At 41.3% G+C, this 68,091-nt stretch overlaps 5 protein-coding genes across 7 annotated transcripts; 4 read left to right on the plus strand and 1 right to left on the minus strand.

Annotated features, from left to right (window-relative positions):
- The first annotated feature begins 6,829 nt into the window (after window positions 1-6,829).
- On the plus strand, window positions 6,830-9,044 carry LOC110629218 (cytochrome P450 81Q32). Its single transcript, XM_021776132.2, has 2 exons — window positions 6,830-7,761; window positions 8,284-9,044. Exons 1-2 carry the CDS (start codon window positions 6,871-6,873, stop codon window positions 8,899-8,901), a joined length of 1,509 nt encoding a protein of 502 aa, XP_021631824.1. The 5' UTR covers window positions 6,830-6,870; the 3' UTR covers window positions 8,902-9,044.
- A 2,552-nt stretch (window positions 9,045-11,596) lies between these two features.
- Window positions 11,597-13,914, plus strand: LOC110629531 (cytochrome P450 81Q32). 3 transcript variants are annotated; one of them, XM_021776550.2, is made up of 4 exons: window positions 11,597-11,777; window positions 11,909-11,923; window positions 12,039-12,962; window positions 13,203-13,914. In XM_021776550.2, the coding sequence occupies exons 3-4, from the start codon at window positions 12,060-12,062 to the stop codon at window positions 13,812-13,814; spliced, it is 1,515 nt and encodes a 504-aa protein (XP_021632242.1). In that variant the 5' UTR covers window positions 11,597-11,777; window positions 11,909-11,923; window positions 12,039-12,059; the 3' UTR covers window positions 13,815-13,914. The 3 variants fall into 3 exon arrangements, with proteins under 3 accessions (XP_021632242.1, XP_021632244.1, XP_043805202.1); XM_021776552.2 differs by having other exon boundaries at window positions 12,048-12,962; XM_043949267.1 differs by having other exon boundaries at window positions 11,597-11,923; window positions 12,048-12,962.
- Window positions 13,915-24,237: 10,323 nt separating this feature from the next.
- On the plus strand, window positions 24,238-26,029 carry LOC110629283 (cytochrome P450 81E8). The gene is made up of 2 exons (XM_021776191.2): window positions 24,238-25,131; window positions 25,233-26,029. The coding sequence occupies exons 1-2, from the start codon at window positions 24,238-24,240 to the stop codon at window positions 25,848-25,850; spliced, it is 1,512 nt and encodes a 503-aa protein (XP_021631883.1). The 3' UTR covers window positions 25,851-26,029.
- On the minus strand, window positions 26,024-26,860 carry LOC110629016. Its single transcript, XM_021775852.2, has one exon. It carries the CDS (start codon window positions 26,815-26,817, stop codon window positions 26,077-26,079), a length of 741 nt encoding a protein of 246 aa, XP_021631544.1. The 5' UTR covers window positions 26,818-26,860; the 3' UTR covers window positions 26,024-26,076.
- Window positions 26,861-30,558: 3,698 nt separating this feature from the next.
- Window positions 30,559-49,506, plus strand: LOC122721520 (flocculation protein FLO11-like). The gene is made up of 8 exons (XM_043949375.1): window positions 30,559-30,785; window positions 33,454-33,844; window positions 33,916-34,236; window positions 47,450-47,685; window positions 47,797-48,187; window positions 48,259-48,514; window positions 48,608-48,783; window positions 49,165-49,506. The coding sequence occupies exons 1-8, from the start codon at window positions 30,559-30,561 to the stop codon at window positions 49,504-49,506; spliced, it is 2,340 nt and encodes a 779-aa protein (XP_043805310.1).
- Window positions 49,507-68,091: the final 18,585 nt, after the last annotated feature.

Genomic DNA, 68,091 nt, shown 5'->3' on the forward strand with positions numbered 1-68,091 from the left:
ATAGCCCTCTACATGGTCCAACTGTGCCAGAACGTAGAATGGGTCATGGTCTTTCCCTTACATATCATAACATAACAGTGTCCAACTGTGCCAGAACGTAGAATGGGTCCTGGTCTTTCCCTTACATAGTGCCAGCGAACATAGAATGGGTCCCACTAGTCTTACATTCCATACCGTACATATCACATCGTCATATCATAGATCGAGGGCTATGGATCATCCAACATTCATCCACATCAACAATAAAATGTGCAATGCAACATATTCGTGAATTCTAATGCAAGCAACCTAATTCATCACATGGCATTCATGATGCATGAAGCATGCTAAAAAGTACATTATTTGCTTTAAAACATAATAGGTTATTCCACTCACCTCTGGATAGCTCTGACCAGACACTAGGGCAACAGACTCACTGCTGGGGTCCTCGGTTCCTCGGGTTCGAACCTACACAGGTGGACTCAAATGAGGGACCAAACATACATGAACATAACTCTAAACTATTCCCCAAAAACCCCCTAAAACATCATGGAATAATCATAGAAAAACATGCAAGAAAGGGCTGGACAGGGCACTTTCGGCGGCAAGCTCGGCGGCCGAAAGTCCTTCCAGAGCCGAAAGTCAGGCAGGTTCGGCGGCACCTTCGGCGGCCGAAACTCCCAGACAGAGGCGAAACTCATGCATGTTCGGCGGCACTTTCGGCGGCCGAAAGTCCCAGATAGAGACGAAAGTCTCCTTTCGGGGGCAAGCTTCGGCAGCCGAAGGCTGCCTCCACAAGCACGTTCGGCGGCCGAAAGTTTCCTTCGGCTGCCGAACCTGGTTTCTCCCAGAATGGCAGAAACTCAGCTCCCCTATGCATTTATGCCTCCAATCTCATCCAAACATGCATAAACCTATTCTACAACATTCCCAAATCATACACAAGCAAATATACAAGTTCCTAGGGGCATCAAACCATCAAAAAAACCCCAACTACAACACACAAGCACTTACATTGCTCAAAATCACATCAAAAACCCATAAGCTCAACATAAGCTACACATGCATTTTCTACCCCATGAACTTGCATAAAACTTGCTTAAAACATAAAGTAAGCTAGAGATCGACTCTTACCTCTTGAAGATCGAGGGTGGAGGCGATCTAACTTGGAGTTGGAAGAGATTTGAGTTCTTGAACCTCAAAGCTCCAAAACTTGCTCAAAACTCGGAAATCTTCAAAACAAGATGAAAATTAGTGAAAAACTCGAAAGATCTGAAGGAAAAGACTCAAGATCGGTGAGGGGTGGCGGAGAACTCACCTTGGCCGGAAATGGGGAAAAAGCTCGCCCGTTTTCGGCTAAGGGACCCTTTTATAGTGGCTGGCCAAGCCACGTTCGGGGGCCGAACGTGCCTCCGCATGCATGCCATGTTCGGCGGCCGAACTTGAGGTTCGGCAGCCGAACCTGGACTTTCCTCACTTATGCTTTCGGGGGCCTAAAGGCGCTCCCGAAGGCATGCATGTTCGGCGGCCGAACTTGAGGTTCGGCGGCCGAACCTGAGTTTTCCTTCAAGGTTGTTTTTATGTAAAAACTCATTTCCATTTTACTTAAAAACCATGAAATACCTTAAAACATTTTATAAAAACATGATTCTACCCTACTAGAGGCCTCCAACATCCGAGATTCCACCGGACGGTAGGAATTCCGATACCGGAGTCTAGCCGGGTATTACAATTTGGGCCAGTTCGGGTCCGGCTATTTCAATTGGTATCAAAGCCACCCTAGGTTAGAAAAATTGTGCAGAGCTAGTGGGCCTGCGAGGAAAGGGCTACCCGTGAGAGACGAGGTGGAGCCGCCCGAGGTACTAGCGAACCACAATACCTAAGGGTTCGGTCCTGGTTAGCAATTGTAATGGATTCAGTTGCGACGAGGACGTCGCAAAATTTAGCGGGACCGAATGTAACGGTCAGCTGCCTGCTTGGCGGAATTGCGGCGCTGACTGTCCCACATCAGAAGAGTTGAAGAAAATAGATTTGTATATAAAATAGCGAGCACAGAACGATATAATAGCGAGCACAGAACGACTAAATAATTTGGGTTAACCATTTTGGGCCAAGTGAAAAGTGGTTCAAAAGTTATTTGGGCTAGTTCGGGTCCGGCTGTTTCATATGAGGCAAGAGTTCAGGGTACAGCAGACGGAAAAAAGTCTCCAACAAGAGGAGTGCTCAAGGTTGAAGGATCGGATTGGCGAAATGGAGGGTATAATGAAAGAGACGCTGGAGTCTGTAGACAAGCTCCAGGTGGACTTAGATAAGGCTAACAATGCAAAGTTTGCCCTCAAGAATCTGTAAAAAACAACCGAGGATCGAGTGACCATGCTTCAGTGCCAAGTCCAGGAGCTACAGTCTCAAGCTAGGGAGGCTCGAGCCGTCACGTCTAGAGTGGCTTAATTGGAAGCTGAGCATGAGAAAACGTTTGCTCGAGACAGAGCGATGTTCGCACTAGGGCAAGACTCTGTCAAGAAAGAACCCGTCAAGCGTTTTCCTGTAGAGGACTTATCCTGAATTGACGATATCTTTCCGAATGAGGAAAGATAAGCAAGATGAAGAGAGATCAATCGAAAACAATCCCCTAACTCGGCTTCTTCAGTACTAGTAATAGATGAACATGTAATAGAAGTTTGGGAGGAGAGAACTGATAAACATCCTCCTGCCTTGTAATCTATTTTTAATGAGAAAAAAATTTTCTTTTATACTTTTATTTTTATTTTTGTTAAATGTTTATATAATCGGTACTCGACTATAACCCTCATCCAACCATTACCAAATAAGATGTAAAAAATATCTAAAAAGTTATTAAGTGGAGTTAATATCCAATCAAAATATATGACAGTCTTTACCTTTTACTATAAAATAATTTAAATAGACTAATTAACGGAATTTAACACTTGATCATCAGACTAACAGATATTCGCTTCGTGACAATAAAATAAATAATTTGAAAAAATAATCAACCGAACTGGATAGAATATCTGGTGATGACAATGATTAAATTTTTGTTAATTTACCATGCTGCAGCTGAGGTTTTTGTTTAGTATTTTGAGATCCTTTTGGAGTTCCATGCATGCAGTTGATGGACCATCTAGAAGGTAGATATGAAGCTTTATAAGTTGTGGCTAGCAGTGGAACTGAGGAAGGGGATGCGAGTTGATCTCTCTCTTAATTTTAATTCCGTTAAAATTATAATCTTTCCGTTTATCTTACTATTAAAAATATTTAAAAAATTAAAATATTCTTTGTCTTTTACCTATTTTTATACTTTGATTATTTCTTATGAATTGAGCTATCTAACATACTGATTGTGACCTTTCGAATTGATGACTAACCATAAAAGTCATCTCTCAAATTAATGATTTTTCTTTTTCTGAAACTAAGCGCATAAGAAGACACACAATACCAAGAAAATTCTTCAAGACGGACGCCTTCCAATTGCAAGTTCTTGCTGTTGCCACGCTTCAAAACATCGAAGAGTCTATTTTCGACGGTGGCGAAATCAGTAGCTTTTTTTTGGTAGAGCACCGGCTGCGCTACTGCGACATTACTGGCTGTGCTGTTGCGGTACCTTCATCCCCTTCAAAGTATTTTTCGATCGCCGGTACGGCACGTACCCCTTGCCGTACCTTCCCTCCGCCCCTGATTATCGACTCCACGGCAGTAGAAATGTGAAATCTTCCATTTGAGCTTCTCGAATTAGTTGATTGTTTTCTGGAATTAGACGATTGATTTCCACTGTTCTCCCCAACTTCAAAGTTAGATCCATCACTGTTAAATTTAGACAATTAATTTGCAGAACTTGCAATAAACTCAAGCTAATCTTCTCTGTGTTGAGCTGTTGAGAAAGGGAGAGAGAGGCAGAGGCAGAGAGGGTAATTTAGCATTTATTTCTCTATTTTCAATCATATTTAAAAATTTATGTAATAATAAAATTCTTCATAATTATAATTTTATTATATGCACTAATTTAAAAATTTTAATAATTATTATTATATTTCTATAATTTATAAGATATAGAAAAATATTTTATTAAATTTTAAATTTTAGATAAATTGATTAATAAAATATTTTATATTTTTAAAATTAGTTGGTATATTACCAGTAAAAGAAGAAATAAAATAGAAAAATGCTTAAGTAATTTTTAAAATATCATTATTAAATTTTAAAATATTTTTAAAAATGAAAGTTTAATTGTTATAAATAAGTTTCTCAATAATTGATAAAAAAAAATTAAAAAATTTCATTTAATTTTAAATTTTGAATAAATTGTTTGACAATTATGTTATATTATTTTTTTTAAGGTTTATTGGAAAAAAATTCAAATGTTTATTATCTTACACATTTATATTTTAATTTTAAAATTTTAAAAAATAAAACTAATCTTTTCAATTTTAACTATTTATCTTACTCAATTTTGTCAAAAAAAAATTTTAATCCACACTTTATGCCTTGTATAATTATTTTTTAAATGATTTATGGATAAAAAATTAAAATATTTATCATAATTCATATTTATATTTAAAATTTAAAATTTTAATAATAAAATTATTTTTTTATTTATCTCAATTATAAGCTAAAATACTAAATTAAATTTAAAAAGTTTTAAAAAAAATAATATAACCCTAAAATTTTATTTGACTAATAAAATAATTCTTAAAATACATATTTTTATTTCAATAATATTTTTTTAATCTTATTATTTATTTCACATTCTTATTTTATACACATGTATTTTAATAAAAACTAAAAATATAAAAAATTATAATATAAAATATATAATATTTTATTTCATTTAATATTATTGATATGAAATATAATTTTTTTTCGAACTAGCAAATAAATTAATATACAGCACAAATTTACTTATCTATAAACGAACAAAATAAAAATATTGAATATTTTAAATAACAAGAAATATGCATGATTAACATATTTAATTTTTTATAAAAATTATAAAAGATGACTTTTACATACTAAAATATATAATATTTTATTTTATTTTATTTTATTAATATAAAATATAAGTTCTATACATAATAATTTTTAATATTAGACATAAATTTTTAATGAAATATTTTAATATATAATATTTATATGTAATATAATAAATAAATTTATTCGTAATAAAATTTTATTTAATATTATCTATGATAAATATAAAATAAATATATTATTAATATAAAATTTAAATGAAAAAATTATATGTTTATTAATATAAAATTTTAAAAGTTATATTATAATTTGCCATTAACTTTTTAAATTCAATTTAATTCTTTTAATTATAATAGTAACAAATTAAAAAATATTTAATTTTATTATTTAAAATTTAAAATTTTAAATATAAATATAAATTAATCTAAATATTTAGATTTTTTCATTAGCCTATTGAAAAAAAAATCTAAAAAACCACTTTTTATATTTATATTTAATTCTAAAATTTTGAATATTAAAATTAACCCTTTCACAATTGATTCAATTTTAAGCCATCTGTCTTTGACAAAAAACAAATTATAGTCCATATGTAATGACGTGTAAAATTATTCCTCAAACCCTTATTAAATAAAAATAAAAAATAAATATATACAATTAATTCATATTTATATCCAAAACTTTAAATTTATATTCAAAATTTTAAATTTCACATAATAAAATTAAATTTTTTTAATTTATTATAATTATAACTAAAGTATTAAAATAAATATAAATTTTTTTTTTCATTAAATGTTTATTTTGCTCACCTATATAAAAAATAAACTTATGATATATTAATGCTCATCTGATAAAACAATTGTATTTGATGTTAATACTATTAAATTAAATAAAATATTATATATTTTATATCATAATTTTTTATATTTTAAATTTTTATTAAACTATAATTTGTATATAAAAATGAAAAGAAAAAGCAAATAATGTGATTAATAAAAATACATTGTTAAAATAAAAATATATTTTATTAATCAAATAAAACTTTAAAAATTATATTGTGAATTTTTAATAACTTTTAAATTTAATTTAATATTTTTTGTTATAACTATAATAAATTGAAAATTTTTATTTTATTATTTAAAATTTAAAGTTTTGGATATAAATATGAATTAAAGTAGATGCTTGAATTTTTTATCCAATAAATTTTTTCAAAAATAATCCCATAAGCCTATAAAATAGAACTTTTAATGAAATTCTTTAATATATAACATTTATATTTAATATAATGAAAAAATTATTTATTCTAAATATTTATTTAATACTACAATACGATAAATATAAAATAATTATATTTTTAATATAAATTTAAATTAAAAAATTATATATTTATTAGTATAAAATTTTAAGAATTATATTATAATTTTTCATTAATTTTTCAGATTTAAATGAGTTTTTCTAGCGTAACAAATTAAAAAATGATTAATTTTATTATTTAAAATTTAAATTTTTAAATATAAATATAAATTAATGTAAATATTTCAATTTTTTTATCCAATAATTTTTTAGCAATAATTCTAACACTATAATTATAAATTTTTTTATTAAAATTAATTATATTAAATGATTAAAATTGAGATAAATATAAAATAATTAATTTTATTATTTAAAATTTTAAAATTAAAATATAAATATAAAAAGGTGTAAATGTTGATTTTTTTTGAATCGAATTAAGAAATTAAATAGAAGACTTCGTCTGCGTTAATTTCTAAAATATTATCATTTAAATTGTTATATATTCAAATATAACAAATGTTTTTAAAAATATTTAAATATTATTTTCTCATGTCTGACCAGTTTTAAATACGCTCGCAACTTTCAATCAACCAGAGCAGGAAGAAAGCAATCTTGGAGATGGAAGACTCAGTCTCTTTCTTCTTCCTTTCCCTTCTCTTTCTCTTTGTTGTTTTCAAGATTTTCCGATCAAGGATATCTTACAGAAGCCTCCCTCCAAATCCACCTGCACTCCCAGTTATCGGCCATCTCCATCTTCTAAAACCACTCATGTATCGCACTCTCCAAAGTCTCTCTCAAAAATACGGCCCCATATTCTCTCTACGCTTCGGATGCCGCCTTGTTATTGTAGTCTCATCAGCATCCGCTGTCGAAGAATGCTTCACTAAGAACGACGTCATCTTAGCGAATCGTCCAAAATTTCTAGCAGGCAAGCACATAGCTTATAACAACACCACCATTCCTCAATCCTCCTACGGCGACCACTGGCGCAACCTTCGCCGTATTGTGGCTATTGAGATCTTCTCCAACGCTCGCCTCAATAAGTTTTTGAGTATTCGAAAAGAAGAAATCAAGCGATTAATCATAAAATTATCACATGGATCGCTTCAAGATTTTACCAAGGTAGAGTTGAAATCGTTATTTAAAGAGCTAACATTTAATATGACAGTGAGAATGATCGCAGGAAAGAGGTATTATGGAGATGATGTGAGTGACGAGGAAGAGGCGAGACAATTCAAGGAGTTAATGGTTGAAGTAGCTTCTTACGTAGGGGCATCAAATCCAGGGGATTTCTTGCCAATTTTGAATTGGATTGATGGTTGTAGATTTGAGAAGAAATTGATAAGTTTGGGGAAAAGAACTGATGAATTTGTGCAACGGTTGGTTGATGAACACAGAAGTAAGAAGGATCATTTAGAGAGCAGGAATACCATGATTGATCATCTTCTTGCTTTGCAAGAAACAGAACCTGATCATCACACTGATGAGACAATCAAAGGGCTTGCATTGGTTAGTGCTCTGTCCTAATCCGTTTCTTCTTTGACAGTGAAATGAAGTTTATATTTTATTTTATTATTATTTATTTAGAAAAAAGGTTGACTAATCCTTTTTGAATAATCCTTTTTGAATTCATGTATTTTGGCACGTTTGAAAAACAAAATATCCTTAATGTAAGGTAGAAATTTAATGCTTAGTAATAAATTGACTTATAAGAAAGTGGGTGGGCCAAATTACTTAACGATAACTTTATCCACTATTTTTGCATTATTTTAATAATTACTTTATATTTTCTCATATAAAAAGATAAAATGAGAAACACATGTTTCTTCACCTTGTCCAGTGGTCTCAAGTCTCAAGTCTCAAATTTCGGCATTATTAAGAATAATTGAGGTTTAATATTTAAAGTTCTAATTTATAGGATCGATTATAAATTACAAACTTCAATTTTCTTATCTTTTACAATTGATGTTAACGTCATTAAACTTGTTTGTTGATTATTGTGGAAATATTTTATAATTGAGGCTTGCACAGAGCCTGATATTTGCAGGAACAGACACATCGGCGACGACATTGGAGTGGGCGATGTCAAATCTGCTCAACAACCCGCAAATATTAATGAAAGCCAGAGATGAAATAGACACTGAGGTTGGCTCAGAATGCTTACTAGACGAACCTCATCTCTCCAAACTACCATACCTTCAAAACATCTTCCATGAAACCCTTCGACTGTATCCAGCGACCCCACTTCTCGCTCCACACGAAGCATCTGATGATTGCATTATTGGAGGATATGATGTACCACGTGGTACAATCGTGTTGGTTAACGCATGGGCCATGCATAGAGATCCTACGCTTTGGGATGATCCATTGAGCTTTAAACCAGAGAGATTTGATAATGGAGGAGGGGAGGGCTTCAACAATTACAAGTTTACGCCATTTGGAATGGGGAGAAGGGCTTGTCCAGGGGCAGGCTTAGCCCAACGTGTTGTGTGTTTGGCTTTGGGGACGTTGATTCAATGCTTTGAATGGAAGAGAGCCACTGACGAAGAAATTGATATGACAGAAGGCAGAGGGATCACTATGCCTAAGCTTGAGCCCCTGGAGGCCATGTGCAAAGCTCGCCCAATAGTCAAGAAGATTGTCGCTTAGCTGGTCTAATGTTGCTTAAGATTTTCTTTTCTTAATCTGCAACAAATAAAGGTGTTTTGTAAAATATGAATGTTTTTATTATCTTTTTTAAGTATGTCAAGTGATTAATTAATTTGAATAATGAATATCTTTGTCGTGCAAAATACATTAGATAAAACTAATCATTCATTAAAATAGAAAGAAAGAGAAAAAATAATTATAATTTTTTAATTAGTTAAAAATAATATGAAAAATTATTTTTTAAAAAAAAATTAATTTGACTAGTTAATTAGATTAATCAAAAGCAAACTATATTATATTAAATATTATCTATATGTTTAATTGTTAAATTATTTAAAATTTAAAATTACTCTTTCAAAAAAACATTTAAGTCGTTTTTTATAAAGAAAATAAAAACGGTTCAGTGTTTTAAAAAACTTTTGAATTATTTATAAAAAAATCCAATGACCACTTCGATTGCTCCTCCCTCGTGAAGCCTATTCGTCAATGGATCATCCTTGAGTAAACCCTGTCCGATTTCTGTGGGTGCACTGCTTTCTAATTCCAGTGGGCCCCTGCTTTGTATTTTCTCACGTGCCAGAGGGTCTCTTGACTGAAATGTCACAAACTCCTTTCCCTCATCCGGAAGGCACTAGAGATCTCACCGACACCACATGTGCATCGCACGTTTTTTATATTTATGATTTAAATATTTTGAACGAGTCAATAAAAAAAAAAAATCCTACCTATCCACTTATCAATTTTTATTTACGTGTTCTCATTCAAATGGTGGATGATACAAATTCATCATGCCATGGTACTCCAGGTAATATTGTATGATTTTCCATGCTCATCCTACATTATAATTCCATTTTCTACCCTTTAAGCTCATACTACTATTAAAGAGTGCATGCTTGCATTAAAAATAAATCAAATTTATGCATTTCGTTTGTTTATTAGGAAATATTTTATATTGCTCGAGACACTTAGAATAATTAATTAATAAAAAAATATTTTTTTAATTAATATAATTAAAAAATAATATTATATTATGATTTGTTAAATTTATAAAGAAAAAAAATTATAAAGTGACGGGCACAGCAATCACTTCCAGGTGGATATAATAAAGTGTTTAAAATTTTAATATAAGAGAATAATGTACTTTTACTTCAATGTCAATCCCTTATAAGGGATAGTCAATTTTATACTGATTGCTTGATAAGAAATATTATAAATTAATAAATTAGTAATTTCGTAATTATAAGTATGATAGAAATATGTTTGACTGTGTCTAATAATGATAATTTTATATCGAGACTCGTCCTTTACAGTAGAACGAATTTAGATGACAAATCTGAATGTTAAGGTGTTCAAAACTTTTTTTCTACAAATAGAACTATATTTTTCATTTATTCTACCTTTACCATATAATTTTATATTATAATAACAATTCATATATTTTTTTTAAAAGAAATATTTATAGTTTTATTATTGCATTAAAGAAGTCACAATAAAAAGAGAAGTCACAATAAAAGGAGGTGGATTAACATACCAAACTCACAAGACTGACTCAAAATGGAGCACTCGTTGCTAACAAATGGACAACCACATTCGTAGATTTATAACTAAAATAATATTTAGCATCAACAATCTCATTTAAAAGAAATTTACAATCACTAACAATCAAATCAAAAGATGATATAACGGTAAAATCTAATGAATTAATTATTTTAACAACTGAAAGTGCATCCGATTCAATCAGAATTCGCTGTCAACTTTCACTCTTTAAATCTTGATAACGCCAGGCTTTAGCCGCCATAAACTCTCTATATAAATGATGTACAATAATACCTAAACCTACAAAATTTAGACTCAGGCCGATAGATATATCCACATTAACTTTCATCCATCCTTTAACTCATATTTTATTTTAAGTGATCCTTTAGCTCATATTTTATTTTGAGTGATTATATGTAATATCGTTTATTAAAGTAAAAATTAAATTATTTTTCAGAAAAAATGAGTTTCTGATTTAAAAAAAAAAGTTATTTTTTATTTTAAAATTTCATTTACATTACTGTCTATAAATTTATTAATATTTTTTTATTTTTTAAAATTATAATTAAAAATAAAAAATAAGTTATTTTTTTAAATATTTCTATTATTTTTTAAATATAAATTATTTTTATAAATAAATAAAGTTTAAAATTCTTAAATTTGAAAATCTTTTAATAAAATATTACTCCATCCGCTTTATAATTTTTTTTTATTTTTCTATTTTTAATAATTTTAAAATATTATCTATTTTTTTATTATAATTAATATATAAATCGATTATTATAATTTTAATTAATTTTATCTTATTTTCAATCTAATTCACCATTATTTCTTTTTTCAAATAAGAACCGAAGTAATTCCTTAGTATTTAAGTTAACTCATATATTGTTAATAATGATTTTATTATTTTAATAAAATTTAGTGTCCTAGATAGTAAATTAGAAAATTAATTATTATTATTTGTTAATTTATTTGAAAATGTCAAATGTATAAAAATTATATAACAGATAAAAATAAATTTTTTTTATATATACCCATCCAATAAAAATTTTCTCATTATTTAAAATTTAAAAAAAAATATTCAAAATATGATAGAACCACGTATTAATACCGATTACCTTTAAAAAATTTTCTGTAGAAAGTGGTACAACAGTAACATTCAATGATTTGCCCACTTTCGTACCTCAGTTTGCCAATCCATTTCCTTCCCATTTCAGCTTTCGTTTTTTCCTCTTTTGTTCTCTTACTCTCTATTCTTTTCTCTTTTTCCCCCTATCCCTACTCTCCGCCTGCCACAAGCAGCTATGAACACAGACTCTTCAAAGCTTTTGGAACTTGAGGTTAGTTTTCGTTTCTTTCATTCATTTCTATTTTTGCCGATTTCATCGTCATTTCGACTACTGTAGCTGATACTTTCATGGCTATTAATTTGGCTATTCAAATTTCTGAGAATTTGCTTTCAACTATGAAGATAATAGAACCAGAGGTAAAGCTTCGCTCTTCTCCATATTACAGTAATTTTTTTTTTAAAAAAATTCATTCCTATTGTTTATTTTTAAGTTAATTTGTTGTTACGTACATTGCTCTTGCTTCTGTTTTAGAATTTGCAGTAAATAATTATCATGGTGATCATGGAAGACTCGATCCTCTACTTACTCTTTTCCTTTCTCATCCTCTTCTTTGTTGTTAAAATTTTCCGATCAAGATTCTACCACAGAAACCTCCCTCCAAGCCCACCTGCACTTCCGGTTATTGGCCACCTCCATCTCGTAAAACCACCCATGCATCGCACTCTCCAAAGTCTGTCTCTAAAGTACGGCCCCATTTTCTCCCTCCGCTTTGGACGCCGCCTCATTGTTGTCATCTCATCATCATCTGCTGTTGAAGAATGCTTCACCAAGAACGACATCATTTTAGCCAACCGTCCACTATCTCTAGTGGGCAAGTACATATGTTATAACAACACTACCATTTCTCAGTCCTCCTACGGCGACCACTGGCGCAACCTCCGCCGTATTGCAGCAATTGAGATCTTCTCCACTCATCGACTAAACATGTTTCTGGGTATCCGAAAAGAAGAAATCAAGCGATTAATCACAAAGCTATCGGACGAGTCACTGCAAGATTTTACCAAGTTTGAGTTAAAATCAATGTTTAAAGAGCTAGCGTTTAACGTTATGGTAAGAATGATTGCAGGGAAGACGTATTATGGAGAAGATGTAAGTGATGACGAAGAGGCAAGACAATTCAGGGAGATAACAGGTGAGATAGTTTCTAATGCAGGAGCAGCAAATCGAGGGGATTACTTTCCAATCTTGAATTGGATTGATGGTGGTAGGTTTGAAAAGAAGTTAATGAGACTTGGGAAAAGGACTGATGAATTGTTGCAACGTTTGATTGATGAACATCGGCGCAAGAAGGAGGAGAATTCAGAGAGTATGAACACCATGATTGATCATCTTCTTTCTTTGCAAGAATCAGATCCTGACTATTACACGGATGAGATTATCAAAGGGCTCGTATTGGTAAGTCATCTTCTCTTTTTCTACTCACCAGACAGGATGAGTTTACTTGATTTGATCGTGCACCAACCTTATTTTTTGGATTAACATATAAGCCTAATACACAATTAAAAATAAAAAATAATTTTGTATTTTTTGAATCAATTTCTATATGCTTTTTGAAGCTACAAGCACTAAAATACTAATTTTAATTAATTTCTCATTTCAACTACAGTTATATAATATAATTTTTCTTTATCGTAGAACTTGCTATTTGCGGGATCGGACACATCAGCGGTGACATTAGAATGGGCAATGTCCAATCTACTCAACTATCCAGACACACTTAAGAAGGCTAGAGATGAAATAGACAATCAAGTGGGCCAAGAATGCTTACTAGATGAACTTCATCTTTCTTCATTACCATACCTTCAAAATATCATCTTCGAGACTCTAAGATTGTATCCAGCAGCCCCACTTCTCCTCCCTCACGTCTCATCTAATAATTGCAGTATTGGAGGATACGACTTGCCACGTGACGTAATGCTGCTGGTAAATGCATGGGCCATGCATAGAGATCCGTCGCTTTGGGATGATCCGTTGAGTTTTAAGCCTGAGAGGTTTGATGAAGAAGGTGACAGTAATGGCTTTAAGTTTATAGCATTTGGATTGGGAAGAAGGGCTTGTCCAGGTGCGGTTCTGGCTCATCGTCTGCTGGGTTCAACTTTGGGGACGTTGATTCAATGCTTTGAGTGGAAGAGGGTCGCTGATGAGGAGATTGATATGTTAGAAGGCAAAGGGCTTACCATGCCTAAGGTTGAGCCGCTTGAGGCTTTATGCAAAGCACGCCCGATCATGAACAAGAATCTCTCTTGATACTGTGTCATTACATTGTGATATATAAGTGAATTTTCTAAAAAATTTAGGAACTTAATAGTAATTCTTCTTGAAAATAATAAAACAATTATTTAAAGACTATATATTGATTTATATTAAAATACTAATTAAAAAATAAATGGAAGGACCTGTGTCACATAAAAAATAATTATCCACTCTACTATTATTAAAAATTATATTTATATAAATTTAAATTATTTCAATATTATTAAATTAGTGTAACACACACCTGGAATACCAAATAATTTTCTGTTGATAAATATCCTCAAATTATAAGAAGAGACATATAAATCGACCTCAAACTATTGATTGTAGATTTTAAGAGTAAAATACAAAATGTGATTTTCAAGGTTTTTAGAAAAATCACGTCACTGCAACGAGCGAGACTTGAATGTAAATGTGAAAAACAGAGAATTGGAAAGAAATGTAGTTGTATTTCTCAGCTGAATGAGTCTCAATCTTCATAGAAGGGACGGGTGGGTCTTGTACACCCGTTACACGTGCCATTCATGCAGCCAAAACGACAAGTCTAAGTACAATACACTAATACAGCTTAACAAATTAATACACAACAAATACAGATACAGCAGATCATTAACTATTCTCTACAGTAACCCATGTCTGATTATATTATGTCAATGTAAGTTTTGGGACATGAACGGCAGCAACGCAGATACTTCCTGTTAGGCGGTCTCTCCAACAGGGCCGACACTAATGATTATTAAATATTAAAAAAATATATTTTCAGCCACACATTAAATCATGGACGTGGCCTACTTTCAGCCACACATTAAATCCATGGACGTGGCCTACTTTCAGCCACGTCCATTACCGAATGAAGCAATTCATGAAAGATTTGTTAATTAATGTAAAGAGGCATGAATTTGTCTATAAATAAATAAATAAAAATTTGGAGAAAGAAAGCATGAGTTGAAGTAAATTTCTTTTGACTGATTCGAGTGTTTCAAATCTTCTAGTTCCGGGGTAAAAATATTGGAGACGGGAAAAGGATCGATAAAAATAGTAAAAAAGATATTTTAAATATTTTTAAAAATATTTGGAGTGTTATTAATTTTAAGTAAATCTCATTTATAATCCCTCTTTGTATTTATTATTTATAATGAAAGAATTATTAAAAATTCAGTCTGTAAACATAATTCAAACTTTAAGGGTGAATCACGATAAAATTATTATGTACCATTTATTTATTTTTTATAATATTTTATTTTTATTATTTTAAAAATAATATTTTCTCAACACGTTGTATTAGAACTAGGTTACAATCCGAAGTGCTGCAAAAATGAATACAATAACAAATAAGATTATTAGCTTAAATGACACGAACTATCACATATAGAAAAATAAGATGCATGATCTTCTATTTGTGATGAAAATGCATTTATTGGTATTTTTTACAATTAAATCGAAGTACAAAACAGACGAGGAATGAGAGTTTGAGCATAAGAAAGTGTGCGGTTTCATCCAAAAATTTATCGAAAATAATATGTTCAATCATGTCTGTAGTGAGACACATGTCTGATTGTTGTAGAAAAAACTCGAGGAGTTGTACACGTTAAAAACTGGTAATAATAAATTATTTTATTGGACTAAACTGATATACTTGAAATATCGGAAAGATACTTGATAGCAGTTGTCGAAATGGTAAAAAATAAACCTATTAATAATTAACAATTAAAAATTGCAGATAGTGATAATAGAGTCGAATTCACAAGAATTTGACACTAAAAACTTTCCTAACAATAACTTGGGCAAATCAACAATAAAAGTAAAATAAAAAGGGAGTGGGCTTTTATGTTGATAAATTTACGATTAAAGCTAAAACAGTAAAAGAAAGCAATGATTAAAGATGAGTAAAAATCAATAATAAAAAGACTCTAGTTGAAACTTAGGATCCGTTTTAGTTTGAAATTGATCATTGATACTTTATTTTTTCGATTAATAAATTAGTTTAGGTTGTGGGAGACGCTCCACACAACCAAATTCCTCATTAAGTTTAGTTTGATTAGAAAATATTTGCTAATCAAATACTAGTTAATAAGTTGCTAAGGAACGTCATTGGAATTCCTCACTTTTTAATTGTTAACTGCTTTAAAAGATAGAGAAACCTAATTCTAATATTGCCAACCGCGTGATTTAGTTAAATCATGCAACCTTTTGTTACTTATATTCAAATAATCCAAGCAATTACGGACCTAAATTATTCAAACTAACAATTTATCACTATGCAATTAAAAGCAACGGGCCCTATTGATTCTAATAGCAAGACAATAATAGCATGAAGAGTAAGTTGCATAAATACTGAAAAATAGAAGTTTGACAATGGAGTTTCAAATCTCCCAATTCATAACAAAACTGAAATTTCTCCCACTTCAACTAGAAGACGATGTGTTTAACCACTCATGGTGGGCAAAGAATATATGAGAGAAAAGAAAGAAGAAAAAGAGAAGATGTGGCGTTGTTGATGCTCTATCGAGAATTGGATTCTGTTTGCTATTGGTTGCTGCCTTTTTATAGATGCAAAAATCCTAGATCAGTCCTTTATGAGATGAAATTCCTTTTTGACTTGACCTTTGATTCCTTTCTTGCTTGTATTTCTTCATAAATAGACTTTTTTGGGTGAAGAAATTCTTTTTGCAAAGTGTTTGATATGCTTCATATGCGTCTTGATGTGTTTAAGATAGGATAGAACTCCTAAAATTTGAATTTCTGCAATTTTCGCATTTCTGCACTTTTTTGCTAGTGACAGTCGATTTAGACAAATCGACTGCCCCAATCGCAAGTCTGTGATGTCTTGTTTCTCTATTTTGTGGTAATTGATTTGGGTAGCGATTGGGCAAATCACTTGCCCCAATCGTTTCTGTGCTGTCCTATTCTTCTCAATTTCTGCGGTAATCGATTTGACATATCAAAAACTTGAGTTTTGGCTTCTTCCATCTATTTGTGCAGCCTTCTTGGTCATTCTTTGAGGTTGATTTGGTCAAATCACTTCGGCCAAATCAACTTTTCAGCATTTTTAGACCATTTTTCACTAAGTTTCCATTTTCTATCATTTTTTGCAAACTATAATCAAAGCACAAAATTAGATAGAAATGTATAGTTTAGCATCAATAATGATAGAAAAAATGCGCCTAATTTACGTTCGATCAACACTTCTATAGCAGATCACCTAAATGAGATACAAAGGTACGTAAACCAGTTGTCAAGAAAGGGCATGCAAGTTGACAATGAGATACTCGCTCTTATACTACTTACTTCCTTACCAGAGTCATGGGAGACTGAAGATTTCACTCATAAACTTTGCACCAAATGGTACATTAAGTGCAGATTATGTGAAGAGTGGAATTTTAAATGAAAGATATAACGGAGATCACATAGTTCAATCTCTTCTTCTCAGTCAAAGGTTCTGGTTACAGAATCTAGAGGAAGAAGTCAATCTAGGGGTCCAAAGCCTAGAGACAAGAGTAGAGGAAAGTTAAACAAGTATGCCAATATGGAGTGCCATCACTGCGAGAAGAAGGAACACATCAAAAGATTTTGCCGGAAGTTCAAGAAGGAGCAGGAGAGGGAGAAAGGCAAAGGATTAAAGAAAGATGACAGCAGTGATGATGAACGTGCAAGTGCTCTCGATGAATTTAACATCGTCTGTGATGAAGATTGGTTAGTTTGGCAAGTGATGAAACCAGCTGGGTGATTGACAGTGGTGCAACTATTCATGCAACTTCTCGAAGGGAATTCTTCTCATCTTATACACCAAGAGATTTTGATGTTGTTAAAATGAGAAATGACAATCTGTCTAGAGTCGTCGGCAAATGAGATGTCTACTTGATGACGGGAAATAAGACGAGAATAGTTCTAAAAGATGTTAAGCATATTCCAGATATGAGGCTAAACTTGATCTCTACATGAAGACTTGATGATGAAGGTTTCTACAACATATTCTCAGATGGCAAATGGAAGCACACCAAGGGCTCACTAGTGGTGGCGAGAGGCTCAAAGTACTCAAAGCTCTATATGATGTAGGCAAAGCTCTTCGATGATGCTATCAATACAATGGAGAAAGAAGGTGTATCTGAACTATGACATAAGAGACTTGGCCATATTTGTAACGACCCCAAAATGGACCGTCACCGGCGCTAGGATTCAGGTCGGCTTAAGGCCGCCAGAATCCGTAGCAAGCTTGCTATACTCTCTGTGTACCTGTAAAACTCATACATGATTATATATATTCACATACTCTGTAAAACATATACATATATAGATCATGTACATAACAAAAGATTTACAACACAAAATAACTAAGTCAAGCACAATTCGAACTTTATACACAACTGTTACATCTCGTTACTATTACATGTCCACTATATTCTATTACACAACTCTTCTCTTTTCCTGAACTCTGCCGGACTTCCCCTGTACACTGAACCTGCAAGACTGGGATTAAGGGAGTGGGATGAGCTCTATAGCCCAGTGAGTAGAACAGTAAAACATACCATTCAAACATGATCTTATGGAATGCATCATAACACAAACAATCCACATCAAGGGTAACCCTGTCACCACATAGTCCCGGTAACTCTGCCGTGCCAGGGCGTAGAATCGAGCACCTGGTCTTCCTGTCATATATATATATGTGTCTATAATACCTCTGTACTTACCATTGCCAGGGCGTAGTCAAAGGCTCCTGGACTTTACTATACCTGCCAGGGCGTAGTCAAAGGCTCCTAGACTTCTCTATACCTGCCAGGGCGTAGTCAAAGGCTCCTGGACTTCTCTTAGAGACTATTGGATCATTCAGCATTCACCCACATCAACAAATAACTATGCAATGCAACATATTCGTGAATTTTAATGCAATCAACCTACTGCATACCCATAATGCATGACATATGCTAAAAACATTCCATTTCTCAATTAAAAGAATTAAGTTTAGTTCCACTCACCTCTGGCTAGCTGGACTGACTCTGCAGGCTCTGACAACTCTGGAGCAGTACTCACTGCTGCTCTCTCTGGTTCCTCTGGTCTGTACCTATACAGATAGACTCAAATGAGGGACCAAACTAGTTTATGACCAACTCTAGTAAACTCCCCAAGAATCCCCTTAAACTCATTCAATCATCCATGCAAAGCATGCAAAGGAAGGCTGGACAGGACACTTTCGGCTGCAGGTTCGGCGGCCGAAAGTCCTCTCCAGAGACGAAACTCATGCACCTTCGGCGGCAGAAGCTCTACTTTCGGCAGCCGAACCCTTTCGGGGGCAAGTTTCGGGGGCTGAAAGGCACTCCAGAGACGAAAGTCTCTAACCTTCGGCGGCACCTTCGGCGGCCGAACTCCCCTCCAGAGCCGAAAGTCCAAAAGCTCGGGGGCAAGCTTGGGCAGCCGAAGCCACCTCCTCATGGGTTCGGCAGCCGAATGTACCTTCGGCGGCCGAACCTGAGTTCATCAGCAAGGCAGAAACTTGCTCTCCCTCTCGCCAAAATGCTCCAATCTGCCTCAACCTCAACCACCTCAACTCCTTAACATGCATACACCCAAGTATATGCTCAAAGGGGTCAAAAACTACCTGAAAATCCCAAACACACAAGACATACAACACATATACAAGCTTTTCTCATACAATCACCAAAACCTCAAAAATAACCCTATTCATGCAACTCTCTCCCATAACCTCATAAAACCTTCAGAAAACATAAAAACAAGCTCAGGATCTTCACTTACCTCTTGAAACCAAGAAGATGAATGATCCTAACGTGAAGTTTTGGAGCAACTCTCCTTCAAACTCCCCAAAATACACAACTTTGAGTTTTTAGCTTAAAACCTTCAAAATAACATAAAAACGAATCAAACCTTTGCAAGATGTGATAAAAACATGTAAAATACTCAAGAAGGACATAGTCTCACCTCAGAAATTGAAAGGAATCGGCGAGCCTTATCCTTTCAACCGACTGAGGGCCTTTTATAGGTGGCTGGCCAGACCACCTTCGGCAGCCTATCGTGAAACCGAAAGCCATGCATGTTCGGCGGCCGAACCTCAACTTCGGCGGCCGAACCTGACTTTTCTGCCTTGGTTCATTTCACTCAAAAACTCATTTTCTTATGCTTTAAAACTCTGAAACATACCAAAACATTTAAGGAAAACATAAATCTATCCCTTCTAGAGTCTTCCGGCATCTGAAACTCCATCGGAAAGTAGAATTCTGATGCCGGACTCTAGCCGGGTATTACAATATTAGTGAGAAAGGGATGGCAAAACTAATAAAGAAAAATGTGTTATCCAGGGTGAATGAGATACATTTGAAGAAGTATAGTGATTGTCTTACAGGAAAGCAGAGCAGAGTCATCTTCAAGAGTTTTCCTCCTTTTAGAATGAAGAACGTGTTAGATCTGGTACATTCAGATCTGTGTGGCTATTCCCAAAGTCACTTGGCGGTGCTCAATACTTCGTGACTTTTATTGATGATCATTCCAGGAAAACATAGGCATATACTTTGAAGTCAAAAGATCAAGTTTTGGATGTCTTCAAGCAGTTTCATGCCTCAGTTGAAAGACAGATTGGAAAGAAACTCAAGTGTGTTCGAATAGACAATGGCGGAGAGTATACTGGACCATTTCATGCTTACTATAATGAGTATGGCATTCGATATCAAACAACACCTCTAAAGATGCCGCAGTTGAATGGTTTGGCTGAGAGGATGAACAAGACTTTGGTGGAGAGAGTTAAGTGCTTACACTCACATTCAAAGCTGCACAAGTCATTTTGGGGTGAAGCTCTACTGATAGCAGTTTATGTGTTGAATCGCTCACCCTGTGTTCCTCTGCAGTATAAAACTCCAAAGAGAGTTTGGTCAGGAAAGAAAGTCTCCTATGATCATCTGTGGGTACTTGGATGTAAAGCCTTTGTTCATGTTCCTAAGGATGAAAGGTCAAAGTTTAATGTCAAGACACGACAGTGTGTATTCATTAGGTATTAGGGGTGAGCATTCGGTCGGTTCGGTTCAAAATTAAACTGAACCGAATAAACCGAAAACTGAAATTTTAGTATTTATAAAAACCGAACCGAATCAATTTTAGTCAGAAATTGAATCGAACCGAATCGGTCTGATTCAATTCGATTCGGTTCAATTTGATGGATTTCGATTTTTAATAAATTTTTTATTTTTTACACTTTATTTTTAATATTTTAAAATTTAATAAAAATATTTTAATTTTAATATAATTTAATTTCTCTATATTATTGAAAATAACATATTATTATCATTAATCAGTTCGTTTCGATTTTTTCAATTTTTTTCTGATCAAAACCGAAATAACCGAAATTTTTAAAATTAAAAATTGAACCGAACCGAATTGAATAAAAAATCAAACCGAATTTTGAAATTAATTCAGTTCGGTCGGTTTTTTCAGTTTGAACCGAATACTGCTCACCCCTATTAGGTATGGTCAAGATCAACTTGGCTACCAATTCTATGATCCGATCCAGAAAAGGCTTAGAGCTGTTGTGCAGTGTTTGTTGAAAATGAGACCATCAATGATATTGGTAAGGAGCAGAAAGCTGTTCCAGAACTTGATGATGACTCAACAGACTTGGAGTTGATTCCTCCAACATAGGTGCCGAGATAAGTTGGAGATGGAATTCAAGAAAATCAACCTGAAGTAGATAATGGTCCCATTGAGGATGAAGATTAATAAGACGATGAGGATGACAATCATGTGCAACCACCAGTACCTGTAGCTTCTCCAGTCCCACAAAGGAGATTTGAAAAAGTCAGACAACCTTCTACCAGATACTCTAGAGACTAGTACGTGTTGTTGACTGATGGGGGAAAACCTGAAAGTTTTGAATAAGCTATGGAGGATGAATATAAATAGAAGTGAATTGAGGTCATGCAAGATGAGATGAAGTCCTTGCATGAGAACAAAACATTTGACCTGGTGAAGCTGCCCAAAGGGAAGAAAGTTTTGAAGAATAAATGGGTGTTCAAGATCAAGCATGATTAACATAGTCTCCATCCTCAATTCAAAGCCAGATTAGTTGTGAAGGGTTTCAATCAAAGAAAGGGCATTGATTTTGAAGAGATATTCTCAATGGTGGTAAAGGTGACATCCATCTAAACAGTGTTAGGCCTAGTCGCTACTCTTAATCTAGAGATTGAATAGATGTGTGTAAAGACAACGTTCCTTCACGGAGATTTGGAGAAAGAGATATATATGAAGTAACTAAAGGGTTTCAAGAAGAAAGAAAAAGAGAATTATGTTTGCAAGTTGAAGAAATCTTGTATGGTTTGAAGCAGGCACCAAGACAATGGTATAAGAAGTTCAAGTCTACCATGGGGAAGCAGGGTTATAAAAAGACTACTTCAGACCACCGTGCATTTGTTCAGAAGTGATTTCATAATCCTTTTGCTCTATGTGAATGATATGTTGATAGTTGGCCAGAATGTCTCCAAAATTAACAGTTTGAAGAAGCAATTCAGTTAGTCTTTTGCCATGAAAGACTTGGGGCTAGTAAAGCAAATCTTGGCATGAAGATAACCAAATATAGAAGCGCCATGAGGTGATGGTTGTCACAAGAGAAATACATAGAGAAAGTACTTCAGAAGTTCAACATGGAGCATGCTAAAGCGATTAGTTGTCTTCTTGCTAACCACTTTCATTTCAGCTTAAAGCAGAATCCTCCTTCAAATGAAGAGAGAGAGGAAATGGACAAGGTTCCCTATGCTTCAGCAGTTGAAATCTTAATATATGCCATAGTATGCACAAGGCCAGATATTGCTCACGCAGTTGGAATAGTGAGTCAGTTTCTTTCAAATCCAAGAAAGGAACATCGGACTGTAGTGAAGTGGATTCTGAGATATCTTCGTGGCAATAGTGAACCTGTGTTAATTGGCTATACAGATGTAAGTATGGCAAATGAAGTTGACTCGAGAAAGCCTACATCAGGATATTTGATTATATTTGCAAGGGGAGCCATGTCATGGCAATCAAGATTACAAAAATATGTTGCTTTTTCCGCTACTAAAGTAAAGTTTATTACACAACTAAAGCATGTAAAGAGTTGCTATGGATGAAAAAGTTCTTAAATAAACTTGAGCTCCAGTAGGAAAAATAGCAATTATTTTGTGACAGTCAAAGTGCTATTCACTTTGGGAAGAATGCCTTTTTCCATTGAAGATTAAAGCATATTAATGTGAGATATCACTAGATCAAGAATGTATTGGAGACGAAGTAACTAGTGCTTGAAAAGATCCATACAGAAGAAAATGGGTCAGACATGTTAACTAATATTTTACCAAGAAAAAAGTTTAAATATTATCGGCTAGTAGTTGAAATAATAGAGTCCTCTATATAGTCAGGAGAAGGAAAATTGTTAGGTGGGTCACTCCAACATGGAGGACACACACTAATGATTATCATGTGTTGAAAAAAAAAAAATTTTCAGCCACAAATTAAATCCATAAATCCATGGATGTAGCCTACTCTCCACCAAATGAAGCAAATTAAGAAAGATTTGCTAATTATTGCAAAGGGCATGAACTTGCCTATAAACAGGTAAGAGTTTGGGGAAGAAAGTATCATTTGAATCAAATCTCTTTTGAATGATCTGACTGTTTTTAAAATTTGTAGTTTTGAAAGAAAAATATTAGAGATAAAGAGTTTATTTGGGAAGTAACAAAAAATAATGAGAAAAGTATTTTGAAAAATATTTTGAGTTTGGGTAGATCTCACTCAGATAAGAATCTGTCTCTTTATGACTATTATTTTTATAGTGAAAAAATTTTGTGGACATAATTTAAAATTAATAATAAATTACATAAAATTATTATATAATTTATTTATTTTTATATTTTATTTTATTTTTACTATTTTAAACGCTGTGTTTCTTCTGGACTTCCAAGGATAAGAGGACCAAATAAAAAGAAGACAAAAAAAGAAAAAACATAAAATCTATGAAGACCAAATAGTTGTCCTTTACCAATTCTCGCTGTCAAAGGCTTGGCTGAAGCTCAATCCCGCCGATGCCTACGAAAATGTTTTACTAGAACTACTACTATGGGCTTGAAAACTCGTGGAATATTCATTCTCTTAAAAATTTCTTGCTATTTTTCACTTACTTTCTTGGGTTTATGTCATTGAATACCTGGCTTAAGCTGCATGAATTCAAGAAACTACGAGAAAAATAGTCTCTGCAATCGGCTTTGCTGTGAACTTTACTAGATAAGGACGTAGTGGAGGAGGCTTTTCCTTCGTAATGATGTAATAAGTACCCCGTTATCTTCTAAATGTGTTTACTTTGGAATACAAGGAATGGAATTGTTGTTTTCCTCTTAAATAATATATTACTTCTCACATTGTATGCTGTTGTCAAGGAATGCAAGAAATAATCATGGAAGACTCAGTCCCTTACTTCTTTCTTTCCCTTCTCTTCTTCCTTGTTTTAAAAATTTTCCGATCAAGAATACGCTACAGAAACCTCCCTCCTAGTCCACCTGTACTTCCAGTTATCGGCCATCTCAGCCTCGTAATGCGAAAACCACCAATGCACCGGATTCTCTACGGTCTCTCTCAAAAGTATGGCCCTATCATCTCTCTTCGCTTTGGACGCCGTCTCGTTGTTGTAGTCTCATCATCATCTGCAGTCGAAGAATGCTTTACCAAGAATGATATCATCTTAGCCAATCGCCCACAATTTCTTGTCGGCAAATACATGGCTTATAACAACACCACCATGGCTCAGTCCTCCTATGGTGATCATTGGCGCAGCCTCCGCCGTATTGGAGCCATTGAGATCTTCTCTAATAATCGTTTAAACATGTTTCTAAGTATCCGAAAAGATGAAATCAACCGATTAATCACAAAGTTATTGCATAGGTCCCTTCAAGATTTTGCCAAGGTGGAGTTGACATCAATGTTTAAAGAGTTAACATTTAATATTATGGTGAGAATGATCGCAGGTAAGAGATATTATGGAGAAGATGTTACTGACGAGGAAGAAGCACGACAGTTTAGGGAGATAATGGATGAAATATCGTATTTAGGAGGGGCAACAAATCTAGGGGATTTCTTGCCAATCTGGAACTGGATTGATGGAGGTAGATTTGAAAATAAGTTAAAAAGAATTGCCAAAAGGACCGACGCATTATTGCAACGACTCGTAGATGAACACAGAAGCAAGAAGGAGAATTTAGAGAGTATGAACACCATGATTGATCATCTTCTTTCTTCTCAAGAATCAGAACCTGATTATTACACAGATGAGATTATCAAAGGGCTCATACTGGTTAGTCTTCATTTTCTTCTCTTCAAAAAAAAAAAAAATGAAAAATGAAAAATATCAGATGAGATGTGAATGAGAATGAAATTGCTTTAAACCTTTTACAGAATTTGCTGTTTGCGGGAATCGATGCATCATCGGTGACATTGGAATGGGCGATCTCCAGTTTACTCAACAATCCAAGCAAACTGAGGAAGATTTGTGATGAAATAGATGACCACGTTGGGCAAGAATCATTCATGGACGAGCTTCATCTTTCCAAATTACCCTGTCTTCAAAATGTTATCTCCGAGACCCTCCGGCTATATCCGGCGGCTCCACTCTTAGTTCCCCACTTGTCATCCGAAGACTGCAACATTGGAGGATACAATGTGCCACGTGACACAATCTTGTTGGTAAATGCCTGGGCCATACACAGAGATCATACCTTATGGGATGATTCATCAAGCTTTAAACCTGAGAGATTTGATAATGAAAAGGGGGCTAGCTTTAAGCTCATACCATTTGGAATTGGAAGAAGGTCTTGTCCAGGTGCAGAGTTAGCTCTTCGCCTGTTGGGTTTGGCTTTGGGGAGTTTGATTCAATGCTTTGAGTGGAAGAGGATCAGTGACAAGGAAATTGACATGACCGAAGAGAAAGGGCTTACTATGCACAAAGCAGAGCCACTAGAGGCTTTGTGCAAAGCACGGCCGATCATGATTTCTCAGCTTGTTAGCTATCGTTAAATCACTGGATTGTAATTTTCTTCATTATCAAATAAAAAAAATGATATTTTAATCAATATAAAAAAAAAAGTTTATTAATTTTCTCTCCCCTCTCTCCTTCTCCTACACTCATCATCTGGGATTCCAATAAATATAAATAAATTCATAAATTCTTTCTTTCTTGTAAGAAAAAAAAGAAAAAAAAAAAGAAAAGAAATCTACAATCTATAAAAGATGCATTCGTTGTCTACAATTGTCTGCATTGATCACATTTCATCACTTGCTGTAACGTCTCTATAATCTCTTGTAACTTGTTTATGACCATATCCTTCTCGGCAATCGTCTCTAATAATCTTGTGTTCTCCTCTCTAACAAGCTCAAACTGGCAAAGTATCCCGTCAATCTGAGCTTCAATGGCTTCATCACTCAACTCAAACGCACTCTCCACAACTCTAACCACTCGCCATAAACTCACCACAACAAGCAAACCTCCTCCTTTCTTCTCCAACAATGCTTCCAAAATTAATGCACCTATAACAACCGCACCATCAACTACATAACCTGGTCGCCGAAACAAGGAGCTGCCTAGCCCCACAGCAAGCGCTATTGCCTTAGCAGAGAGAAGGCTCAGTATGGCGATCCCTACCCAGTGGAACCAAAGTCTTTCTATCTTGTAATTCTTCTTTTCCGGTGTGCATGACAATAAAGAAAATGAAAGTTCAAGAATAGTTAAGATGAGATCAACCAGCAACAGTGAGATTGCGACAGCACGAATTTTCGTTGATTCCAGGAATTTAATCAGGTTGTTTCTCCATGGTGCTCGTTTGTTCTGGCCTTGTTCATCATCAGCTGGATTGAAGAGGAGCTTCCATTGTTGCCTTCTGTGCCAGCTTTTGACTAGATTATGAACTGAGGATTGGAGGGTTTCGATGGCAGGATTAGATTGTTGCTCTAATGAGGAATCATCGAGGATTTTTGTTGGGTTCATTGGTGATCAACACAAGGCTTTGAATCTGTTTGTTTTCATCTGCTATAGAATATCAATGAAGATATATAGCGAGTTTAATTTAAGAAAGACACGTTAAATGCAAGCTAGTGTTGGGATTTTGCATGCTTTGGGGTGACGTTAAAGACCAGATCGTACGGTTATTGATGACGTTTAGGGCGTTGAAGAAGCTTCAAGTAATTATAAAGCCTACTTTTTCCATGGATTTTGCTTTATGACTAACAACCCATTTCAATCTACTTATTTTATTATATGATATTTTTTGAAGCCTTTAGGTTAAAGTTAAGAAAGGGTTTTAGGTTTTGATTTGGGCTCAAAGGTTGACATTCAATCTTGAATATAGTTAAATTCATCTTGTCATTTTTATGAATAATGAAATATATATATATTGAGTGTACTGAATAATTGTTTTAAAATATATAAAAATAATAAATAAAATTTATTTATATCAAAACAGTCAAAAATGAAATTAGAATATAATTGACATTGATCTAATTAATTAACCGAATGAAAATTATGTTGAGCATAATTAGAAAATAACAAAATTTGATGAGTTCAACATCAAGTTGTAGATAGTAGTGAGGGGCTACGATTAAAGAATTGTCAAGGCTTTTACAAAAGTCAAAGATAAGGAACATTATCAAAAATGTCAAGTCAATTGGACATATGAGAGGTCTAACAAGCATACAGTTCTTGCATTGAAATCCTTGAAACTCAAGCAGACCAGTGGCTGTCCTATCCCACAAAACTTGTTAGATTTTGATGTGAACCAACACAAGATCCACTAGCACACCATGCTCCTCTAGCAAGTAGCCAACAGCATCATCATGGTTTGGTAATTGAATTGGCAATGAAAGAGAACTATCCTCGACATGAATAGCATATATAGTCATGGACAACGAGAGACAAAAAAAAAAAAAAAAAAAAAAAACTTATTGAGGCCATGGATTACTTCTCCTATTCTGAATATAATTCAATTGACACCAAATTTCCAAGCCAGATTTCTTTCTTTCTATTTAATTGTAAATCTTAATTTGATTTGGTCTTGGGTTTTCAAGAATCTCTGCCTCTAACTCAAAATTATTTTTCACACTTCTTATAAAGGTTAAGAAATTATATTTATATAAATTAGGATTCCAATTCAGTAAAAGTTTCCACGGCTAATTGACCAAAATGAGAATCCATTGAGGCTATCCTTTTTTTTTTTTGTAAATTTTCTTGAATTATTTGAATTATGCATTACATTTTTAAAGTGTAAATGATGCAAGATCTACTCATAGTCTTGAACTTAATTTACTATTTTATTTTTCAAATTATTTCTATATAAATTACTTCTATTAGAACTACAAATAGCAAACAAAAGCTCCACCTAATTACCACTTGTCTTCTTAAACTTCTCATTGTCTAAGATCATTGCAGTAATCTTATTCTCCTTCAATTACTATATCTTCTATTCAAAGGTAAAAAATAAGTTTGAATATTTTGATGGTTTGAAAGGATTTAACTCTTACAGAAATCTCATCCTCAACTATTAGGGTTACTACTAAACTTTTATAATATTTTACTAAATTGTACTTCCTACCCCTATTGAAACTTTCCAATATCAAAGTTTTAATTAAACCCTTATTGTACAAAGACATCATAATAATCTCCTGAACAAAATTTAAGGTTAATTTGAGTATTTTACTAAAAAAAATCCATACTTGAAAGGAAAAGATAATTTAAGTCCACTAAATATATTTATCCATCACGCCACGGTTACACTTTGTGTATGACTGCAACTTGCACCCACCCTCAAATTTTGGTAGCTTTGAAGACTTACACTGCAAGAAAAAGGGTTTTTTTAGCAAAGAGAAATCTCCTTGAGGTAACTTCCCGCCGCTAAATCCAAATAGCAGCTAAAAATATTCCATCACATGCCGTCGCAATAGATTCCACCGTTAAAAGTCTGACGAGACAAGAAGAAGTAATCGGTAGCAATTGAGTTTTAGGAAAATAATAGTATCAATTGCTAAAACTTTAATTTCAATTGTATTTTAAAGGTAATTGAAATGGTAATATCTTCACAATTAAAAATAAAAATACATACTTTTTTAATTACGTCCAAAAAATTCAATTGCTAAAACATATAATCTTTTGATAGTGTTATTATTTGCATAAGTGGCATTTTTTTTAATGACAAGCTCAAATTAATTTTTTTTAGCTATTCATTCAATTCAACATGATTAATTCATGTATTTAGTATATTCATATAAAATGGAAAGGATATAGAAGAAACTATTATGTATAATAAAAATATTTTTATTTATAACTTACAAAGTAGCTATACAATATTTGATATTCAACAATATTATCGTGTATAATCACTATAAATTATCCTAAAAAAATCACAAAATATCAACCCTAAATAATAAAATGCCTAACTATATACAAAAATAAAAAATATACAAGTAAAATTCATTCCAAGAACCTAAATGAACTATACATCCAAGCTGAATGGTGAGCATATGATTGGCTTCATTCATACACCTACATAAATAATAGAACATAAAATTTACAATTGTTCAAATTGAGATAAAATAAATTAAAGAGAAAACATTTAAGAGTTATAATTGTCAAGTAAACTATATGTCAAAAGACAAATTTAAATATGATAAACTATATGTCAAGTAAACTATATGTCAATAGAATAGGGTTTTACAAGGGTTCTTGTATTACAGAATAAGGCTTAAAACTTTCTGAGGAGGGGACTCCTCTTTTATACATTGTCTTGCTTGCTGGTGACGTGTAAAGGTCTCTCCAGGATTGGGCCACGCGTCTCTGCCATACAGATTCGGGTGTACTAGGGTATCAGCTGCCTGCTACATGCGTAACGGCCTCTGATTCTCCTCATGCGTACGTTCGAGCGGATCTGCCAGGCTGTCTGGTGAGTACTGTTCTGGACCCCGGGCTGGGCCGAGAGTTGGGCTGGACGCTGGGCCTGAGAGGGGTCTGCTGGTCAGGGATCAGGCTGGACTGAGTGAGGAAGCTTGGTCGAGCCCGGCCCGGAAGCTGGAATGAGCCAGGCTTGTTGGAGGTATCAAGTACGTGGGCCTCTGTGTCATGGGCCTTTGGCTGTGGTCAAGCCCCTGTTCTGGGGTGAAGAAATCCAGCGGTCATCAATTGCCCCTTCACCTTCTCGGGAGTTATTGCTCCAACTGCCGAGGGGGTGAATATCAAGAACCATCATGGCCGCGCCTGTTCGTGGCCAGGTGTCTTTATAATACTCTTTCATTTTTTTATCTTTGCGCAGTTTCTGAATCCTATCTGCTCTTTCCTCTTTCGGACTTTTCTTTATTCTCCGCGTTCTCGGTTATTTTTGCTTTCCTGTCATTGTTATCTGGACATGTCTTTTCTTTCCTTTCTCATGAACATCTTTTAAGGATTCTGACAGCATTAATTGAGAATTCGGCTCTACCTTGTCCTGCAAAACATAAACTTTTGGATATATATATTAACCTCACCTCTTTACCATTCCCAGGCACTTTGTTGGAACAGAGAGATTTTCTTGTTTTATCTGTGAAGGATCCATTTGGTGCCTTCTTCAAGCGGGCGAAGGCGAGCTTGATATTACATTGCTGTGTTGCCCCAGGAATTTGTTTTAATCTTACTTTTATCATCTCGACGGAAAATTGTGCTAACTTATCTCTGTTTTGGGACTCTTTCGTAGTACCTGAGACGAAGATGAGTCAATTCAAAATTTCAGAGGAGTGGATGTTACCTCTAAGGAGTTTGAATGTTGCTTTGGAGATCCGTCTGGTAGGGCGGTCGATGGGTGGGACCATTCGGCAAGTTGCTGAAATTATTTTGCCCAGATCTTCTGGCCGACCTCCCCCGTTGCTGCCTTCTTTGGATATAAATGGAAGGGGCTCAAGTGCTCGGCTTGTTGTTTTCTTTGATGTGAAGCACCAGTATTATTAGTCTCTTTGATGTGAAGTACCAGTATTATGCGAGACTGAGATCTGCTACACTCAGTCAAGCTTCTGCTGGTACCTTCACACGTTAGCCCGGCGATCCTCCTGAGGTCGTAATCTGAAGCCCGTGTTTTTTCATGCGTGATATACACACAACATATGACATGTGAGTTTGTCACGCGTATCACACTTGGGCAACCGAATGCCGACCTACAGAGGATCCATGGGAAACGCTTATGAGGATTAACTTCTTGGCTTTCTGCAGCTCTTTCTGCCAAACTCACATATCGAGCTGCGAGAGTTTCTCCGAACCGAAGACCGAAGTAGTAGGATAGGTGATAACGATGTATTTGTTGATGATGATGTATGTGGTTATGTAAATCCTTTAAGGATAGTCTTTCGTCCCGTGGTGTAGGCCTTTGTAACGTGCTGTAATGTGCTTTTCTTTTAATGAAGTTCTCGTTTTCGTTCATACTTGAGTTGTTCTTTCTCTACCATGGATGGAGTACTGAAACTGCTTTTCTTCGTAGCTTTAACTGAAATTTGTTTTTTCCGAGCTGAACTAACTGTACTCGTGAGCCGGACTTCGGATCCACTTAGTCAACTGGGCTTTCGAGTTTCCGAACTGGGTTGTCTGACCGATCTATGAGCTCGGTCTCTACTTAGATGAATTGAGCTTTGAGTCTCCTTCATCCGGGCTCTCAGGTGCGTTGTCCGAGCTAGACTAGCCGACCTGAGAGCTCTGTCTTTCGCTTAGTGAAATGAGCTCTAGGTTTCCTTTAGCTGGCCGGGCTCTCAGGTCATGTTGTCCGAGCTGGACTATTCCGACCTATGAGCTCGGCTTCTGATGAGTTGAACTCTAAGCTCTCAGCTCAGTATAGATCCGAGGTACCCTTGTTTTAACAAGTCAAATCTTATATATTCTATGTGATGAGTAGGTCTAACCTTTATCATGCTTTCATCTGCTTGCATCTTTGAGTTTTTCTTTCCATTTCCTTGATACTTGCCATGGATGTGGTGAAGTGATGAATTTTGTGGGTTAAGTTGTCTTGGCTGGAGATCAGGTCTGAACAAGTTGGGCTTGCCTGGGCCTTTAAGTGATGGGCTATCATTGTGGACCTGGCCCTTGATAGATGTAGACAAGCCCAGCGATCATCCTTTTGCCCCTTTACCTTCTCTCCGGTTATTACTTAACCGTTGAGAGGGTAAACTTCGAGAGCAATTAATGATCGCGCCGCTCCAAGACAAAACTGTTCAGATCAACGTTCCGTCTCATCATTGCCTTTCATTTCGAATTCCTTCTGTCTTCCGAAGGAATTAGCTCTCTTCTGCTCTCTGTCTTCCTGCGACTCCTTTTGGGTTTTTCACCTTATTGTGTTCTCAGGTACGCTCCCTTGTTCTTCAATGGCAAGTTCAAAGCTTCCTGATGTTGTTAACCTTGAGTCACGTATTACGTCTTCCAATATAACTGATCACATCTCCCGGAGGCTTTTAGATACTCCGTTGTATTTTATTCGAGCACCTCGTCCAAGTGAGAGGATAGTTCTTCCTTACCCTCCCCCTCCTGGTTTGATCGATCCCCAAGAGAATCGCCGTATAGTATTTTTTCTAAAGCAAAGGGAATTTGGTCTGCCATTTCCTTTTTCCCCTTTCTTTATTGAGGTCTTCGAATACTTCGGGGTAACTCCTCGGATGTTATCCCCAAACTCTATTTTATTCATGTCTTGTTTCGAGTCTATCTGTCTGGGTTGGGGTTTCGCACCTACGGCCTGTTTGTTTGCCACTTTTTTCCGCCTGGTTAGGGCGAAGCAAAACTTCTATTACTTTTCCCCCCGTAATGGGCTATCTCTTCTTACGGGCTACAAGGATTCAATAAAGGGATGGGTAGAGAATTTCCTTGTGGCGGAGCTGAAACTGGGGTCCTGCCGATCATGGGATGTGGACCTAAGTTGGGGGGAGATCTTTCCGGGCTGTAACGATCTGCCCGAATTGAGTCTTATTGAGCAGGTCGGGTTGTTTCGACTGACTTCCGTTGAGAGGAAGTATGACGTCGAAAAGTGTATGTTCGCTGCCAATCTTAGGGATATCCGTGATATGGGTATAGTGTTTTGTCCAGTTATTCTGTTTCTTCTTTTCTCATAATATCAGAAGATATGCTGACTCTTTATAACTTCTTATTTTTTGCAGCTTCTGAGGTAAAAATGGATGGCATCAAATTCCCCAAGAACTTTGCCCTGTCTCGGGAGAATATGCATGCAATTTTTGACGCCTTTGGGGATGGGCGTTCGGTAACTGAGATTGCTGCGGAGCTGGCTCAGGCCGCTTCCTCCAAGAAGGTCAGCCGTCCTCCTGTCAAAGCTTCTTCTCGATCTTCCAAGCCGAGCTCCCGCAGCTCCAAGTCAGTTCGGCCATCTAACCGTGATGGGTCGAGCTCAACTTCGACGCCTGCGGAAGGATCCAGGGAGACTTCCTTAGCTATTGTGGAGCAGGCCCAAGCTACTGGACAAGTGGGGCAAGATGTTGCCCATTCTGCTGAAGAGGTGTTAGGGGGAAAGTCTCAATCCCCTGTTGAAGACAAAGAGACCTCTGGGACTGGGATGGAGATCATCCTCCTAGAGGATCAAAGCCCAGAGGTTTCTGTTGAAGGTGCCCCTGCCCCTGTGAGAACTGAGCCTGAGGGCACTCCAAAAACTGGGGAGAAACGTTCAACCCCTTCTGGAGCGTCTGCCCCTTCTCCTGCCCGGAAGAGACCCAGAACTGCTGCCAGGCCTTCTCCACCTCTTCCTCCTATTGGGAAAGGGAAGGGCGTTTCTGCTGTCCCTTCGTCATCCCCTACCGTCGACGTTCTAGATCCGTCAGCTATTACCTCTGAATCTCCGGCCAGTGCCGTTGCCGCTCTTCTCAGGAAGCGAATGTTCAGCGGAGCAACAGAGGCTTCGGATCCTCGCCTTCTGGCTCTGACTGGCCATCTGGCCAGTTCGACTAAAGAGCAGGTGTCCTTCCGGTCTCGCTCTCGTGAGGAGCTCGGATCCACCATTAGAGAAATGCTCCTGATGGTAAGTTATTTTTTCATTTCTCTCTGTGTTTGGTTTATTTCTTTTTCCTAAATGTTGGCTTCTCTTACCAGGTGACAGGTCTTTTTATGGAAGTTGATGCTCGCGACCACTCTCTCCGGGAGTCCGTGGATCGCCAGATCGAAGAGGCGCGACGCGATGAGAACCTGACTGCCACCAGCGACGCAAGAGGTCACCTGGCAGCCGCCCGGGAGCAGATCCAGACTCTCCAGGTGGAGTTACATTCTGCACGGGAAGCCACTAAAAAGGCTGAAGACAAAGCGGCTGAGGCAGCAGAGCACAGCAAATCCCTGGAATCAGAGCTGTCCCGTACTTGCGGGATTCTCCAGGAGACTGACAAGAGGGCAGCTGAAGTGGAAGCTCGTTGTGTAGAGGTTGTGAAACAGCTGTCCTCTATGACGGCGGCCCTTCAGGAGAGGGATGATGCTATTGGCCAGAAAGCTGAAGTCCAGCGCCAATATGAGGCCTTAAAGGCTGATTTCGAAAGACTTCAAGCTTACCTGGATGAGGTGAAAGCTCAGAAGGGAGGTGCCCTAGCCCGGGTGGAGGTCCTTGAGACATAGAGACCTCCTGGAGGTAGAAGACCAGGATCCCCAAGATCTCCTGGCAAAAGAAGACCTCCTTGAGACATAGAGACCTCCTGGAGGTAGAAGACCAGGATCCCCAAGATCTCCTAGCAAAAGAAGACCTCAACAAGGTCTTGACAAAAGAAGACCTCACTGAGGTCCCACCAAAAGAAGACCTCACTGAGGTCCTAGCAAAAGAAGACCTCAACAAGGTCTTGACAAAAGAAGACCTCACTGAGGTCCTAGCAAAAGAAGACCTCAACAAGGTCTTGACAAAAGAAGACCTCACTGAGGTCCCACCAAAAGAAGACCTCACTGAGGTCCTAGCAAAAGAAGACCTCAACAAGGTCTTGACAAAAGAAGACCTCACTGAGGTCCCACCAAAAGAAGACCTCACTGAGGTCATAGCAAAAGAAGACCTCAACAAGGTCTTGACAAAAGAAGACCTCACTGAGGTCATAGCAAAAGAAGACCTCAACAAGGTCTTGACAAAAGAAGACCTCACTGAGGTCCTAGCGAAAGAAGACCTCCTTGAGACATAGAGACCTCCTGGAGGTAGAAGACCGGGATCCCCAAGATCTCCCGGACATAAGACCAGGATCCCCAAGATCTCCTGGCAAAAGAAGACCTCCTTGAGACATAGAGACCTCCTGGAGGTAGAAGACCAGGATCCCCAAGATCTCCTAGCAAAAGAAGACCTCAACAAGGTCTTGACAAAAGAAGACCTCACTGAGGTCCCACCAAAAGAAGACCTCACTGAGGTCCTAGCAAAAGAAGACCTCAACAAGGTCTTGACAAAAGAAGACCTCACTGAGGTCCTAGCAAAAGAAGACCTCAACAAGGTCTTGACAAAAGAAGACCTCACTGAGGTCCCACCAAAAGAAGACCTCACTGAGGTCCTAGCAAAAGAAGACCTCAACAAGGTCTTGACAAAAGAAGACCTCACTGAGGTCCCACCAAAAGAAGACCTCACTGAGGTCATAGCAAAAGAAGACCTCAACAAGGTCTTGACAAAAGAAGACCTCACTGAGGTCCTAGCAAAAGAAGACCTCACTGAGGTCATAGCAAAAGAAGACCTCAACAAGGTCTTGACAAAAGAAGACCTCACTGAGGTCATAGCAAAAGAAGACCTCAACAAGGTCTTGACAAAAGAAGACCTCACTGAGGTCCTAGCGAAAGAAGACCTCCTTGAGACATAGAGACCTCCTGGAGGTAGAAGACCGGGATCCCCAAGATCTCCCGGACATAAGACCAGGATCCCCAAGATCTCCTGGCAAAAGAAGACCTCCTTGAGACATAGAGACCTCCTGGAGGTAGAAGACCAGGATCCCCAAGATCTCCTGGCGAAAGAAGACCTCCTTGAGACATAGAGACCTCCTGGAGGTAGAAGACCGGGATCCCCAAGATCTCCCGGACACAAGACCAGGATCCCCAAGATCTCCTGGCAAAAGAAGACCTCCTTGAGACATAGAGACCTCCTGGAGGTAGAAGACCAGGATCCCCAAGATCTCCTGGCAAAAGAAGACCTCCTTGAGACATAGAGACCTCCTGGAGGTAGAAGACCAGGATCCCCAAGATCTCCTGGCAAAAGAAGACCTCCTTGAGACATAGAGACCTCCTGGAGGTAGAAGACCAGGATCCCCAAGATCTCCTAGCAAAAGAAGACCTCAACAAGGTCTTGACAAAAGAAGACCTCACTGAGGTCCCACCAAAAGAAGACCTCACTGAGGTCCTAGCAAAAGAAGACCTCAACAAGGTCTTGACAAAAGAAGACCTCACTGAGGTCCCACCAAAAGAAGACCTCACTGAGGTCATAGCAAAAGAAGACCTCAACAAGGTCTTGACAAAAGAAGACCTCAGTGAGGTCTTCTTTTGTCAAGACCTTGTTGAGGTCTTCTTTTGCTAGGACCTCAGTGAGGTCTTCTTTTGTCAAGACCTTGTTGAGGTCTTCTTTTGCTATGACCTCAGTGAGGTCTTCTTTTGGTGGGACCTCAGTGAGGTCTTCTTTTGTCAAGACCTTGTTGAGGTCTTCTTTTGCTAGGACCTCAGTGAGGTCTTCTTTTGGTGGGACCTCAGTGAGGTCTTCTTTTGTCAAGACCTTGTTGAGGTCTTCTTTTGCTAGGAGATCTTGGGGATCCTGGTCTTCTACCTCCAGGAGGTCTCTATGTCTCAAGGAGGTCTTCTTTTGCCAGGAGATCTTGGGGATCCTGGTCTTCTACCTCCAGGAGGTCTCTATGTCTCAAGGAGGTCTTCTTTTGCCAGGAGATCTTGGGGATCCTGGTCTTCTACCTCCAGGAGGTCTCTATGTCTCAAGGAGGTCTTCTTTTGCCAGGAGATCTTGGGGATCCTGGTCTTGTGTCCGGGAGATCTTGGGGATCCCGGTCTTCTACCTCCAGGAGGTCTCTATGTCTCAAGGAGGTCTTCTTTCGCCAGGAGATCTTGGGGATCCTGGTCTTCTACCTCCAGGAGGTCTCTATGTCTCAAGGAGGTCTTCTTTTGCCAGGAGATCTTGGGGATCCTGGTCTTATGTCCGGGAGATCTTGGGGATCCCGGTCTTCTACCTCCAGGAGGTCTCTATGTCTCAAGGAGGTCTTCTTTCGCCAGGAGATCTTGGGGATCCTGGTCTTCTACCTCCAGGAAGTCTCTATGTCTCAAGGAGGTCTTCTTTTATCAGGAGATCTTGGGGATCCTGGTCTTGTGTCCGGGAGATCTTGGGGATCCCGGTCTTCTACCTCCAGGAGGTCTCTATGTCTCAAGGAGGTCTTCTTTCGCCAGGAGATCTTGGGGATCCTGGTCTTGTATCCGGGAGATCTTGGGGATCCCGGTCTTGAATCCGGGAGATCTTGGGAATCCCGGTCTTGAATCCGGGAGATCTTGGGGATCCCGGTCTTGAATCCAGGAGATCTTGGGGATCCCGGTCTTCTACCTCTGAGGTCTCTATGTCTCAGGGTCTTCGGGCGAGATTTAGAATTTTTCTGCAAAATAAAAGCTTGCACAGAGCGTATATAACGCGGATGCTCGTTGTTAATTTAATAATGTTCACCAATAATATGTCGCACATGTCATTCGGTTTCATCTTTCAGATGCATGCAAGTATTATCTCATGTGATTCCAAAGATGCAATGAACAATATATTTGCATATGTAAACTTCTCCAAGATTTTACTTTACAAAAGCAATATGTTTAAATATATAATCCCTTTTATTAGGGTATTCATGCTACTCTTAACTAGCAGCGAAAATTTTTCCCCTAAGCTAGTATGCCTCTGAGCATATATCTGTATGCTCATGAAAATTTTATTCTAAGATTTAAGCTTTATAATTAGACCTGATATTCTAAGGTATTTATATTTAAAAATAATAATAATAATAATTGGAAGTCTGATGTTACTGAAAACATCTTAGCGTTTGCTAAAAATATATAATTTAATTGAGTGTATAAATGTTACTTAAAATATGGCTAGTTAATTTTATTTATTCACTCCGTAATTTATTAATTAGTTTTCATTTATCATATTTTATTTTTAACTGAACTTTACGAATATAAAATAGAAATTGCTACTCAAAATTGAATTATGATAAATGGAGAAACTGACCTTTATGTGGCCCTTCTCAATAAGCGATTGAGCAACACCGAGATGATGACACGTTTCCTTATGATCATTTGCTTCACTATAACCCTTGAACCATCTCTGGGTGGGCTGAAACATACTGGCGAATAATCATTAGTTCCACACTTGAAAGTTGAGTTCCGAGAGTGCTTCACCAGCCCCTCTTTTCCCTGGAGTCTTGCACTGGCTATCTCACAAATTTTGGTTGGTTGAAAAAGCTCCCAACGCTGATTGTGAACTGCGGCATGAAACTCCCTACGGCTCTTGAGTCGGTGAAGTTAACGAATGCGTAACCCTTGTTGGCGTGGTTTCCAAACTTCCATACGCTGCCTTTCTAACCTCCAGAGTTTTCCTCTGATTTGTTGAGACTCCCAATGGCTGAGACCCATGTGTAACAGTATTCCACATCACAGCCCACTCGTGGCAGAGAATGACGCATTAGCGAAGATGATTTCTTTCTCAACCTTGAGGCCGCCGAGCCCGAGCCTCTGTCCATCACCGCTGTCCTCTTCACTTGCCCGACCTCAGCCCAATCTTAAATCGCTCCCTTTTCTCACTACCCAAGCCTGTTCTGCCTCAGACGACAAGCCTCAGCCTCGGAAGCTGAAGGGAAGCTCTCGGCTTAACCGGTGGTCCAGGGCTCGAGCAATCCGCTCTGACCGTTTTTTTTTTTTTTTTTTAGACCTCTCAGGTCACCGGACTCAGGTGGCCGAGCTCAATCCCCCACCTCAACAATCCAGAGAAAGCGAATTAAAAAGATTTAGTACTATAACAGCGGGTAATAGAGATGACGAAGGCGTGGATGTCACAGGTGGGAAGTTCCATTTACGCAGTTTCCGACAGCAATAGATGGACGGTCTAGCACTTCGTTGGCGCGGCCTTGGGACAGTTCGAGCATTGCTTGATCGATCGAGGTTGCTCTGTAAATACTCATCTGTTTTACTTCGCCTTTGAATATGAGTTCTGTAACATTATCTCACCCGACCTGGGATGTGAGCCCGACCTCAAACACGGCTCCGACCTCGGTCACAGATCTGAGCTCGAGCACTGATCCGATCTGAATGAGTGTGGTCGTCGAATTTGCCGATGACAGAGCCATCTTTGTGCTTCGCCAGCTTTCCACAAACACAGCTCTGAGCTCGATCACAATTCTGAGCTCGAGCACGGATCCGACCTGAACGAGCAATCTATCACTGTGGTCGTCGGATTTGCCGAGCTCCTTCCTGTCTTGCTATTCTGACCCACTAACTTGCTAATTCAAATCTTGAGGGCAGTCTGGCCATCCGACCAGGAATGCGGGATCATCCTCCAACATGGCTTTGACCCCAAGCTTACATCTATCTGACTTCACGATTTCAATCTCAAGCTTGGGTCCGTCAACTATTAAGCATGAGCTGATTTATTCATGTGGTTCAATGCCCAGTCGGGTTCGCGATGTTTATTGGGAATCTCTTGTTGGTTTGTTGAAGTCGTTCTTTCCCATTTTGCTTTTCCGACTTGTCTGAGCTTTTCCTCCGACCTGTTGAGCGTGGTCTGCTGGAGCCTTCCCACTCAAAAGTTGATCATCTGGTGGTGGTGTCTGCTTTAATTCTTGAAGGTTGTGGTTTCTTCCCTTGCAGACGTGGTGTCAGCTCTATCATGCCTTCACATCTGGTCCAATTCTACATCACCCCGACCTCATTTGTCGGGTCTTGACCAGACCAGCAGCTTCCTTCTCAGGTCGGCGCGTCTTTGGCAGCTCGAGCTCTTTTCACTCCTGCTATTTCTATATATATATATATATATATATATATATATATATATATATATTATTTTATTTATTTATTTATTTATTATTTTATTTTTTTTTTTTTTTTTTACTTGGAATCTTACAGCCAACCTGCCCATCCAACCCTTACAATATATATACACGGTCGACCTCACAATTTCAATAAATATGTATATTATGCATTTTTTTTTTTTTTACAGAAATAATTAAAATTTATACTTACAGGCAAGCACTTCGATCTGAAGTTTCACCTCGTCAGATCTCAAAAGAAGACCTCAACGAGGTCTTGACAAAAGAAGACCTCACTGAGGTCCTGTCAAAAGAAGACCTCAATAAGGTCTTGACAAAAGAAGACCTCACTGAGGTCCTAGCAAAAGAAGACCTCAACGAGGTCTTGACAAAAGAAGACCTCACTGAGGTCCTAGTAAAAGAAGACCTCACTGAGGTCCTAGCAAAAGAAGACCTCACTGAGGTCATAGCAAAAGAAGACCTCAACGAGGTCTTGACAAAAGAAGACCTCACTGAGGTCCTAGTAAAAGAAGACCTCACTGAGGTCCTAGCAAAAGAAGACCTCACTGAGGTCCTAGCAAAAGAAGACCTCACTGAGGTCCTAGCAAAAGAAGACCTCAATAAGGTCCTGACAAAAGAAGACCTCACTGAGGTCCTAGTAAAAGAAGACCTCACTGAGGTCCTAGCAAAAGAAGACCTCACTGAGGTCCTAGCAAAAGAAGACCTCACTGAGGTCCTAGCAAAAGAAGACCTCAATAAGGTCCTGACAAAAGAAGACCTCAACGAGGTCTTGACAAAAGAAGACCTCAACGAGGTCTTGACAAAAGAAGACCTCACTGAGGTCCTAGTAAAAGAAGACCTCACTGAGGTCCTAGCAAAAGAAGACCTCACTGAGGTCCTAGCAAAAGAAGACCTCACTGAGGTCCTAGCAAAAGAAGACCTCAATAAGGTCCTGACAAAAGAAGACCTCACTGAGGTCCTAGTAAAAGAAGACCTCACTGAGGTCCTAGCAAAAGAAGACCTCACTGAGGTCCTGGCAAAAGAAGACCTCAAGGAGGTCCTAGCAAAAGAAGACCTCAACAAGGTCCTGACAAAAGAAGACCTCACTGAGGTCCTAGTAAAAGAAGACCTCACTGAGGTCCTAGCAAAAGAAGACCTCACTGAGGTCCTGGCAAAAGAAGACCTCAAGGAGGTCCTAGCAAAAGAAGACCTCACTGAGGTCCTAGCAAAAGAAGACCTCAATAAGGTCTTGACAAAAGAAGACCTCACTGAGGTCCTAGCAAAAGAAGACCTCAACGAGGTCTTGACAAAAGAAGACCTCACTGAGGTCCTGTCAAAAGAAGACCTCAATAAGGTCTTGACAAAAGAAGACCTCACTGAGGTCCTAGCAAAAGAAGACCTCAACGAGGTCTTGACAAAAGAAGACCTCACTGAGGTCCTAGTAAAAGAAGACCTCACTGAGGTCCTAGCAAAAGAAGACCTCACTGAGGTCCTAGCAAAAGAAGACCTCACTGAGGTCCTAGCAAAAGAAGACCTCAATAAGGTCCTGACAAAAGAAGACCTCACTGAGGTCCTAGTAAAAGAAGACCTCACTGAGGTCCTAGCAAAAGAAGACCTCACTGAGGTCCTAGCAAAAGAAGACCTCACTGAGGTCCTAGCAAAAGAAGACCTCAATAAGGTCTTGACAAAAGAAGACCTCAACGAGGTCTTGACAAAAGAAGACCTCACTGAGGTCCTAGTAAAAGAAGACCTCACTGAGGTCCTAGCAAAAGAAGACCTCACTGAGGTCCTAGCAAAAGAAGACCTCACTGAGGTCCTAGCAAAAGAAGACCTCAATAAGGTCCTGACAAAAGAAGACCTCACTGAGGTCCTAGTAAAAGAAGACCTCACTGAGGTCCTAGCAAAAGAAGACCTCACTGAGGTCCTGACAAAAGAAGACCTCAATAAGGTCTTAACAAAAGAAGACCTCACTGAGGTCCTAGTAAAAGAAGACCTCACTGAGGTCCTAGCAAAAGAAGACCTCAATAAGGTCTTGACAAAAGAAGACCTCAATAAGGTCTTGACAAAAGAAGACCTCACTGAGGTCCTGGCAAAAGAAGACCTCAAGGAGGTCCTAGCAAAAGAAGACCTCAACGAGGTCTTGACAAAAGAAGACCTCAAAAGAGGCAGAAGACCTCAATGAGGCAGAAGACCTCAAAAGAGGCAGAAGACCTCAATGAGGCAGAAGACCTCAAAAGAGGCAGAAGACCTCAAAAGAGGCAGAAGACCTCAATGAGGCAGAAGACCTCAAAAGAGGCAGAAGACCTCAATGAGGCAGAAGACCTCAAAGAGGCAGAAGACCTCAATGAGGCAGAAGACCTCAAAAGAGGCAGAAGACCTCAAAGAGGCAGAAGACCTCAAAGAGGCAGAAGACCTCAATGAGGCAGAAGACCTCAAAAGAGGCAGAAGACCTCAAAGAGGCAGAAGACCTCCATGAGGCAGAAGACCTTAAAAGAGGCAGAAGACCTCAATTTGGCAGAAGACCTTAAAAGAGGCAGAAGACCTCAAAGAGGCAGAAGACCTCAAAGAGGCAGAAGACCTCAAAAGAGGCAGAAGACCTCAATGAGGCAGAAGACCTCAAAGAGGCAGAAGACCTCAATGAGGCAGAAGACCTCAAAAGAGGCAGAAGACCTCAAAGAGGCAGAAGACCTCAAAGAGGCAGAAGACCTCAATGAGGCAGAAGACCTCAAAAGAGGCAGAAGACCTCAATAAGGCAGAAGACCTCAAAGAGGCAGAAGACCTCAAAGAGGCAGAAGACCTCAAAAAGGCAGAAGACCTCAATGAGGCAGAAGACCTCAAAGAGGCAGAAGACCTCAAAGAGGCATAAGACCTCAAAGAGGCAGAAAACCTCAAAAGAGGCAGAAGACCTCAATGAGGCAGGAGACCTCACTGAGGTAGAAGACCGGCAAAGATCTCAAAGATCTCCCGGAGCAAAAATAGCCAGAATCCCCAAGATCATCCGGTTCAACAAGCAAAAACAACTCATAAAGAACATAGTTCTGATCTCACATAAAAGATTGGGGCACGGGACCATAAATGAAAAAGCTAAACTCCGACCTCCCAAAGGAGCTCAAGTCATCAGGTAGAGAGACTTTAATCTCACACAACAGCCAAAAGTACCAAAGCATCATGCCGATCTCAAGAAAACGAGCGCAGTACTGGTAAACCCGATAAGACAGACCGAATTAAGGCAAAGCGATTCCTAAGCAAACTGCATACCAAAATACAAAGCCAAACGGAGAATCAGGGGCAATCATGAGAGGCAACGACCTCGAGAATTGACCGCTCACACTAAACCAACTCAGCTGACCTAGAGAAAGGTCCAAGCAACAAAGAGCCCGCAAAATGCTCGAAAGAAGACAGCCCATAAATACTCAGGGGCAAAAAACATACACAAGAGTCCAACGCTCAGGCAAAAATAATAGAAAGGGATACTTTCGACAGGAGCAGTTCTCAGACCACACGGTCATGAATAGAAATTAAAGATTTATCCCCTCACCAGTCATGGAATAACTGCTGAGGAGATAAAGGGGCAATTGATGATCACTGGATTTCTTCACCCCGGTATAAAGGCCAGGCCCATGAAAACAGTCCATGATCCGAAGGCTTCAATATTCACCTCGAGAGCCAGGTCCAGCCCGCTCAGTCACAGGGCCGGAATCCGCTTAGACTCCTCAATCAAACCGGCCCAAACCTCTCGGCCCAGTAATCAGGCCCTCACCAGGCTCAACTTCAGCCCTACCATTCAACCCAGCCCGGAAAGGGGAAAATGACCAAGATGCCCCGCTGGTAGGTCCTTCCGCATGCGTATCAGAGGAGAATCATACGTATCAGAAGAGAATTAATGGCCGTTACGCATGGAGCAGGCACCTGACACATCCGTACATACGGAGCTAGGCGACAGAAGACAGCTAGCATTGTGGCAGAGAGTCAGATATATATATCACGGTAGAGGCCACGCAGAGGGGACTCTCTTCTTCTTCCTTCTCCTTCCTGGACACCATTTTTATTCTTACTGTAACCCTTGCCTAAATATACTACTCTGAGCCATAAAATCTGACTTGAGCGTCGGAGGGCCTCTGCCGGGGCACACCCGGTAGGCCCCTGACCATTCTTTCTTATTTACAGGTCCTTTCACCAGGAAGAACATGGAGAGATCCACCAGGGAGCCCAGCAAGAAGGGACCCAGAAGAAAACCAGATCTATCATGGACCAGGAAGAGGACAATATTTATCAATAATATTTAATAAATGTTAAAATAAACAACGAGGGTAGAAAAATGAAGATTAAGAGACTGTCAAGATATTCTTAAACCAGCTGGGTCTTTCTTTTCAGCTGGATTACTGTAAATCTCCATCTTTCTTTTTCGTATAAGCTTTCATACCTCCATGTGGATCTCAATGGGTGGATTTAGGAACTCCGGTGACGAAAAGGTCCCCTTCGTTTTCCCACAGACGGCGCCATTTGATAAATATTTTCCTCTTCCTGGTCCATGATAGATCTGGTTTTCTTCTGGGTCCCTTCTTGCTGGGCTCCCTGATGGGTCTCTCCATGTTTTACCTGGTGAAAGGACCTGTAAAATAAGAAAGAATGGTCAGGGGCCTACCGGGTGTGCCCCGGCAGAGGCCCTCCGACGCTCAAGTCAGATTTTATGGCTCAGAGTAGTATATTTAGGCAAGGGTTACAGAAAGAATAAAAATGGTGTCCAGGAAGAAAAAGGAAAGAAGAAGAGAGCCCCCCTTTCTGCGTGGCCTTTACCGTGATATATATATCTGTCTCTCTGCCACAATACTAGCTGTCTTCTGTCGCCTAGCTCCGTATGTACGGATGTGTCAGGTGCCTGCTCCATGCGTAACGGCCATTAATTCTCCTCTGATACGTATGATTCTCCTCTGATACGCATGCGGAAGGACTTACCAGCGGGGCATCTTGGTCATTTTCCCTTTTCCGGGCTGGGTTGAATGGTAGGGCTGAAGTTGAGCCTGGTGAGGGCTTGATTACTGGGCCGAGAGGTTTGGGCCGGTTTGATTGAGGAGTCTAGGCGGAGTTCCGGCCCTATGACTGAGCGGGCTGGACCTGGCTCTCGAGGGGAATATTGAAGCCTTCGGATCATGGACTGTTTTCATGGGCCTGGCCTTTATACCGGGGTGAAGAAATCCAGCGATCATCAATTGCCCCTTTATCTCCTCAGCAGTTATTCCATGACTGGTGAGGGGATAAATCTTTAATTTCTATTCATGACCGTGTGGTCTGAGAACTGCTCCTGTCGAAAGTATCCCTTTCTTGCCTTTTCATTATTTTTGCCTGAGCGTTGGACTCTTGTGTATGTTTTTTGCCCCTGAGTATTTATGGGCTGTCTTCTTTCGAGCGTTTTGCGGGCTCTTTGTTGCTTGGACCTTTCTCTAGGTCAGCTGAGTTGGTTTAGTGTGAGCGGTCAATTCTCGAGGTCGTTGCCTCTCATGATTGCCCCTGATTCTCTGTTTGGCTTTGTATTTTGGTATGCAGTTTGCTTAGGAATCGCCTTGCCTTAATTCGGTCTGTCTTATCGGGTTTACCAGTACTGCGCTCGTTTTCTTGAGATCGGCATGATGCTTTGGTACTTTTGGCTGTTGTGTGAGATTAAAGTCTATCTACCTGATGACTTGAGCTCCTTTGGGAGGTCGGAGTTTAGCTTTTTCATTTATGGTCCCGTGCCCCAATCTTTTATGTGAGATCAGAACTATGTTCTTTATGAGTTGTTTTTGCTTGTTGCACCGGATGATCTTGGGGATTCTGGCTATTTTTGCTCCGGGAGATCTTTGAGATCTTTGCCGGTCTTCTACCTCAGTGAGGTCTTCTGCCTCATTGAGGTCTTCTGCCGCTTTGAGGTTTTCTGCCTCTTTGAGGTCTTCTGCCTCTTTGAGGTCTTCTGCCTTTTTGAGGTCTTCTGGCTCTTTTGAGGTCTTCTGCCTCTTTGAGGTCTTCTGCCTCATTGAGGTCTTCTGCCTCTTTGAGGTCTTCTGCCTCTTTGAGGTCTTCTGTCTCTTTTGAGGTCTTCTGCCTCATTGAGGTCTTTTGCCTCTTTTGAGGTCTTCTGCCTCTTTGAGGTCTTCTGCCTCATTGAGGTCTTCTGCCTCTTTTGAGGTCTTCTGCCTCTTTTGAGGTCTTCTGCCTCTTTGAGGTCTTCTGCCTCATTGAGGTCTTCTGCCTCATTGAGGTCTTCTGCCTCTTTGAGGTCTTCTGCCTCTTTGAGGTCTTTTTTTGGTGGGACCTCAGTGAGGTCTTCTTTTGTCAAGACCTTGTTGAGGTCTTCTTTTGCTAGGACCTCAGTGAGGTCTTCTTTTACTAGGACCTCAGTGAGGTCTTCTTTTGTCAAGACCTTGTTGAGGTCTTCTTTTGCTAGGACCTCAGTGAGGTCTTCTTTTGCCAGGACCTCAGTGAGGTCTTCTTTTGCTAGGACCTCAGTGAGGTCTTCTTTTGCTAGGACCTCAGTGAGGTCTTCTTTTGCCAGGACCTCAGTGAGGTCTTCTTTTGCTAGGACCTCAGTGAGGTCTTCTTTTGGTGGGACCTCAGTGAGGTCTTCTTTTGTCAAGACCTTGTTGAGGTCTTCTTTTGCTAGGACCTCAGTGAGGTCTTCTTTTGTCAAGACCTTGTTGAGGTCTTCTTTTGCTATGACCTCAGTGAGGTCTTCTTTTGGTGGGACCTCAGTGAGGTCTTCTTTTGTCAAGACCTTGTTGAGGTCTTCTTTTGCTAGGACCTCAGTGAGGTCTTCTTTTGGTGGGACCTCAGTGAGGTCTTCTTTTGTCAAGACCTTGTTGAGGTCTTCTTTTGCTAGGACCTCAGTGAGGTCTTCTTTTGTCAAGACCTTGTTGAGGTCTTCTTTTGCTATGACCTCAGTGAGGTCTTCTTTTGGTTGGACCTCAGTGAGGTCTTCTTTTGTCAAGACCTTGTTGAGGTCTTCTTTTGCTAGGACCTCAGTGAGGTCTTCTTTTGGTGGGACCTCAGTGAGGTCTTCTTTTGTCAAGACCTTGTTGAGGTCTTCTTTTGCTAGGACCTCTGTGAGGTCTTCTTTTACTAGGACCTCAGTGAGGTCTTCTTTTGTCAAGACCTTGTTGAGGTCTTCTTTTGCTAGGACCTCAGTGAGGTCTTCTTTTGTCAAGACCTTGTTGAGGTCTTCTTTTGCTATGACCTCAGTGAGGTCTTCTTTTGGTGGGACCTCAGTGAGGTCTTCTTTTGTCAAGACCTTGTTGGGGGGAGATCTTTCCGGGCTGTAACGATCTGCCCGAATTGAGTCTTATTGAGCAGGTCGGGTTGTTTCGACTGACTTCCGTTGAGAGGAAGTATGACGTCGAAAAGTGTATGTTCGCTGCCAATCTTAGGGATATCCGTGATATGGGTATAGTGTTTTGTCCAGTTATTCTGTTTCTTCTTTTCTCATAATATCAGAAGATATGCTGACTCTTTATAACTTCTTATTTTTTGCAGCTTCTGAGGTAAAAATGGATGGCATCAAATTCCCCAAGAACTTTGCCCTGTCTCGGGAGAATATGCATGCAATTTTTGACGCCTTTGGGGATGGGCGTTCGGTAACTGAGATTGCTGCGGAGCTGGCTCAGGCCGCTTCCTCCAAGAAGGTCAGCCGTCCTCCTGTCAAAGCTTCTTCTCGATCTTCCAAGCCGAGCTCCCGCAGCTCCAAGTCAGTTCGGCCATCTAACCGTGATGGGTCGAGCTCAACTTCGACGCCTGCGGAAGGATCCAGGGAGACTTCCTTAGCTATTGTGGAGCAGGCCCAAGCTACTGGACAAGTGGGGCAAGATGTTGCCCATTCTGCTGAAGAGGTGTTAGGGGGAAAGTCTCAATCCCCTGTTGAAGACAAAGAGACCTCTGGGACTGGGATGGAGATCATCCTCCTAGAGGATCAAAGCCCAGAGGTTTCTGTTGAAGGTGCCCCTGCCCCTGTGAGAACTGAGCCTGAGGGCACTCCAAAAACTGGGGAGAAACGTTCAACCCCTTCTGGAGCGTCTGCCCCTTCTCCTGCCCGGAAGAGACCCAGAACTGCTGCCAGGCCTTCTCCACCTCTTCCTCCTATTGGGAAAGGGAAGGGCGTTTCTGCTGTCCCTTCGTCATCCCCTACCGTCGACGTTCTAGATCCGTCAGCTATTACCTCTGAATCTCCGGCCAGTGCCGTTGCCGCTCTTCTCAGGAAGCGAATGTTCAGCGGAGCAACAGAGGCTTCGGATCCTCGCCTTCTGGCTCTGACTGGCCATCTGGCCAGTTCGACTAAAGAGCAGGTGTCCTTCCGGTCTCGCTCTCGTGAGGAGCTCGGATCCACCATTAGAGAAATGCTCCTGATGGTAAGTTATTTTTTCATTTCTCTCTGTGTTTGGTTTATTTCTTTTTCCTAAATGTTGGCTTCTCTTACCAGGTGACAGGTCTTTTTATGGAAGTTGATGCTCGCGACCACTCTCTCCGGGAGTCCGTGGATCGCCAGATCGAAGAGGCGCGACGCGATGAGAACCTGACTGCCACCAGCGACGCAAGAGGTCACCTGGCAGCCGCCCGGGAGCAGATCCAGACTCTCCAGGTGGAGTTACATTCTGCACGGGAAGCCACTAAAAAGGCTGAAGACAAAGCGGCTGAGGCAGCAGAGCACAGCAAATCCCTGGAATCAGAGCTGTCCCGTACTTGCGGGATTCTCCAGGAGACTGACAAGAGGGCAGCTGAAGTGGAAGCTCGTTGTGTAGAGGTTGTGAAACAGCTGTCCTCTATGACAGCGGCCCTTCAGGAGAGGGATGATGCTATTGGCCAGAAAGCTGAAGTCCAGCGCCAATATGAGGCCTTAAAGGCTGATTTCGAAAGACTTCAAGCTTACCTGGATGAGGTGAAAGCTCAGAAGGGAGGTGCCCTAGCCCGGGTGGAGGTCCTTGAGCAGGAATTGGGTGCAAGTTCTGTGGAGTTCAACCTTCGCCATCAACAGCTTAAAAATGAAGTCAGGGCTGTGGAGCGTAAATGTTTAGCCCTGCTCGAGGTGGTAAAGTATGCCGAGGGGAAGGCTCAGCTAAATCGTGAACAGTATATAGCGGAGTATCAGGAGTCTGATGAGCTGAAGGTTAAAATCGAACAGGCCTGTGAAGCTCATCTTCAGGACTACAAAGACTCTTCTGAGTTTAAGGAATTTGTAGCTGAGGCCTGTGAAGAGCATCTCGATGAGTTTAGAGCTTCTGGTGAGATGAAAAAGGCTATCCTTGATAAGGCCTTCCGCATGTATGCGACTGGCTACAATCGCGGTTTAAGAGAAGCTAGACAGGCTCCTGATATCCCTTTGGCCAAGCTTCGCAAGCGAGAAGTGGACTCAGATGGTGAGTCAGTGCTGTATGGGGAGGATGATTTCCCTATGCCTCGAGGAGATTCCCGGAGGAACCGAGATCGGCCAGCTGAGTCTTGTTCAGAGGAATCCGAGCTAGGGTCGGAGGAAGACGACTCTGATTCTGTGAAAGAGAGCCTTCACCCTGGGTCAGATGTTGCTCCTGTCATTAATGTTGCGAGCTCTGGCCCAAGGGACACCGAGCTTCCTTCTGAGGGGGCTGTAATTAGAGATAATGTAGGTGAGGGTGTTCTCACTGGTGTAAGTCCTTTAAGGGCTATTTATCCTCCCACCTTGCCGGAGGGATAATTTGTAATTATCACCTTAATGAAATATCAGTTTCCTCTACTATTCTTGCTCTTTATGTGTCTTCTTTATGTATCTTTGAATTCATCTTAAGTTGCGAACTCAGCTCTTTAGTCTGATAGTCAGAGAGAGCAAATCTCATACCTTTTTATTGGCGACTTTGCATGTTTGCTTTTTAGCCCTGCCTTCTTGGCTGTGACTTTGTATACTTGTTCCAGATAAACTGATTTAGGCTTTGATTACAGCCGTAGTATCCTCCTAAGGATTTCATTTATGAGTCCTTCTATTGAGGGAGCTCGGTCTTTCTTCTTGGCCTTTATGTCTTGATCTTTTGAGGATATGAATCTATCCGAGCTGGGAGCTCGGTTTTGGGCTTTTAAGCATATCGATCCGAGTTTGGGAGCTCGACCTTGGCACTTCTTTAGCTGTTACGTCCCTTTAGTAGGTCGGAACCTTGAATTTTCTTAGCGGCTCCGGGCCTCTCTGTTTTTGTGAGGTCGGAAATATATTGTTGTAAATTGTCCCTGTATGGGAAATTTTTATTTTTGGGAGGCTCTTAAGTCCTTCGCCAACTAGTTTTGTTTCCAGGAAATCTTGGGGATCCTGGTCTTCTGCCTCACCGAGGTCTCTATGTCTCAGTAAGGTTTTCTTTTGCCAGGAGATCTTGGGGATCCCGGTCTTCTACCTCCAGGAGGTCTCTATGTCTCAAGGAGGTCTTCTAGTGCCAGGAGATCTTGGGGATCCTGGTCTTGTATCCGGGAGATCTTGGGGATCCCGGTCTTCTACCTCCAGGAGGTCTCTATGTCTCAAGGAGGTTTTCTTTTGCCAGGAGATCTTGGGGATCCTGGTCTTGTAATTCCGGGAGATCTTGGGGATCCCGGTCTTCTACCTCCAGGAGGTCTCTATGTCTCAAGGAGGTTTTCTTTTGCCAGGAGATCTTGGGGATCCTGGTCTTGTAATTCCGGGAGATCTTGGGGATCCCGGTCTTCTACCTCCAGGAGGTCTCTATGTCTCAAGGAGGTTTTCTTTTGCCAGGAGATCTTGGGGATCCTGGTCTTGTAATTCCGGGAGATCTTGGGGATCCCGGTCTTCTACCTCCAGGAGGTCTCTATGTCTCAAGGAGGTTTTCTTTTGCCAGGGGCACCTTCAACAGAAACCTCTGGGCTTTGATCCTCTAGGAGGATGATCTCCATCCCAGTCCCAGAGGTCTCTTTGTCTTCAACAGGGGATTGAGACTTTCCCCCTAACACCTCTTCAGCAGAATGGGCAACATCTTGCCCCACTTGTCCAGTAGCTTGGGCCTGCTCCACAATAGCTAAGGAAGTCTCCCTGGATCCTTCCGCAGGCGTCGAAGTTGAGCTCGACCCATCACGGTTAGATGGCCGAACTGACTTGGAGCTGCGGGAGCTCGGCTTGGAAGATCGAGAAGAAGCTTTGACAGGAGGACGGCTGACCTTCTTGGAGGAAGCGGCCTGAGCCAGCTCCGCAGCAATCTCAGTTACCGAACGCCCATCCCCAAAGGCGTCAAAAATTGCATGCATATTCTCCCGAGACAGGGCAAAGTTCTTGGGGAATTTGATGCCATCCATTTTTACCTCAGAAGCTGCAAAAAATAAGAAGTTATAAAGAGTCAGCATATCTTCTGATATTATGAGAAAAGAAGAAACAGAATAACTGGACAAAACACTATACCCATATCACGGATATCCCTAAGATTGGCAGCGAACATACACTTTTCGACGTCATACTTCCTCTCAACGGAAGTCAGTCGAAACAACCCGACCTGCTCAATAAGACTCAATTCGGGCAGATCGTTACAGCCCGGAAAGATCTCCCCCCAACTTAGGTCCACATCCCATGATCGGCAGGACCCCAGTTTCAGCTCCGCCACAAGGAAATTCTCTACCCATCCCTTTATTGAATCCTTGTAGCCCGTAAGAAGAGATAGCCCATTACGGGGGGAAAAGTAATAGAAGTTTTGCTTCGCCCTAACCAGGCGGAAAAAAGTGGCAAACAAACAGGCCGTAGGTGCGAAACCCCAACCCAGACAGATAGACTCGAAACAAGACATGAATAAAATAGAGTTTGGGGATAACATCCGAGGAGTTACCCCGAAGTATTCGAAGACCTCAATAAAGAAAGGGGAAAAAGGAAATGGCAGACCAAATTCCCTTTGCTTTAGAAAAAATACTATACGGCGATTCTCTTGGGGATCGATCAAACCAGGAGGGGGAGGGTAAGGAAGAACTATCCTCTCACTTGGACGAGGTGCTCGAATAAAATACAACGGAGTATCTAAAAGCCTCCGGGAGATGTGATCAGTTATATTGGAAGACGTAATACGTGACTCAAGGTTAACAACATCAGGAAGCTTTGAACTTGCCATTGAAGAACAAGGGAGCGTACCTGAGAACACAATAAGGTGAAAAACCCAAAAGGAGTCGCAGGAAGACAGAGAGCAGAAGAGAGCTAATTCCTTCGGAAGACAGAAGGAATTCGAAATGAAAGGCAATGATGAGACGGAACGTTGATCTGAACAGTTTTGTCTTGGAGCGGCGCGATCATTAATTGCTCTCGAAGTTTACCCTCTCAACGGTTAAGTAATAACCGGAGAGAAGGTAAAGGGGCAAAAGGATGATCGCTGGGCTTGTCTACATCTATCAAGGGCCAGGTCCACAATGATAGCCCATCACTTAAAGGCCCAGGCAAGCCCAACTTGTTCAGACCTGATCTCCAGCCAAGACAACTTAACCCACAAAATTCATCACTTCACCACATCCATGGCAAGTATCAAGGAAATGGAAAGAAAAACTCAAAGATGCAAGCAGATGAAAGCATGATAAAGGTTAGACCTACTCATCACATAGAATATATAAGATTTGACTTGTTAAAACAAGGGTACCTCGGATCTATACTGAGCTGAGAGCTTAGAGTTCAACTCATCAGAAGCCGAGCTCATAGGTCGGAATAGTCCAGCTCGGACAACATGACCTGAGAGCCCGGCCAGCTAAAGGAAACCTAGAGCTCATTTCACTAAGCGAAAGACAGAGCTCTCAGGTCGGCTAGTCTAGCTCGGACAACGCACCTGAGAGCCCGGATGAAGGAGACTCAAAGCTCAATTCATCTAAGTAGAGACCGAGCTCATAGATCGGTCAGACAACCCAGTTCGGAAACTCGAAAGCCCAGTTGACTAAGTGGATCCGAAGTCCGGCTCACGAGTACAGTTAGTTCAGCTCGGAAAAAAACAAATTTCAGTTAAAGCTACGAAGAAAAGCAGTTTCAGTACTCCATCCATGGTAGAGAAAGAACAACTCAAGTATGAACGAAAACGAGAACTTCATTAAAAGAAAAGCACATTACAGCACGTTACAAAGGCCTACACCACGGGACGAAAGACTATCCTTAAAGGATTTACATAACCACATACATCATCATCAACAAATACATCGTTATCACCTATCCTACTACTTCGGTCTTCGGTTCGGAGAAACTCTCGCAGCTCGATATGTGAGTTTGGCAGAAAGAGCTGCAGAAAGCCAAGAAGTTAATCCTCATAAGCGTTTCCCATGGATCCTCTGTAGGTCGGCATTCGGTTGCCCAAGTGTGATACGCGTGACAAACTCACATGTCATATGTTGTGTGTATATCACGCATGAAAAAACACGGGCTTCAGATTACGACCTCAGGAGGATCGCCGGGCTAACGTGTGAAGGTACCAGCAGAAGCTTGACTGAGTGTAGCAGATCTCAGTCTCGCATAATACTGGTACTTCACATCAAAGAGACTAATAATACTGGTGCTTCACATCAAAGAAAACAACAAGCCGAGCACTTGAGCCCCTTCCATTTATATCCAAAGAAGGCAGCAACGGGGGAGGTCGGCCAGAAGATCTGGGCAAAATAATTTCAGCAACTTGCCGAATGGTCCCACCCATCGACCGCCCTACCAGACGGATCTCCAAAGCAACATTCAAACTCCTTAGAGGTAACATCCACTCCTCTGAAATTTTGAATTGACTCATCTTCGTCTCAGGTACTACGAAAGAGTCCCAAAACAGAGATAAGTTAGCACAATTTTCCGTCGAGATGATAAAAGTAAGATTAAAACAAATTCCTGGGGCAACACAGCAATGTAATATCAAGCTCGCCTTCGCCCGCTTGAAGAAGGCACCAAATGGATCCTTCACAGATAAAACAAGAAAATCTCTCTGTTCCAACAAAGTGCCTGGGAATGGTAAAGAGGTGAGGTTAATATATATATCCAAAAGTTTATGTTTTGCAGGACAAGGTAGAGCCGAATTCTCAATTAATGCTGTCAGAATCCTTAAAAGATGTTCATGAGAAAGGAAAGAAAAGACATGTCCAGATAACAATGACAGGAAAGCAAAAATAACCGAGAACGCGGAGAATAAAGAAAAGTCCGAAAGAGGAAAGAGCAGATAGGATTCAGAAACTGCGCAAAGATAAAAAAATGAAAGAGTATTATAAAGACACCTGGACACGAACAGGCGCGGCCATGATGGTTCTTGATATTCACCCCCTCGGCAGTTGGAGCAATAACTCCCGAGAAGGTGAAGGGGCAATTGATGACCGCTGGATTTCTTCACCCCAGAACAGGGGCTTGACCACAGCCAAAGGCCCATGACACAGAGGCCCACGTACTTGATACCTCCAACAAGCCTGGCTCATTCCAGCTTCCGGGCCGGGCTCGACCAAGCTTCCTCACTCAGTCCAGCCTGATCCCTGACCAGCAGACCCCTCTCAGGCCCAGCGTCCAGCCCAACTCTCGGCCCAGCCCGGGGTCCAGAACAGTACTCACCAGACAGCCTGGCAGATCCGCTCGAACGTACGCATGAGGAGAATCAGAGGCCGTTACGCATGTAGCAGGCAGCTGATACCCTAGTACACCCGAATCTGTATGGCAGAGACGCGTGGCCCAATCCTGGAGAGACCTTTACACGTCACCAGCAAGCAAGACAATGTATAAAAGAGGAGTCCCCTCCTCAGAAAGTTTTAAGCCTTATTCTGTAATACAAGAACCCTTGTAAAACCCTATTCTATTGGATCTCAGATCATCAATTGGCGCCGTCTGTGGGGAAACGAAGGAGATCTTTTCATCACCGGAGTTTTTACTTTCAAAACCCACTGAGATCCACGATGACAAACCACCAAGAAAGTAACCTTAACATTCCAAATGACCTGAGCTCTGCCCAAGATGGGCAGCAGTTCTCTTTTTCTAGCCCTACAACAATGAATAACAAAACTCCTATTTCTCTTAACCCCTCGCCAAGCTTGGTAGGGAATACTCCCACCATGACCCTGTCTAACCAAGACATTCAAACCATGGCTCTCCAGCTACAAACCACTGCTCACTGGTTGGGGCAGATAATGCAACAAAGGGGACTTAGCACCCCAGTAAACGCACTCCCAGTAGTGGAGGAACCCAGAACCGATGAACCCCGACCTACCTCTGCCCGCCTCCAAACCAACAGCCACGATGCCGGAGGAGAGGAAGAGCTGGAGGCCCGAATCCATGGGAGAAGGGCAAGAGAGTTGATAGAAAATGAAGAAGTGGACGACTATTCTGCTGAAACAACCAGGGAAACGGGAACTGAAACAGAGGAGGAAGAGTGTAGTTTAGGCAAAAGATCCAGCCCGGAAGATGAGAAAATGAACCAAAAGTTGAAAAGGTTGAAGGAGCAACTCCTAGCCGAGCTAGGTAAGAAAGATCAGAGTCAAACCTCCTTGCCTACTTCTTCTCCCTTCTCAAAGTTAATACAGCAGGAGACCGTTCCCAAAAAGTTTATGATGCCGCCGATGACGGCCTATAATGGGGCTGGTAACCCGAGGGAGCATGTCATGAACTATAAGACCTTCATGGAGTTGCAAACCATGTCGGATGCTCTGATGTGCAAGGTGTTCCCAACAACCCTCTCGGGACCAGCGAGGGCATGGTTCAACAGCCTGGAGGCCGGAAGCATTAAGAGTTTTGGAGATCTTGCCATCCGCTTCATCAGCCGTTTTGTAGCCGGGGTACCAGCAGAAAGAAAGACGAGCTATCTGGAAACAGTGAGACAAAAAGCTGGTGAATCCCTCAGAGAGTATGTCGCCCGTTTCAACACGGAGGCCTTGCAGATCCCCGAGCTTGACGAAGGAAGGGCGGTAGAGGCCATGCAAAAGGGAACAACCTCTGCCGAGTTTTTCGGTTCTCTGAGCAGGAAACCTCCGACCTCACTTGCCGAGTTGATGAAGAGGGCAGAAAAGTATATAAGGCAGGATGACGCCTTAGTAACGAGTAGATTTGCCAAAGGGGTGGCAGAAAAGGAGAAAGCCCCAGAGGAGGGGAGGCCGGAGAAACACGAGAAGAAGCGTGGAAAGAGGCCTGAGCCGTACAAACAGGCCTGGGAAAGAAGAGATCAAAGGCCTCCCCCTCCTCCCAAGGCTCATGAGCCACGAGTACTCCCTCCTTGGGTGCCCGAGAAGCCTACTCCCCTCAACGCTTCTAGAGCCGAAGTGCTCATGGCAGTCCAGGATAAGGAGTTCCTCCAGTGGCCTAGACCCATGAGGTCGGAAGCAGATCAGAGGAATCCCGACAAGTATTGTCAGTACCACCGGACACATGGCCACGACACAAATAACTGTTTTCAATTAATCACGGAGATTGAAAGACTGATAAAACGGGGGCATCTCAAAAATTTTGTGAAGAAACCGGAGGGGCAGAGGCCTCAGCCCGGTCCGGCAGCCCAGATGCCCAGGAGAACTGGAGCCGGACCAGTGAATGATGGGTCTAGTGGGACTATTAATATGATTGTTGGAGGAACCGGAGGACGGATGAGCCGTCGAGGAAAGAAGAGAAACCGGGAAGGGGAGACCAGCAACGGCGAGGTTATGCAGATCGTTGAACATTCTCCCATGACCATCGCTTTCTCTTCAGAAGATGCACAGGGCGTCCAGATGCCCCATGATGACGCACTTGTCATTGAAGCAGTCATTCATAATTTTCGGGTGAAAAAGGTTCTGGTGGATGATGGGAGTAAGGTCAACTTATTGCCATATCGGGTTTTCCAGCAGATGGGAATCCCAGAGGAACAGCTTGTTCGAGACCAGTCACCCATCAAAGGGATCGGAGGAGCACCAGTACTAGTAGAAGGGAAGGTGAAGTTGGCCCTTACTTTGGGAGAAGCACCCAGAGCTCGCACCCATCATGAGGTGTTTGTGGTGGTCAAACTCCCGCTGAGCTACAATGTGATTTTGGGGAGGCCGGCGTTGTTCAACTTTGAAGCTGTCACTAGCATCAGGTATTTGGCACTCAAGTTCCCAACGGAAGAAGGAGTGGGAATGGTCAGGGGCAACCAGGAAGAAGCAAGGGCGGTATACTTGGCCACGGTAACAGAGCCAAGCTCAACTGGAGAAGCACTTGACTCGGAAGTTCTGGAGGTCAGAGATGAAACAAAAGAAGCCCGGACAGAGCCAGTCGGAGAATTGGAGACCTTCCCTTTATCAGAAGCAGATGCAAGCAAGGTCTTCAGTTTTAATGCCAGCCTTACCAAAGAACAAAAAGGTGAAGTCATGACCCTGATTCGAAGTCACGCGCTGACCTTCGCATGGAAGCCCTCAGACATGCCTGGAATTGACCCCAAAGTGATGACACACCGATTGAACGTCCTCCCCGAGGCCAGACCAGTAAAGCAAAAGAAGAGAGTAGTGGGAAGAGAGAAGCAGCAGGCTACCCAGGAAGAAGTGCAGAAGCTAGAAGAGGCAGGCTTTATTAGGGAGGTTATGTACCCACAGTGGTTGGCAAATCCTGTGTTAGTCAAAAAAGCCAATGGCAAATACAGGATGTGTATAGATTTTACCGACCTGAATAAGGCCTGTCCTAAAGATTGTTACCCCCTCCCCGATATTAATAAGATGGTCGACTCAACGGCCGGTTTTGATTACATGTCTTCCTTGGATGCTATGTCTGGTTACCACCAAATCCCAATGGAAAAGACGGATGAGGAGAAGACCTCATTTATAACTGAAGATGGGACTTACTGCTACAAAGCTATGCCCTTCGGATTAAGAAACGCCGGGGCAACTTACCAACGATTAATGAATAAAATCTTTAAGAATCAGATCGGCAGAAATGTAGAAGTGTATGTGGATGATATGGTGGTTAAAAGTTCAACTTTTCAACAGCATGTAGCAGATCTAAAGGAGATATTTGGGGTGTTAGATCAATACAGAATGAAGTTAAATCCAGTAAAATGTGCTTTCTTCATCAGAGGGGGAAAGTTCTTGGGATACATGGTGAGTGGAAAAGGCATTGAGCCCAATCCGGAGAAAGTAGAAGCCATATTGAATATGCCAGAGCCGACCTGCGTAAGGGACGTCCAGAGATTAACTGGGAGAGTAGTGGCGCTTAACCGATTTATGTCGAGGTCGGCAGAAAAGTGTTTGCCATTCTTCAAAAAATTGAGGAAGGTTCCGAATTTTGAATGGACAAAGGATTGCCAAGAAGCTTTCGCGGAACTTAAAAAGTATCTTAGCTCGCCTCATGTGCTCAGCAGTCCCATAAAAGGGGAAGAGCTTCTGATATACTTGGCAGCCTCAGAACAGGCAATCAGCGCGGTACTAGTAAGGGTGGAAGAAGGCGAGCAGAAACCTGTTTTCTACATCAGCAAGGTACTCAGAGACACTGAGGTCAGGTACTCGAGCATTGAAAAATTGGCTTATGCCTTGCTGTTGGCAGTTCGGAAATTCAAAGTTTATCTGGAAGGCCACCAGGGAGTTGTAATGACGGACCAACCCTTAAAGAAGATCTTACGCAGGCCGGAAACTTCAGGACGGATGTTAGCATGGTCTGTGGAAATCAGCCCTTACTGTCTGGAGTACCGACCTCGGACAGCTATAAAATCTCAAGCGCTGGCTGACTTCATAGCAGAATGCTCATTCAATGAGGAAAAGGAAGGATCATCCTCGGAGATACCTAGAAAGGAAGGAGAGGGAGAGCTTTCCCGAGAATTCAGCTGGAAGCTATATGTAGACGGAGCATCAGGCTCTGAGGGCAGCGGCGCGGGGATAATGCTTAAGGGGCCGGAGGGCTTCAGAGTGTGTTATGCTTTGCGATTAGAATTCAAGGCTTCTAACAATATGGCCGAGTACGAGGCCTTGGTGAATGGGATGTTGGTAGCCTCGGAAATAGGGGTAACCGACCTCGAGGTGAATAGTGACTCTCAGCTGGTGATCAACCAGGTAACGGGGGTATATCAGGCCAGAGATCCCGTCATGCAGAACTATCTTGATAAAGTAAAAACCATAGAAGCCGAGCTCACAGAACGGGGAGTTATCGTCAGATTTCAAAGAATACCTCGGGACGAAAATGAGGAGGCAGACTTGCTTAGTCGATTGACCAAAGAAGAGTTAGAGCAGCTCCCTGACGAAGTATACATACAGCATGTCCTCACACCTGCTTACAAGAAAACAAACACTGTATTGCAGGTGGAACAGAGCTTAACTTGGATGAGCCCCTATCTGAAATATTTAGAGAAGGGCGAACTTCCTGAAGATAAAGACGAAGCCAAAAAGATAGCAGCTCGAGCTGCCAACTACCAAGTAATAAGGGGAACATTGTACAGAAAGGGGAAGTCCAGCCCATGGCTCCGATGTGTGAGTCCAGAAGAAGCTGCAAAGGTAATGGAGGAAATACATAGAGGCCTATGTGGGGCCCACGAGGGAGCAGGGACATTAGCTAACAAAATATTCAGACAAGGATACTACTGGCCCACTGTGAAGAAAGAAGCAGAAGAGTTCGTCCGAAGATGCGACGTATGTCAGAGATTTGCTAATGCCATCAGGACTCCTGCCACTCCTCAAGCAAGCATATCCAGTCCATGGCCTTTCTCACAATGGGGAATTGACATCCTGGGACCTTTCCCCAAGACTACGGGGCAAAGGAAATTTGTAGTAGTGGCTGTGGAATATTTCTCGAAGTGGCCAGAGGCAGAAGCAATAGCCACAATCACAGCTCGCAAGATGATAGATTTCGTATGGGGACATATCATCTGCAGATTTGGCATACCAAGAGTACTTATTTCAGACAATGGTAGACAATTTGACTGCAGCACTTTCAGAGCCTTCACAACAAACATTGGCATATGGCATAAGTTCTCCTCTGTAGCCCATCCTCAGACCAATGGCCAAACGGAAGTCACTAACAGAGCAATCCTCCAAGGATTAAAGAAGCGGCTGGACGGTGCAAAGGAAAACTGGGCAGAAGAACTCAATAGCATCCTATGGGCACTCCGAACTACTCCCAGAACACCCACTAAGGAAACACCGTTTGCACTCGCTTACGGTACAGAGGCCGTAGTTCCAATTGAGTTACAGATCCCCACTCATAGAATTCAATTTGTCAGTGAGGACACCAATGGGGACAAATTAAGAAGTAACCTCGATGCTCTTGAAGAAGTTAGGGAAGAAGCCCAAGTCCGAACTGCTGTTTATCAACAACGAGCGGCAAGGTATTACAATCAAAAGGTCAGAGAAAGAAGCTTAAAGGTGGGAGACCTGACTTTAAGAAACCTGGAAGCCACAGGAAAAAGAGCAGCCGCAGGCAAGCTAGCACCGACCTGGGAAGGTCCGTTCAAGGTAACAAAGGTGGTTAAGCCCGGGGTATACCGAATTGAAGACATGCAAGGAAACCCCGAGCCCCACGCTTGGAACATCCAGCACTTAAAAAGGTACTTCCCTTGAAATATGTGTAAAGAAAAATATTGTACCCTGAAAAGCACAAATAAATAAAATAACGCCATGATGTTATCCCCATTATGAATGTTACTTCTCTTTGAAAAAGAAAGAACAAGAATTAGAAAACCTCCTTGAGACATAGAGACCTCCTGGAGGTAGAAGACCGGGATCCCCAAGATCTCCCGGAATTACAAGACCAGGATCCCCAAGATCTCCTGGCAAAAGAAAACCTCCTTGAGACATAGAGACCTCCTGGAGGTAGAAGACCGGGATCCCCAAGATCTCCCGGAATTACAAGACCAGGATCCCCAAGATCTCCTGGCAAAAGAAAACCTCCTTGAGACATAGAGACCTCCTGGAGGTAGAAGACCGGGATCCCCAAGATCTCCCGGAATTACAAGACCAGGATCCCCAAGATCTCCTGGCAAAAGAAAACCTCCTTGAGACATAGAGACCTCCTGGAGGTAGAAGACCGGGATCCCCAAGATCTCCCGGAATTACAAGACCAGGATCCCCAAGATCTCCTGGCAAAAGAAAACCTCCTTGAGACATAGAGACCTCCTGGAGGTAGAAGACCGGGATCCCCAAGATCTCCCGGAATTACAAGACCAGGATCCCCAAGATCTCCTGGCAAAAGAAAACCTCCTTGAGACATAGAGACCTCCTGGAGGTAGAAGACCGGGATCCCCAAGATCTCCCGGAATTACAAGACCAGGATCCCCAAGATCTCCTGGCAAAAGAAAACCTCCTTGAGACATAGAGACCTCCTGGAGGTAGAAGACCGGGATCCCCAAGATCTCCCGGATACAAGACCAGGATCCCCAAGATCTCCTGGCACTAGAAGACCTCCTTGAGACATAGAGACCTCCTGGAGGTAGAAGACCGGGATCCCCAAGATCTCCTGGCAAAAGAAAACCTTACTGAGACATAGAGACCTCGGTGAGGCAGAAGACCAGGATCCCCAAGATTTCCTGGAAACAAAACTAGTTGGCGAAGGACTTAAGAGCCTCCCAAAAATAAAAATTTCCCATACAGGGACAATTTACAACAATATATTTCCGACCTCACAAAAACAGAGAGGCCCGGAGCCGCTAAGAAAATTCAAGGTTCCGACCTACTAAAGGGACGTAACAGCTAAAGAAGTGCCAAGGTCGAGCTCCCAAACTCGGATCGATATGCTTAAAAGCCCAAAACCGAGCTCCCAGCTCGGATAGATTCATATCCTCAAAAGATCAAGACATAAAGGCCAAGAAGAAAGACCGAGCTCCCTCAATAGAAGGACTCATAAATGAAATCCTTAGGAGGATACTACGGCTGTAATCAAAGCCTAAATCAGTTTATCTGGAACAAGTATACAAAGTCACAGCCAAGAAGGCAGGGCTAAAAAGCAAACATGCAAAGTCGCCAATAAAAAGGTATGAGATTTGCTCTCTCTGACTATCAGACTAAAGAGCTGAGTTCGCAACTTAAGATGAATTTAAAGATACATAAAGAAGACACATAAAGAGCAAGAATAGTAGAGGAAACTGATATTTCATTAAGGTGATAATTACAAATTATCCCTCCGGCAAGGTGGGAGGATAAATAGCCCTTAAAGGACTTACACCAGTGAGAACACCCTCACCTACATTATCTCTAATTACAGCCCCCTCAGAAGGAAGCTCGGTGTCCCTTGGGCCAGAGCTCGCAACATTAATGACAGGAGCAACATCTGACCCAGGGTGAAGGCTCTCTTTCACAGAATCAGAGTCGTCTTCCTCCGACCCTAGCTCGGATTCCTCTGAACAAGACTCAGCTGGCCGATCTCGGTTCCTCCGGGAATCTCCTCGAGGCATAGGGAAATCATCCTCCCCATACAGCACTGACTCACCATCTGAGTCCACTTCTCGCTTGCGAAGCTTGGCCAAAGGGATATCAGGAGCCTGTCTAGCTTCTCTTAAACCGCGATTGTAGCCAGTCGCATACATGCGGAAGGCCTTATCAAGGATAGCCTTTTTCATCTCACCAGAAGCTCTAAACTCATCGAGATGCTCTTCACAGGCCTCAGCTACAAATTCCTTAAACTCAGAAGAGTCTTTGTAGTCCTGAAGATGAGCTTCACAGGCCTGTTCGATTTTAACCTTCAGCTCATCAGACTCCTGATACTCCGCTATATACTGTTCACGATTTAGCTGAGCCTTCCCCTCGGCATACTTTACCACCTCGAGCAGGGCTAAACATTTACGCTCCACAGCCCTGACTTCATTTTTAAGCTGTTGATGGCGAAGGTTGAACTCCACAGAACTTGCACCCAATTCCTGCTCAAGGACCTCCACCCGGGCTAGGGCACCTCCCTTCTGAGCTTTCACCTCATCCAGGTAAGCTTGAAGTCTTTCGAAATCAGCCTTTAAGGCCTCATATTGGCGCTGGACTTCAGCTTTCTGGCCAATAGCATCATCCCTCTCCTGAAGGGCCGCTGTCATAGAGGACAGCTGTTTCACAACCTCTACACAACGAGCTTCCACTTCAGCTGCCCTCTTGTCAGTCTCCTGGAGAATCCCGCAAGTACGGGACAGCTCTGATTCCAGGGATTTGCTGTGCTCTGCTGCCTCAGCCGCTTTGTCTTCAGCCTTTTTAGTGGCTTCCCGTGCAGAATGTAACTCCACCTGGAGAGTCTGGATCTGCTCCCGGGCGGCTGCCAGGTGACCTCTTGCGTCGCTGGTGGCAGTCAGGTTCTCATCGCGTCGCGCCTCTTCGATCTGGCGATCCACGGACTCCCGGAGAGAGTGGTCGCGAGCATCAACTTCCATAAAAAGACCTGTCACCTGGTAAGAGAAGCCAACATTTAGGAAAAAGAAATAAACCAAACACAGAGAGAAATGAAAAAATAACTTACCATCAGGAGCATTTCTCTAATGGTGGATCCGAGCTCCTCACGAGAGCGAGACCGGAAGGACACCTGCTCTTTAGTCGAACTGGCCAGATGGCCAGTCAGAGCCAGAAGGCGAGGATCCGAAGCCTCTGTTGCTCCGCTGAACATTCGCTTCCTGAGAAGAGCGGCAATGGCACTGGCCGGAGATTCAGAGGTAATAGCTGACGGATCTAGAACGTCGACGGTAGGGGATGACGAAGGGACAGCAGAAATGCCCTTCCCTTTCCCAATAGGAGGAAGAGGTGGAGAAGGCCTGGCAGCAGTTCTGGGTCTCTTCCGGGCAGGAGAAGGGGCAGACGCTCCAGAAGGGGTTGAACGTTTCTCCCCAGTTTTTGGAGTGCCCTCAGGCTCAGTTCTCACAGGGGCAGGGGCACCTTCAACAGAAACCTCTGGGCTTTGATCCTCTAGGAGGATGATCTCCATCCCAGTCCCAGAGGTCTCTTTGTCTTCAACAGGGGATTGAGACTTTCCCCCTAACACCTCTTCAGCAGAATGGGCAACATCTTGCCCCACTTGTCCAGTAGCTTGGGCCTGCTCCACAATAGCTAAGGAAGTCTCCCTGGATCCTTCCGCAGGCGTCGAAGTTGAGCTCGACCCATCACGGTTAGATGGCCGAACTGACTTGGAGCTGCGGGAGCTCGGCTTGGAAGATCGAGAAGAAGCTTTGACAGGAGGACGGCTGACCTTCTTGGAGGAAGCGGCCTGAGCCAGCTCCGCAGCAATCTCAGTTACCGAACGCCCATCCCCAAAGGCGTCAAAAATTGCATGCATATTCTCCCGAGACAGGGCAAAGTTCTTGGGGAATTTGATGCCATCCATTTTTACCTCAGAAGCTGCAAAAAATAAGAAGTTATAAAGAGTCAGCATATCTTCTGATATTATGAGAAAAGAAGAAACAGAATAACTGGACAAAACACTATACCCATATCACGGATATCCCTAAGATTGGCAGCGAACATACACTTTTCGACGTCATACTTCCTCTCAACGGAAGTCAGTCGAAACAACCCGACCTGCTCAATAAGACTCAATTCGGGCAGATCGTTACAGCCCGGAAAGATCTCCCCCCAACTTAGGTCCACATCCCATGATCGGCAGGACCCCAGTTTCAGCTCCGCCACAAGGAAATTCTCTACCCATCCCTTTATTGAATCCTTGTAGCCCGTAAGAAGAGATAGCCCATTACGGGGGGAAAAGTAATAGAAGTTTTGCTTCGCCCTAACCAGGCGGAAAAAAGTGGCAAACAAACAGGCCGTAGGTGCGAAACCCCAACCCAGACAGATAGACTCGAAACAAGACATGAATAAAATAGAGTTTGGGGATAACATCCGAGGAGTTACCCCGAAGTATTCGAAGACCTCAATAAAGAAAGGGGAAAAAGGAAATGGCAGACCAAATTCCCTTTGCTTTAGAAAAAATACTATACGGCGATTCTCTTGGGGATCGATCAAACCAGGAGGGGGAGGGTAAGGAAGAACTATCCTCTCACTTGGACGAGGTGCTCGAATAAAATACAACGGAGTATCTAAAAGCCTCCGGGAGATGTGATCAGTTATATTGGAAGACGTAATACGTGACTCAAGGTTAACAACATCAGGAAGCTTTGAACTTGCCATTGAAGAACAAGGGAGCGTACCTGAGAACACAATAAGGTGAAAAACCCAAAAGGAGTCGCAGGAAGACAGAGAGCAGAAGAGAGCTAATTCCTTCGGAAGACAGAAGGAATTCGAAATGAAAGGCAATGATGAGACGGAACGTTGATCTGAACAGTTTTGTCTTGGAGCGGCGCGATCATTAATTGCTCTCGAAGTTTACCCTCTCAACGGTTAAGTAATAACCGGAGAGAAGGTAAAGGGGCAAAAGGATGATCGCTGGGCTTGTCTACATCTATCAAAGGCCAGGTCCACAATGATAGCCCATCACTTAAAGGCCCAGGCAAGCCCAACTTGTTCAGACCTGATCTCCAGCCAAGACAACTTAACCCACAAAATTCATCACTTCACCACATCCATGGCAAGTATCAAGGAAATGGAAAGAAAAACTCAAAGATGCAAGCAGATGAAAGCATGATAAAGGTTAGACCTACTCATCACATAGAATATATAAGATTTGACTTGTTAAAACAAGGGTACCTCGGATCTATACTGAGCTGAGAGCTTAGAGTTCAACTCATCAGAAGCCGAGCTCATAGGTCGGAATAGTCCAGCTCGGACAACATGACCTGAGAGCCCGGCCAGCTAAAGGAAACCTAGAGCTCATTTCACTAAGCGAAAGACAGAGCTCTCAGGTCGGCTAGTCTAGCTCGGACAACGCACCTGAGAGCCCGGATGAAGGAGACTCAAAGCTCAATTCATCTAAGTAGAGACCGAGCTCATAGATCGGTCAGACAACCCAGTTCGGAAACTCGAAAGCCCAGTTGACTAAGTGGATCCGAAGTCCGGCTCACGAGTACAGTTAGTTCAGCTCGGAAAAAACAAATTTCAGTTAAAGCTACGAAGAAAAGCAGTTTCAGTACTCCATCCATGGTAGAGAAAGAACAACTCAAGTATGAACGAAAACGAGAACTTCATTAAAAGAAAAGCACATTACAGCACGTTACAAAGGCCTACACCACGGGACGAAAGACTATCCTTAAAGGATTTACATAACCACATACATCATCATCAACAAATACATCGTTATCACCTATCCTACTACTTCGGTCTTCGGTTCGGAGAAACTCTCGCAGCTCGATATGTGAGTTTGGCAGAAAGAGCTGCAGAAAGCCAAGAAGTTAATCCTCATAAGCGTTTCCCATGGATCCTCTGTAGGTCGGCATTCGGTTGCCCAAGTGTGATACGCGTGACAAACTCACATGTCATATGTTGTGTGTATATCACGCATGAAAAAACACGGGCTTCAGATTACGACCTCAGGAGGATCGCCGGGCTAACGTGTGAAGGTACCAGCAGAAGCTTGACTGAGTGTAGCAGATCTCAGTCTCGCATAATACTGGTACTTCACATCAAAGAGACTAATAATACTGGTGCTTCACATCAAAGAAAACAACAAGCCGAGCACTTGAGCCCCTTCCATTTATATCCAAAGAAGGCAGCAACGGGGGAGGTCGGCCAGAAGATCTGGGCAAAATAATTTCAGCAACTTGCCGAATGGTCCCACCCATCGACCGCCCTACCAGACGGATCTCCAAAGCAACATTCAAACTCCTTAGAGGTAACATCCACTCCTCTGAAATTTTGAATTGACTCATCTTCGTCTCAGGTACTACGAAAGAGTCCCAAAACAGAGATAAGTTAGCACAATTTTCCGTCGAGATGATAAAAGTAAGATTAAAACAAATTCCTGGGGCAACACAGCAATGTAATATCAAGCTCGCCTTCGCCCGCTTGAAGAAGGCACCAAATGGATCCTTCACAGATAAAACAAGAAAATCTCTCTGTTCCAACAAAGTGCCTGGGAATGGTAAAGAGGTGAGGTTAATATATATATCCAAAAGTTTATGTTTTGCAGGACAAGGTAGAGCCGAATTCTCAATTAATGCTGTCAGAATCCTTAAAAGATGTTCATGAGAAAGGAAAGAAAAGACATGTCCAGATAACAATGACAGGAAAGCAAAAATAACCGAGAACGCGGAGAATAAAGAAAAGTCCGAAAGAGGAAAGAGCAGATAGGATTCAGAAACTGCGCAAAGATAAAAAAATGAAAGAGTATTATAAAGACACCTGGACACGAACAGGCGCGGCCATGATGGTTCTTGATATTCACCCCCTCGGCAGTTGGAGCAATAACTCCCGAGAAGGTGAAGGGGCAATTGATGACCGCTGGATTTCTTCACCCCAGAACAGGGGCTTGACCACAGCCAAAGGCCCATGACACAGAGGCCCACGTACTTGATACCTCCAACAAGCCTGGCTCATTCCAGCTTCCGGGCCGGGCTCGACCAAGCTTCCTCACTCAGTCCAGCCTGATCCCTGACCAGCAGACCCCTCTCAGGCCCAGCGTCCAGCCCAACTCTCGGCCCAGCCCGGGGTCCAGAACAGTACTCACCAGACAGCCTGGCAGATCCGCTCGAACGTACGCATGAGGAGAATCAGAGGCCGTTACGCATGTAGCAGGCAGCTGATACCCTAGTACACCCGAATCTGTATGGCAGAGACGCGTGGCCCAATCCTGGAGAGACCTTTACACGTCACCAGCAAGCAAGACAATGTATAAAAGAGGAGTCCCCTCCTCAGAAAGTTTTAAGCCTTATTCTGTAATACAAGAACCCTTGTAAAACCCTATTCTATTGGATCTCAGATCATCACTTCCTTTCTGGCAATCTCTCCTCCCTTTGATCTAATAAAAATAGCAAAGGCTTTATGTAATTTTCGGTTTAAATTTCTATTGCTGTTTACATTTTTTGCTGCAAGTGTAGCATGTGCACAGTGCACTTGTTGTGCAGCAAGCAGCAAGTGCATTTGCTGCATTTGCTGCAAGTGCACTGTGCACTGCTGCACTTGCAGCATTCCTGCTGTGCAAGTGCAGCATTGCTGCTATGCAAGTGCAGCATTGCTGCTATGCAAGTGCAGCAAGTGCACTGCTGCACTAGCAGCATTGTTGCTGTGCAAGCTGCACAGCAGTGCACTTGCTGCAAGTGCAGCAGCAAGCACATTCTAAAATGAGTCAATATAAACCATAATGAGATTGAAATATAAGATTATACATACAATCCCATAAATAAGTTTGGAGAAATAAAACAAACATATAGTATTAACATATCTATATGTTTGAAATAACGCTAAGGTTGAGTCTATCATGAGATTACCTTCTCTACATTCTCTTCATTCAGCTCAAGTCCAATTTCTTCATCTGCTATTGGTTCTACAACAATTATTTCAGTAATCTTTTCTATTACGCGACACTCGATCTTCATTGTCACAATAGAACTTGGACAGGAGCCGTAGG

This window comes from Manihot esculenta, chromosome 13 (genome assembly GCF_001659605.2).
Source record: "Manihot esculenta cultivar AM560-2 chromosome 13, M.esculenta_v8, whole genome shotgun sequence".
Classification (NCBI taxonomy): Eukaryota; Viridiplantae; Streptophyta; class Magnoliopsida; order Malpighiales; family Euphorbiaceae; genus Manihot; species Manihot esculenta.

Bases quoted from the DNA above. Each gene is read 5' to 3' on its own strand.
- LOC110629218 (XM_021776132.2), top strand. From the start codon at position 6,871: ATGGAAGACTCAGTCTCTTTCTTCTTCCTTTCCCTTCTCTTTCTCTTT. The intron at 7,762-8,283 runs GTTAGTGCTCTG...AGGCTTGCACAG, and splicing joins CAATCAAAGGGCTTGCATTG to AGCCTGATATTTGCAGGAAC.
- LOC110629531 (XM_043949267.1), top strand. From the start codon at position 12,060: ATGGTGATCATGGAAGACTCGATCCTCTACTTACTCTTTTCCTTTCTC. The intron at 12,963-13,202 runs GTAAGTCATCTT...TCTTTATCGTAG, and splicing joins TTATCAAAGGGCTCGTATTG to AACTTGCTATTTGCGGGATC.
- LOC110629283 (XM_021776191.2), top strand. From the start codon at position 24,238: ATGGAAGACTCAGTCCCTTACTTCTTTCTTTCCCTTCTCTTCTTCCTT. The intron at 25,132-25,232 runs GTTAGTCTTCAT...AACCTTTTACAG, and splicing joins TTATCAAAGGGCTCATACTG to AATTTGCTGTTTGCGGGAAT.
- LOC110629016 (XM_021775852.2), bottom strand. From the start codon at position 26,817: ATGAACCCAACAAAAATCCTCGATGATTCCTCATTAGAGCAACAATCT.
- LOC122721520 (XM_043949375.1), top strand. From the start codon at position 30,559: ATGAGTCAATTCAAAATTTCAGAGGAGTGGATGTTACCTCTAAGGAGT. The intron at 30,786-33,453 runs GTATTATTAGTC...TGCCCCTGTGAG, and splicing joins TTCTTTGATGTGAAGCACCA to AACTGAGCCTGAGGGCACTC. The intron at 48,188-48,258 runs GTAAGTTATTTT...TTCTCTTACCAG, and splicing joins TTAGAGAAATGCTCCTGATG to GTGACAGGTCTTTTTATGGA.